Consider the following 72089-nt stretch of genomic DNA (forward strand, 5'->3'; position numbering starts at 1 on the left):
CATGAAGCTCATTTTCTAGCAATGGAGCAGCAGAGAGGTCCCAGCACAGGGTTTGGAAAGCAGTCCTTTTACAAACAATTGTTCAGTATTCCATCAATGTTGATATTCATTTCATGGTTGTATGGTACAACAGTCTAACCTTGCATTGCCACTTGTGGCTATACTGCTATGTGGTTAACCAGATACACTCCAGAGAACAAGCACAGGAGCCCACACCAACCCCTGGCATTAGGATCATATAGCATTAGACAGGGGAGACCTATCAGTCCCTCAAACATGCTTGACATGGGCAGCATCCATAACCCCCAGCCAACCCCAAACACCTCTGTTTGCCATAGGCCTCTAGACCAAGCGCCAACAGCTCTTAGATGTAGCCCAGGTACCCAGACAGACATCAACTCTGCTGGCATTTTTAGTGCAGTTTATAGCCTGGCTAACTGAGACATGAGACTTTTAAACAATTTGTTTTTTTTATTTACTTTTATGTACCATTTCTTTTAACTGGAGTACATGTCTAGATTTAAGCACACTTCCTGTCTCATTCACAATTTAGCATAAAGGCCTTTGGAATTAGTATCTGTCAAAAACAAAAGCTCAGATAGTTACTGTTCTCAGACAGCTCTGTTACTTGAACTAGAAATGTGACATTAATTGTTGTGAAAATTTTATTGAAACATAAACTGTCCACTTTTAGGCTCCAGTAGAGGAATTTCTGTCCAATTTGAACTGTCCATTTGTTGATCTGTATTATACCTTCATTGTGGCTTTGAAAGAATGTACCAATATCAAATTGTCTGATTTATCCGGTCCATATTCATCTAGTAGTTTAAAACAAAAATCTACCTTCAGTGTTAATATGAAGATAATTCTGTTAGTGAACTTATATACACACACACAGACATACTACATATGTATTTCAAAATTTTGATATTGGTCTACAAGTTAGTAAAGCAAGTAAATCCACTGATTTTCTTTTAAATTTGATATTCTAATTTGTTTTTGCCAACCCTACAAGCACTGCTTCCTTGTGTTATACAACACTGCTGCCAAACAGCTTCAGCATTTACAGATAACTACTGAAGTTAAGCTTTGCATGGGAAACAAAACCAAATATCTATTTTGCATTTCTTAACACATTTTACATTATCTGCTGACAGAATTTGGACACAGATGTTCTCTGACATCATGCATTTCTGGGAACTGAGTGGCATGTTGTCTGATCAAACCAAATACGTTTTCTATGAAGTGAAAAATATTTCGTGGGAGAATCTTGGTTTTGACAGACAGAATCGATCATGATTGAGCTGTTTGCCACAAATGTCACTCTGAATTTCAATGTATCTCAAATCTGTACTGCAAACTTGTTTTGGTACATATCATTTTCACTGAAATGTTGTATTGGCTATTATATTCTATTTCCTGCAACATGTTCTTAAAATAGTCAAACATGTATACTAAAAATACCTCTTAAACAACAATTGAATTTTACTATACAAACAAAATATAAAAATAATGCTATAACCTGATCTTGACCTAACCGAACATCTACAGGAGAAAATCTACAGGAGAAAAATCCTTTTTATTAAATTATTTTTTTTTTAAGAGCAAGCTGCATCAATTGTATACATCCCCTACTTAACATATCACCACAGTTATTGTATCCAAAGTTACCCCCTTTCAGAGAAATGGATGAAAAAGAGTGACTGAACAGGGGAGAATATATGGGAGAGAGAAACAAGGACCAGGCTAATCTGGAGCAGGTGTGAACAGAAGGGAGCTCGGGAAAAGGAGACTGACACAAGGGCAAACAAGAAATATCTAAGTACTGCATCTGGTAGGACACCCAGTGTCCAAGTCCATTCAAAATATGGGTGTCCAAATGGATATAAATATGTGAATCTGAATGGGCATACTTAGAGGGGAACACCGGATTTTTTTACATTGGGCCCTTGATTTTACGTTACTACATCATGTTCTACTCACCCACATGAGTTTTGTGTCATTTGGAGCTGTTCTGAAGATATTCGGTTAGGTTATATCCAAGTAATTTCTATGAGCAACGAGTTGAAGGCACAAACTAAACAGTTCATAGTTTATCATTTATGGTACGCCAGCATTCATAACATGTAGGAGAATCACTGTCACCCAGACATCCGCGGTTATATTTTTTATATTTATATTTTTTTTAAAACAAAGCATTCACCTGCATGTTTATTTTTATCTAAATATGTAATTTGGTAACAAGAGACTTTATTTTCATGACCAGAGTTTTACTATACTATACATTCTACTCTCATTTTTAGTTCCCCCTTTTAATCAGATTTTTTTTTTCATTATTAGACTTATTGCTGTTTCTTTTTAATTGTGTTGACATTTGCTTCAGTTGGCCTCTTTTTTCTTTTTTACCACTGATACCCCTCAATTTCCCCACTGTGAGAAAATAAAGGATATTTCTTTTTCTTCTATTCTTACTTGGGTACAACTTTTGTGTACTCTAACTACCTCTGCACAGCAGATAGTTTTATCTTTAGCCAGCTTACACAAAGTATTTGATAAAGGATGGTTCTCTTTTACACTGTGGCTTTTCAACACACCCTGTCTGTGAACAGAACCATTTTTCCCCCTTTGGCTTATACTTCGCAAGCAGAGTAAAGAATAGAGGAAGACAATAGACTGAAGGTCTCTTACCACAGTATCCTGAATAAGTCACTTCTTGGCCCTAGAACAGCAAAGCCACAGCAGTGGGAGCAGTTTCAGTTGCTGTGTGTGTGAGACTTAGAAAGACAAGGAGAAATTACTGTGAAAAAAATTTCAATGTGAAAAATGTGTACACCTTGTCTTTTTATTTTTATTGTCATTACACTGTCAAAGAGTAAAGAAATTAACTCTCTGCATTTAACCCATCCCCTTCTGGAACAGTGGGCTGTCATTGTGCAGAGACCACGGAGCAGTGTGGGATTAAGGGTCTTTGCTCAGGGACCCAGAGTGGTTGTCTCTGGGAGTGGGGATTGAACTAAAGACCTCTGGATTCCAAGCCCTTTCCTAATCTAACTATTAGGCCGCATCTCCCCTACTGCTGTGGCTTTTGTCTGTCCAAATACAATTACTGAGAGAAAATGGGGTATATACTAAATATTAATCAGATAATAAAATAACAACTTTTAAGGTAATTGTTCATAGATGCATCCTACTTGTTTTAAGAAGGACATATGATGAAAAAAAAATCAACATTTTAGATTTAAAATACATTTGTCTTGTACTTGTAGTCTTTCTAAGCCCAGAAAAGTTTAATCAAGTCTCTTTGTTTTGATATACAGATGATTTTAGGTGAGACTTTTCTGTCCATTCAGTTTATTTTTTCATTTTCTATTACAGTTTTGTTCTCTATTGGGTTACAGTATTTGGTGAGAAACTGCTAAACAACGTCATGGACTTCCCGCTTATAATCCAATTCAACAAATCTTTGCAGTATTTTTACAGTCCAAGTTGGAGGATGCAGACAAGTGGATGAATCTAAATGTTTGGTTGCTAGCAATATTAACGCACACCAGTCATTTCTAAGGAAGCATACATATGTTAGCAGGGGAAGGTCCTCTTTGTTTATGCAAAGCATTTTAGGGCCTAGAGCAGCAAAGTAGATGACTTTTTAGAAAAACAACCTATTTGTTTTTTTTATTATCTAGTATAGGAAATTAGTTGCCATCTTAAACAACCAACATTTATGTATTTTAAGCTTTTAAAATCAAATAAAAGCACATAAATATTAGGCTAATTAAAAAAAATAGCTTTAAAATAACAATTTCTTGTTCTTTTAATGTCCGTCTCATCCATCTTATAAAAACAACTAATGCTTTTTAAAACTGGTATTTATTTTATAGTACATTATTTAGCTCTTTGTATACATTTTAGCCACTGTTAAGATGTGGCTCTGGAGCTGCAGGTTCAGACCCCTGTTCTAAGGCATCAGTTCGTTCTGTCCACATAAATAATGGGCATCCCAAAGAGGTGTGCTGGAAATAACATTTAAATGACTACAGGCTTTATTATAGAATAATAGCAGAGCTTTTAGTCTGACAGTTTTGCCAGGACAAAAATGGCAAAATGTCTTTAAATTTAGCACTTTCTTCGCTTAATTTAGTGACTTCTCGAAACTCTATGGTGCCTTTATTTCAAAAAAAGCTTTTAGTACCAAATCTAGCAACTGATTCCTGTATGAATTCTACATTAATGGAGACTTTGGCCTAGTGGCCAGGTGGTTAGTGCACTTGTGCTCTGAGAAGGTTGCAAGTACCCAGTGGGATCACCACAGTCTCCACTCTGGGTTCTTGAGCAAAACCCTTAACCCCACACTGCTCCCCAGGCATCAAACAGTGGCAGTCCACTGCTCCCAAAGGGATGAGTTAAATATTTCCCCATTGTGGGAAAATAAAGGGATTTACAACACATAAAAGCACCAAACTCTGTCGAGCGAGTGGATCTGTATTCCCACCTCTTTTATTGTCTGCTGTTGTCATGCAGGTCAGGCTTCCTGCATCAAACCTCTCTACTTGGAATCCAGATTGCAAATAAAATCTGCATGTACAAAGCTGGTGCTAATCCCACTCTGGGTAAACATTCAGTGGTATACTGCCACTAACTATTATGGAGTGAAGGGCTAAATAGTGTGTACTGTCTTTACTTCTTTCTCTAAAATTATTACTTTTTAAATCCTTCCAAGTTTTCCCTTCCAGCCATCCCAATATCTCTGTATTAGCAAAAAAAAAAAAAAAAAAAAAAAGCTATATGAGGCAATCTCATAATGACATTTATACAAATTGGATGATGATGTTATCCAGCTACTTCTCTTGTAGGCCCACCAGTAGCGACTTTTCATGCTGATTGACAAACACATGATCCAAATACATTCTGTGTTCTTCCAACTGATATTAGTTAACGTGTGAACCATGTTTGGGTCATGTGTAAAAGGCCAGTTCAGGAATTATTGTCACTCATATGAGCATCAGCACCTCCAAATCGGAGGCCATGGTTCTCCACCTGAGAAAGGTGGACTCCCCTTTTTATGTCGGTGAAGAGTCCTTGTCTCAAGTGGAGGAATTCAAGTGTCTCGAAGTCTTGTTCACTATTGAGGGACAGATGGAGCATGAGATCGATAAATCAGATCATTGCAGCATCGGCAGTGATGTGGTCGCTGTATTGGACTGTGGTGGTGAAGAGTGAGCTGAGTCCCGACCGTCACCTCTGGTCATGAGATCTAGGTAATGACCGAAAGGACAAGATGGCTAATGAAAGCGGCCGAAATGAGTTTCCTTCGCAGGGTGGCTGTGCACACCCTTCAAGATTGGGAGAGGAGCTCAGTTACCCAGGAGGAGCTCAGAGTAGAGTCGTTGCTCCTCCACGTCGAAAGAAGCCAGCTAAGGTGGCTCGGGCATCTGTTCCGTATGCCTCCTGGTCACCTCTCCCGGGAGGTGTTCCAGGCATGTCCCATTTAGAGGAGGCCTCATGGAAGGCCCAAGAGATGCTGGAGGGACTATTTCTCTGAGCTGGCCTGGAGTCACCTTGGCGTCCCCCCAGAGCAGCTGGAGGAATTGTGTGTGGGTATGGGCATGTCTGCTTAGACTGCTGCCCCCGCAACCCAGCTCCGGATAAGCAGAAGCAAATGGATGGATGGATGGATGGATGGATGGATGGATGGATGGATGGATGGATGGATGGATGGATGGACCTATAATGGTAGAGTTATAATATGTAAAACAAAGACAAAATTAAAAACGCTTTGGAAATTAATGAGAATAAGGGCTATCAAGATTCTTAGAGTGGGCGACAGTGGCGTTGTATGCAAGAGTTTGGCCTGCAACCGGAGGGTTGTCTGTTCAAGCCCTGGCTCCGGCTTTCAGTGTCATTTTGTCCTTGGGAAAAACACTTCACCCGCGATACCTACTTATGGTGGTCAAAGGGCCTGTTGGCGCCAGTGTCAGTGAGCCCCAGGGCGGCTGTGGCTACAGTTTAGCTTGCCACACATCATTGTGTGAGTGTGTGCGTGAATGTTAGAGTTATTTGGTATCTCTCCCATGGAAATTCCATGTTATAACATTTGATACTACAAATACTCCGTCTACTTAAAAGAATAGCTCAAAACTTTTTTTTGATAAAGATTATATCTTTTAAGTGGCTTAGGATATCATGAGCTATCTATGTAGTTTTGCTGTCATTTGCTCAGGCTGCTGAAGAACATAATGTCTACTTCCTGCTTCCTTACTACATTCTCCTTCTACTCTCAAATCTTGCGTTATATGCTGTTATTTTTTAACTTAATGTTCTCCATTTTTTCTCTTTTTAGACACTACATTTGTCTTGGCATTCTGTTTAGCTGTGACACCCTCCTAAAAGGTAGAAACAGGTTGGATGCAACTGCCTGCATTTTTAACTTCAACTTCTACAGATGATACACCTGATCCAGTTTTTTTCCTAAAGGTAGTCATCAGCTGAGCTTTTATTGTAACTTTACATAATTTCTTCCATCGTATAGAGCAAAACTTCTCTACTGCGATTAACTTTTTCATTTTTTTTTTTTGATGTAGAAAGAACACCTGGATAAGTGCGTCTGTGGTTTTTGTGTGCATGCTCTGTCTTCAAAAACCCACAGTCGGTTGTGGCAGGTGGCAGTGCACACTGAGTCTGGTTCCGCTGGGGGGAAAGGAGAGTTCTTTTCACTGTTGCTACAGTACATGCTTAGTATAAAAAAAATACTGTAAAACTCTATTTTACAATGTGAAGGAATTGTTGTCAGTAAAGGTTTCCATACAATCTGGCTGGGTTTCCTTCGGTGCTTTAATTGGAAAAACATAATTGTCAGTATTCATCTAAATGCCATACAATTATGCCATAGAAACAGAAAAAACAACCATACTGCCAAAACAGTTTTTTAATTCTGAAAGCATCATTAATGTACATCTTTCTGTACATTTTGGGCCATGTCTGTACTGTAGTTGGAACATTAACTTAAAAGGTTGAGAGACAGCTCTGCTCTATCTCCCATCCTGTGCACCTATCCACAGGGTGCTAATAGAGAGTCTTTTGGTATTTCTAATTGTAGTAGATAAAAAAAGAAAAGACAACACATTCTATATTCTATATTTCTATAACATATTCTAGATTCTATATTTAGAAAGAAAAGGCTGAAGAGGACGAGGACCATCAGACAAAATCTCAAGCTTTGGTTATGTTGTATAAAAACACCACATAAAAACTTTTGTAAAGGGTGATTTTTTTGTTCGCATTGGTTCCACATATAATGTTTATCTCGTGTAATTCAGGCTTTATGATAACTATATATTTTAGCCATAGCTCTATCATACATTCTCCAAACTTGCACCTTATTTGTTTCTTCATTTTAATCCCTCTTAAATCGGTTGTCTTTGTTAATTTTTCTCATGATTGGTAAAAAAGCTGTTATGTTGAAAGAATTATATGCATCATCATTATTGTAAAATGACTTCCCCCCCCCAAGATTTTAGCTTTTATTATTTGTTGCAGCTGTTTCAGTCATTCATACTGAGAAGCTTCTCTAGAAAAAAAAAAAAAACCAAACTGCCAAATACTAGATAAAACAGCCCTCTGATCTTAATTTTATTTGCAAAACTGCTATGGTGTGTTTGCAGTCAGTTTTCCTTATTGGCTATGCTAATGTTCGCTTGCATCATGAGCACCATTTCCTTGTACTGTAGGTTTGTGCAGAGCTCTGTTGCTATCATTCAACACATCTCCTGTTTGTTTAAGTCCTTTTGGACTCTAACAAATATTTTTTTATGACATTTTTAGGTTTACAATTCAGCTACAAGTTGTAAACCGTGGAGCTACTGGGGAGTAGGGAGGAGGGGTTGTGGATAGACATCCCAATACTCACAGCAAGGTGGAAAAATGACCCTGAGGGGTCAAATTTAGAAATGATGATCATGAGTACTGTTACATACCATACCAGTGCTTTGCTTAGAAACTCTTTTGGCATATTGGAATAATAAACTGAACTTAGTGTGGTTTTTTTCCGATAACTAGTTTAAACATAGTAAATCTGTATGCATGACTAGATTGAATTTACTTTGTTTCTGTAAAAAAGGCATTGGGACAAAATGTGTGGTAAATTTTAATCGAAATCTAGATAAATAATTTTTTCTTAAAATAAGTGCATTTGTTCTTGAATTGAGGTCGTAAAAGAGACATTTTGCCAATGGAGCAAGACAATTTACACTTAAAATAAGAAAACACAATTGCATTGTCTTATTTCAAGTGCATATTCTCTAATTATCTTATTTTAAGAGTAAAAATACTCGTTCCATTGGCAAACTATCTTATTTACCTACTTAGAATAAGGATAAATACACTTAATTTAAGAAATGTTTACTTATTTCTAGATTGTTTTTGTAGTGTATAGAAATTGACAGAACCAAGTTGGTAGACTTCACTTTGATAAATATTGTGGTTCTTTAATATCACCCAATCCAATACCTATAATTTGTCTTCCAGGCCCTTTGAGTGGATTTATATATCTTATCACTATCAGCATTTGCCATAACAATGTAGTTTCAGTTTCAAGGGCAATTATAAAAAACGTATAACTTCTAAACAGGTATAGAAAGGTAATGACTGAAATTCTAAACATTTTGCTACTTGAGTTCTCTGGTTATTTTGGTTTCATCATGAAACCATAAAGGGTTAAACATCTCCACAGGTGGAGGAATCCATCCAGCTGATCTGCCATTGGTAAATTGTGCATGTGGTGGTGTACTGTGGTTGTGCAGGAACCACTTAAGCGCGTGTGTGCGAGTTACGTATGTGTATGATTTTATTTGTGTGGATGATATATAATTATCCAAGCATGTGTTTGTGCAAAGTTGTAAAAGGCACAGTACTTTCCACAGACACACACACACACTCATAGACAGATGCACACAGTTGCACAAATGAGGGGGGAAACCCTGCTAATTTCACCCAAATAAACTAAACTGAAAAATAAACTGGGAGGACAATATAAAGAGACCTATTTTATTGAAAGATCCTTCATTTTTTTAACATCAGTTTATAAAATCATTACTAAAAAGACTAATTAGAAGTAAGTTCAAATCTAAATTCCCTTTGGTATTAATAAAGTGTTTCTAAATGACATGGAATTGACCAGATAAGATTTTTTTCTAAAAATATAAACCCCTTCGGATTCCATAATTGAGGTTGATAACAAGTCACAGTCCAAAGGGGTAAAATTGCTTAAAAACTCACCTTCTTTTAAGTGCAATTAAGTTTTTCACTTAGTGTTATAAAACGAGTAAAAACGAATTTATTAAACAATATTCTATATACTCAGCAACAGATCAGGACATCTATGCGAGATGAAGCATTTTAAAGTATCTGCACCTCACAAAACTTTATTTTTCACTTTTTAATCAAGTTTTCTTACTTAAATTGGGTTAGGCCATAGAAAAATATCATCATTAAGGCTAAAACATATTTTTCACACTAAACCTTTCTATACATGACATCCAAGTGCTATATATTCTTCCTATGTGACTACAAGCTGTTGTGTAGGGCATTCATAAATGACCTTTATAGTCTTGAAGGTTGAAGATTTAAAAGGAGACATAATTTATTAAGACAGTGAAATTGGATAGTTTAAAAAACTTTTTATTAGTTTAAAAAAAGATCATATTAAACAACATGATTTATTCATTCTAATGTACAAAGTTGTAAAAGCATTATTTCCAGGAAAGAAATTTCAACATTTCAACTTTTATTTAAGTTTACAATATAAACAAGTACTGGTTGCTACAGTTGTACTGGGTCACCTGGAGTCCTATACATACTCCAATACATAAAAGGTTCAATAAAAGCATTTACAGCATTTTCAGCAAAAGCACAGCGCACTGCAGTGTCTCTGGGTCACACAAGTTTTCTGTATTTTGTCTGTTTAACTTTTCTAAAGAAATAACATGTTTTATTCTGTATGTCAACAAGTGATTATCTGCTAAAGGCTGTGGCTTTTAAATATCCTGAAGCCAAAATAAAGCAAAAATGGGCAACTAAATTTGACAGTCATTCCAGCAGTGCTTGATGCAAGTCAATAAAACCCTGAATGTCACACAAACACACACACGCACGCACACACAAGTGTTTCTGTGCTCAAACACCTTCAGAAGACATGCGAACAATATGCTCATTACAAGGTTTCCATATCAGTTTCAGAAGGCAGTAAATTGTCTTTCAGTTTCCTCTTTAAAATGGTCCCCTCTCACACGCCGGTCGTAACACAGTATTTCAAAATGAGGTTGTAGGTTTCACATGGCACAATATCAGAAATCAACTTGCAGTCACAGCGCTCTCAGTGTCACAGTGAAGGAGAAGCAAAGCAGCTAAACACTGGTAAAAAGGAAGGAAGACAGGCATTGTGCATTGCTAATCAGAATATATACATGGTAAGAAAAGAAGCTCTACTGTGAGATGATACAAAACAAAGAAATTAGTGTGATACACAAAGGTGAGGACAATATTTAGAATAAATCCGACAGGAGGTTCTTTTTCTAGTTAATGTCGAAACATGCTAACCGCTGTTCATATCAAATGGTATCTTGATTTTTGGAGTATGCATTTACAAGTCTATTAAAATGTGTCATAGTCAGGCTGTGGTGCTAGATGTATTAGGTTAACATACTGATGTTATTTTTCACCTGTAAGTTGGGATTACATTGTCATTTCAAATTTTGTCTGAGGAGATACTTAAGAATATTTTTAAAGAGATATATATATATATATATATATATATATATATATATATATATATATATATATATATATATATATATATATATATATATATATATATATATATATATATATTGTTTTTATTACCTACCCCTGTCAATTAAGATCTTTTAACTGAGAGACATCTAATTTTCTCTTTTTTTATAGCCAGACTATCTTCAGGTTATTTTCTGACAATCTGACAATTTTCCAAACTATCATTTTCAAATATTACACTGACCTAGAAAATATCAAACATTTTTCAATTTCATACTTTCCTAAATGTAAAAGGAACCCTTGAGGGAGTCTCTCTTTTTTTTTTAAACCACATGACATTACTCAGAAACAGGTGGGGAAGGGGTTACCATCCATTACTGTACCCTTAAAAAGGCTATTTGAAAAACTCCAGTCGGTTTCTATGGCATCTTATCTAAACAACCTAAAACCTAAACAAGTTTTATGATGGGAACTTTTTTAAACTGTTGTTACTGTGACCATTAAGTGGCCCAGGCACATTAACAATCAAGGGCAATAAAACTTAGCGGTTGGTAGTTTTTAATTCTGTTACCATGTTTAACTCAAAAATGACATTTTAGAAATAATAACGAAAAAAATACCATGAGTATATTTTAAAGAAGAATGATAAAAATGAAAATAACTAAAGACTAATCCACCACTTAAGGAAAATCTAACAGAAATACTAAAAATTCTTAACTAAAAGTCATTTTCTCATGACAGTCGACAAGTTCTAAGGTGCACAGCCCAAGAAATATGTTTTTTTTTTTTATCTTCACGACTGCGTTGACTTTGTTAGATTTGTAACTACGGTAATAAAAAGAAAACCCTTCCGGATTTTGCCATGGCTGGTTGCTATCCAAAAACCTCTTGGATTGTTTAATGAGCTGGCAAGAATGAGCAGACTTGGCCAAGTCTGAATCACAGTGCTAATAAACGGAAAATTGTCAACAAACCAAAAGTTGCTGGTGACTTTCACCCTGGTTGCTAATGTTGAAACCAGATGCTGGGAGACCATAACATTTGATCACTTAATCAAAAGCAATGGCAAGGTTTATAGATTAATAAACAACAAAGTACTAAATGACACTATTTACTTTTTTAATGACTGACTTAAATCAATTGTTACTATGCTCATTAACATTACTCTGCTTTTTGGGCAGTTTGGTAACAGGTATTGCATTGACCAGTGAATGACTAAGCAGTAGAATTTAGTAAAAAAGGTGCAAAATCTTTGTTTTAATGCTGAACAAAAATATATATTTTTGTTGCATTTTTTTTGCTTTAGGTAATGCATAGAATTGTGTTGCTAAAATCATGTCAAAACTGCTGTTAAGACCATTCTAATAGGAATACCATAAATAAGAGAAATTATTTGTAATGTTAAAACAATTGGAACACTACTAGAGAATTTCTTTTAAATACTCATGTACAAATTATTCAAATTATATCACTCCCATAGACCATCAAGCTCAACTAGCCAAACACATTTCATTATGTCTAAAGTAAAAGTTGACCGGGTTGTCACAATATAATTAATCTTTCTACCAAAAGATAAATGGTTGGCAAAGAATGACATATTTTGACAGGGTAAAATCTAAATTCAGTTTTGAAACAATGTGTTACATCATACTTTTGTAAAGTCCATTAATCTGCTGTATTTTTACATTATAACTGCAGCTCTATTTCAAATGGATCAAAGGTGAAAAGAAATAAATTCAGACCCATGTATTTTACAACCTGGGTAACAGTGTGTGTTGCCCAGAGTGTGATTGCCCAGAAAGCACATTTTCTCCATGAAATAATATACAACCCCCCACAAAACTTAACAAATCATATGAAATAAAGTAAACAACAAACTGTACAAGGCACGTCTGAATTTCCACAGGCATTATGTTCAGATGAAATGACCACCTTTGCTCAAAAAACGGAGTGCAAATCTAGACTCTTTGGTAGAATGATGGGAAGCTCTGTGGCCATATAGGAAAATCAAACATATGAACATTTTAGAGTTCCTTCCTGAAAGAAAAAAAAAGGTACAGAGGGAAGGAACAAGTAATTGACGTCCCAAATATATATATATAAAAAAAAAGAGTCAAAAATTGATATATGTTTATAACATAATCAAGGAAATGCTACGTCTGCTGGGTTTTCCCAAAGCTAAACCTGAGGGTGGTCATGGCTGCTTGTACTGCCTTGCAAGTACATTATTCGTCCAATCAAGAGAAGCAGGAGTCCGACACAGAGCATGGCAACTGGCTCTTGTTGGATGTGTGGCATCAGGTTTAGAGGGACAATATTCCGTCGGTGTCTTCCTGCCATTCTCTGCAAAAGAAAGGAAACAGAAATAACAGGTTATATTAGTGGGTTTAAGTAAAAGCATGATTTCCAGGACAGGTTTTAAGTATGGTTCCATCCAGTATTGTTTTTGACAGCCGTCTTAGATTTAATCTTAGTCCTCAGGACAAACACTATTGTTAGTCTTTGTCACAATTTAGTCATTACAATATGTCATAGTTTTAGTTGGTTTTAGTTGACTAAAACTTAAAAAGGTTTTAGCCTAGTTTTAGTCAGTTTCATGTTGCAAAAAAAGTTAACCTTTACAATTTCGAATAACAATCAGATTTTTTTTACCAGACTGACATCCCTTGCATAGATACTACAATAGCTGGGTATAAAATGCTGCCGTGCATTTCATCATTGATGTTGAGCAGAAAACTTTGATTTATAGAATTCAAATAAACAGTTTTATAAATTAATGCCCTACTTAATACAAAGTGTGTCAAAAAAGTTGTAAAAATAGCAGATCTAGTTCAACACATCATATTTGTCAATAAAGCAGACTGACAAGCTAACAAAAGGTACAATAAAGTAATGGTTTTAGACAAATAATGTTTCCATTCAAAAGCAAACACTTCCTGATGTGCTGTGAATTATGCATTACACTAAGACCAATAAAATCTTTATTGCTCCAAAAAAGTCAAGAACAAAAACATTCTTCTTTCTACTTCCAAACTCAAGCCTATAGACACCTACTGCTCTCAAGTGTATGTTGTAGATGGTAATCCCCCCATGACACTACTGTGAAGCATGACCCTCATTCCACATCATCACAATGGATTTAACACCATGACTAGACCCCTCTAAAAGAATTGTTTTATAGTCTGTTATCATGCACTTGCCCGGTGAGCTTTGGATCATTTGGCTATTCGAGCTATCCTTTATTTTATTATATGAAAAAGAACAGCATTCATGCTACCATCAGGTGCAATTTCATATCCTGAGACAGCAGACCAGCCCTGGGCCATTATCCTGTTTCAATGTAGATATAAATGCATTTTTATTTAAAGGTTTGGTTTGTGCCTTTAAAACATTTCCCTTTTCTGGCAGTCCCCCAGATATTCCCCCGAAGTCTTGGTGGAACCCTTTTATGGTTACCACTGCCTCAAATTTTAATTTTAATTTGTCTAGTCCCTTTCCTATATAGAACATTGAACAACTGCTTAAGATGTTGTTTTTTGTGAGCCTCTGGATCAGTAGATGATGTCCCCTTATGATAATTTTGGTAGGCTAGCCAGTCGAGGGTAAATTCACCATCTTTCCTTGTTTTCTTCCTTTGTAAATGTATTGCAATGGAGTCCTTAAGTCTTATAAATGGCTTCACTAAAGCTTTGATTCTGCTTTGTTTTTCCTTTATTTGTTTTTGAGACCTTATACAGAACACAAGCTGATTACTTGATTCTAGATTAAGTGTGACTAGAAAATCAAAACATGGAAAATGTCAGATTTCTCCGATGTACTATCAATCATAATAGATTGAAAATATTCTGGGATACAAAACTATGGGTATTTCTTTAGTGGATATGCAACATCACTGTCAAAATGAAAATGATAAAATGATAAAACCTTCTGCTCCACCCAGTTTTATGATATACCATCACCAAAGTAAAGTTAGATAATTTTTATCTTGGCATTATTTCTGTAAAGGTGGGTTTAAAATATACTTTATAAGTTAACTATGGTTTATACAATGAATAACAAGAAAAGAAACCAAAGTCTATGTTAAACACATTATTTGTACCACTTCCAAAGTATTAGGTCAGCTTACAGCTGTTTACCTGTTCAGATTTATTAGACACAGATGGCCGGTGAAGCCCAAAGCTCCAGAGGTCTTTTTATTGGATGTTTATTTGCCCTAATTCACACACAATCCGATTATAGCATTTTAAATGACACGCTGTTCTAGCTATAAAAAATGAATAAATAAAAAATTAATAAATAAAAGGCTTACACAATCACTCAGACAGCATTAGTCTAGTTCAAAGTGTGCAATTTGAAACATCAAATGTTAAAGAAAATCCTTAAGGTTCTGCTAATGCTTAAAAAACATCAAAGGGGATATATGCTGCATGTTTACATCCACAGGAAGCAGGTAAGTATAGATGTTAAACTTCCTCCCACAACTCTCTCTTTACCTTTTACTGTCACTGCCTCCAGGTACTAGCATGTGTATTTTAATACACATGTTTATGGATTTGTTTTCCTAGATTTTATTGGTTCAGGTTGGTATAAAGCCTTCTGATCCCTTTCACGCATCCTTGAAATACTGCATTCATAACAATGCTGCATTGTGCATAATATTTCTTACCAATAGCATTTCTTCATGGTTTCCCTTTGAGTTTTTTTCTTTATTGGTATGAAAACACTTTAAAGTTCAAATTTGATATGAAAATAATAAAAAAGCAAAAACTTCTGGCACTCTTCATCAACCATAACGTCTCACAATATAATGAGTGGACCCTCTAGAGTAATCCTTTAAAGAACAATAAGTTTTAAATCTTAAAAGTGGCATATTAATTCAAATTAAACCTGTGTCGATGAGAGTTAAGTGATTATGTATCAGAAGGGGTGGAAGGAAACCAGGCAAATCTACTTGCTGATTCTTTACTAGTTTGGATACAATGCAGTTACTTTTGCTTTCCATTTTCAACAGTTATGCTGCTATAGGCGTATACTACTTGAAGAACTAAGTACTTCAATTTTCCAATTCTGCAGTGGACCGCTAACTTTATTTTCTCTGCTTTTTCTTCTCATATGGGCTTCAACTGGCCTGGTACTGTTTGGCTGTATCACCTCCATAGAATGATACATAAGCTGGTCTCCAGCCATCAACAACTTCAATTACAGATGATATTGTTGGGCCTGGTTTTAATTGCTTACTCCTCGTTCTCTCCTAGATATAGCCATGGGCTTAGCTTTTACCATGTCTAACTGCAGGTGCCCCCTCTGACATAAAAACTGGCACATAGCTCATCTGCTTAACTGATTCCTTCCTAGACAGAGCCATCAATGGAGCTAGTTTTCCATTACCTTTTCTAATATAGAAAGTACTTATGGATCAATGCTTTGTGTTGTGTCTGCTTCTGTCTCATTAAACCCCCAGTCACCTTGGCAAAGGGCAACTTTGGGGTGAGGAACCTCTGCGGAGTCATCGACTCAAGAGTAAGAGAATACTGTCCCCACATGCTCTTTTAGGTGGAGGGAATCCTGCAAAGTCATTGACTAGATGCAATCAACTGGGCTCCCTTCGGTAGGCAACTTTTAACCAATCTGAATGTTCGATCTGATTGAATTGTCTCTTCAAATATCCTTGGGACGATGTGTTGTGAATTGGTGTGATATAAATAAACTGAATTGATTTCAAGCAGATTTCTCGCCATCACACAATAAGTGAAATGTTGGCTGGATTGAATATGTATTTAAAAATGTGACTTAAATATATTGCTCAGAGGCAATGTGTTTAAGTTGTTCAAACTTGTACACCACCTGGGTTGCTTCCAAAGGCTCGTAAAAACTATTGTAGTCTGCCTCTGTGCTTTAGTAAGTGAAAAGGAAAGGAAACTATACATTCAGGCTTTCTTCATAGATCAATAAAATATACAATAAAAAGGAAAGTTTGAACTGACTAAATCTAACATCAATAGGACTATGATTCTAAGATGTTTAAGGAATGTAACCTAGTGGGCACCCCGCATCATGAGCGACCAATGCTGATACTCATGTATTATATTCTATTATATTCTATAAGTAACCAATTAGCTGTTTTATGATAACAGTGCTATAAGGTCCAAGAGTCTTTGGCTGCAGAAACAGTTGAACTCTACTGGCAGGCTCTTATGTCGCTCATTAGTGAGATCCACCCTGTATGATAAGTTGCTACAACACGATTTGATGAGCAAAATGACAACTCTGGAGTTAAACAGTGATGCATCTACAGTATAGGCCAGCAGACTATTTCCTTGTCAGACGTTCCTGCTGTGTTTCTGTGGATGTGATGTCAAGCAGGTCTTTTTTAAATGGGTCCAATTTAGCAAACATTGAAAAGCTATATTCAAGATGGATTCTGTGGATAGTCATAAGCTACCGAAATCCAGCTCTACTCAGACACCAATGGCAACTCCATGGAAGATGTAAAAAGTAAAAAGAAAAACAACAACAAAAAAAACCTTGTCAAGTATGAGCCCACTCTACGAGAATGAGCAGACGGGTGCTGCAGTTCTGTGCTTTGGCCACAGGTGGCAGAATCATTACAAAACTCTGTTTTTAACAATTGATTTAAGTCATTTGTGGAGGCAGACATCTTTTCCTCTACGGCACCGCAGAGCTGTCAAAGTCACTGCAGTCTGACCATTAGATGTTGCTGAAAATTAGACATTGTAGATTTCAGAAACAGCCTCAGAAAATAAATCAACATCTCTATCAGCAGCTCAAAAAAAAAAAGAACCTTAATGTTGGAAACTGTAACTCATATACAGTCCTATGTTTGTATACACTATGTGTGTACGCAATAACAATAGAGTCTGTCTAAGTCTAATTAAAGGAGAGAAAAAAGAAAAAAAGTTTTACTGCATAGAACATTAGAAAGATGCAGCTATGAAAATAGAAATGCATTAAGCTTGAAGGAACATTTACACATCCAATAAGTATAAAGGTAGCAGCCTTCATTTTTAATGCATATTTAAAACATTTTATCAAGCAGTAAAGGAGAACTTCCTTTAAATCACCAGCTATTGTTATGCACTTTTAGTTAATATTCTACACACAAAGTGTTGCCTGACTATTCTTCTGCTCTACAAGCTCTTTATAATTATTAACAAAAACTTGGCTAGGGTTAGAGCTAGGCAGGTGTTTTCTGGATCTTTTTTTCTCTTCAGCTCTCAGTCCCTGCAGTTGACAGCTCTGTGCTTTGGCCTCAATCCACTGCTCAGCAGCATCGATTCTCCATAATAACAGATCTGCCTGAGTAATAAGATAATATATTGGGGTGATATACTGCAGGAAGACTGTTCACAAACACTTTTCAGAAATGGTGCTGTTTTTTTAAGCTGAAAAAGGGGGATATCCAAGTATCCGGTGACTTTAATTTAACCAAACAGCCATTTTCTGTTTTGATTTATTACCACATTTGTTGTTTAAGTTTAAACAAATGGCTTTTCTAATATTTTAATGTGCTTATTAAAGCAAAGTATTTAGTCCCTTTCAGAACTGCTTCATAGGGGTTAATATACTCTGCACCTCTAAGGTGACAAACTGATTCAAAATAACACTTTTTTTCTATCCCTACTGCAAGATTGAAAACCTTTAATGGGATTTAACCAATAAAAGGTAGCTTGGTCAAATGAAATGTACAATACTACCAGTCAATAATTGACAGACAATAAATCTCCCACTGTGGGGCAAGACCTCTCTATGAAAGAAAACAGGATCTTTTTGGATGAAAGTAAGAGAGACATATCAAAGCTGATGTGGTGAGCCAGAAACCACAGAAAAGTGTAATGCCAGCAGAGGAAACAGGTGAGGGGAAGACTGCCGGCTTCTAATTTTCACTTCTCACTTAGATCCAAGTCAAGTAGATTTCTCACATTTGAACAAGCAAACTAAATTAAAAGATATGAATCTCACCATTTTTCCAAGAACAAGTTTTTATCATAAGTTAGATGAGTGAAAAATCACAGGAGAAATCTATATCCTTGACCTCTACACGGAGGGAATCTTATGCCCTTTTATTTAGTTATATTAGCAATGATTTTGTTCTTACCATTAAAGCAACACTACTGTACATGACTTTTGTCCCAAATATTAGCTTATCTTAACCTAAAGGTATAGTGGAGGATTTTCACAATTTTTTGAAAAAACCCACCCTCTCCACTTTAAAAAATAAAATGCACATGCACAACCCTGTATCCGCTCTTCAGAGGGGACGTCTATTAAATGTGTCTGAGAAAACGCACAAGCCCAATTCTCCTCATGCTCGCTCTGTTTAATAGTTGCGTTTCCATCGCTCATACCAGCGTACTTTCCAAAAGCAGATTTGCTACTTTTCTATGTCAGACTCACCACCAGTAAGTGAACATATCACCAGAATGATAGACATTGAGGAGGACCACTTATACTAATGATCCACCTGGAAAAAGAACATACTTTTAAATAATTTTCTGGTCAATATACTTGACTTGGTGTATATTGATGCTCAGTGTAGGCTGCCGTTCACCATAACTCGCTTTTGTAACCTAAGGCGATCAGATATGTTGCTGAATGTGACCCAGGGCACCTCTTTACGGTAGTCTGAGCACTTCCTAAACACAAAAGTTAAATAAGCTAACAGCTTTAATCAGCCAACGAAACTGATCTTAAACGTACCTAGACTGTTACTAGGATAAGTCATTTTTGCTTCAGCAAAATAACCAATTTGGTTTTCCACAGTCTTTGGAGAGATATTGGAGCTACGTTATTCTGTAATTTAATTTATCTCTGTCTAAAAAATAATTGATTACCGTATGTACAGGTCTTAAAGGGAAAAGCCATTTTTTTTTACATTGGGCCCTTGATTTTACGTTATAACATCATGTTCTACTCACCCATATGAGTTTTGCGTCATTTGGAAGATATTCCGTTAGGTTATATCCAACTAACGTCTTCCAATGGGCAACGACTTGAAGGCCCAAACTAAACTGTTCATAATTTATTCTTTATGGTATGCCAGCATTCATAACATGTAGGCGAATCACTGTCCCCCAGACATCTGCGGTTGTATTTATATTTTTTTAAAACAAAGCAGAGTGTGTACAACGTCATCCGCGCGCCGGACTGGAGTTGTGACAGGCAGCCCGGGCCACAGGTGGCTACGCTCTACCCCTTCTTTACATTCGGCTAGCTAATCTGAATCGTTCAATTCCATTTTGAGAGCGAGGTCATCTGTGGTAGTAGCAGTAGACATCTTCCAGGCATGAGTGAAACTAGAAGCAGTTCAGCGGACTGAAAATAGGATTTAAAAACAGTGTTTGGAGTGTGGCTTAGCATTTTCATTGGGTTGCCTGTTTCCACAAACCTTCCTGACAATATGCTTCTTTTCACTGGACAATAACATTGTCTTCGTTGAGACAGAACCAGTTTATCAGTGCAACCTAAAGTACTGATAGTAAACAAGAAATAGCACCAGTTTATCTCTAGAAATAAACCTACTCAAACAGTTTTTCTTTTGTTAAGCCATATCTATCCCCTTAAACTGTGTTTATGAAATAAATCTAAGGCAGATCGGGAATAAAACCTACAAGCATTCAAAGTTATGTTGGTGTAATTCCAGAATAATGTTTCAAATAACATATTTGCCATTTCTAGCAGGCATATACGTATAACTGAACCATGGGAGCTGGGGAAGGTAATAAGATAAGACCTTATGCAAATGTTATGGGACAGGCACATAAAAGGTGGAAACAGTCTGTCACGATTGTTATCATTCAAAAAACTGAAGTACACTCTACCTCTGTACATATCATAACATAATGTACTTATGATGTAATAGCAATAAACAGATAAATTAAAAAACAACAAATGAAAGGAAAATATAGATTTAATTACAGCCATTGTCAATAAAGAGTACTTAACAAAAGAAACACAAATATAACGTGATAATTGGGATTGTAACAGTCCACAAGAATCATTCAGATTTATTAGTATTGCTCCATTTCACAACACATCAAGGCACCCTAACTAATAATTCAGATTTGGTAACTATCCTAATGTTTATAGAAAAGTTTGATATGCTCCCTACACCTCAACCAAAGTTAAATAATTAGAAATGTATGATTTTCTCTTCATTCTGTCAGAAAATATTCAAACGTTATGAGGAGGTTATGTTATTATGGTCAGGCAAGCACATTCCAAACCTTGTAACTGCTTAACTGTGCCATTATCTACATGCAGTTAGCCAGTCTACAGTTAGACAAGCAGTGAGCAGTCTGTAGATGCAACAACATGAGAAAGTATTTAGACTCACAGATGAACATTAAATGATCCCATTATCACCAGCTTTACTTAATCAATTTTATCCTCATGAATCATACAATGCTATAAAAGCGTCCCCTCTGGCAAAGGCTTTTTGGAGCCCATGTTCTCTTGCATTGGCTGCACATTGCCCTAATTTTTAACATTTCATGACAACAGTTATTTACACACACACATATATATATATATATGTATATATATATATATATAGCACTCGATGTAAACACAGTATAAACACTGAGGCAACCTACATGAGTCGACTTAAAAAAAGGGATAAAAGAAAAAGGAAAATTAGGATCCATATTGATATTAGATTCAAGAACGAAACCATTTGTTAAATAATTACTGACAAACACACATATATATATATATATATATATATATATATATATATAAATGTACTTGTCATTCCCTCGCTTCCCTAGTTTGTTCAGTGGCAATTAGTTATATATCATCTTTCTTGAAGCAAATGAGAAAAGTACAGAAATTATGGACATCATTCTGCAACTTTCATCTTCCTAAACAGAATTTTACTGAGTAGTGTTTCCTAGCATAGATGAAGAATGGAAGCACATCTGGAGAGTTACTTTATTACGACAGGACATGTGATACTCTTTCCTCCTTTGGGGTATATTTTCCTTCATATCATCACCTTAGGAACCTTCCAAACCTTCCAAGTCAACATTTGAATGCACACAATAAGAGAAAATATCTAACCGAGGAGAAAGACCCGGTAGTGGTAATACTTTTTCTCAACAACTGCAAATGGACCTGTTGTTTTTGGCAGGAAAAGAAAGATTCAACTTTCAACATGTTGATTTTTTGGCAGTTTGGTTTCGTCTCTGCAATCTTCATGTCTACCATCTTCATAAATCAGAATTTGACTCAGGGTAAAGTTCACCTGCATCAAGTAATCCTCTGCACAGTCACATTAGGTTTGGTCACAAGGAAATTCCTGTTTTACATTTGGTGATGAATAGAAACACAGGTTTATTATTAATGATTAAGCTTCAGTTTTACAGCATGGTGTAAATAATGCCTAATTTTGAGTTAATTTGCATGTAGCAGTGTTTAACTTTGCAAAAATCTGACTCATTTCTCTTAAAAGCAACACCATGGAAGACATAAACAAGACTTGCGGGTTTATTTTGGCAGAGTTTGGCACTCTTTCCTCACCCCCACTAACCACAGCATTGACACGACATTAAAGATGGCACGTATACTGAAAGCTTGTTTCACTACTACATGACTGGTTTGATTCTAAAATGACTAACACCAGATGATACTAAAGACTTGATGCAATCTGTTGGGTTTCCTTAGATAGGGAAAAATGAAACCAATCTGACTGACAATCTGACTTCTGAGTGAATTGACTCTGTAAAGTGTCTTGAAATTACATGTTGTGAACTATGAATTATACAAATTAAATTGCATTGAATTGTGTATATTTAGGTGATGTTTTTATAACAATATATCCTGAAAAAATATATTTTTAGCTTAAAAATTTAAATAAAACGTAAACCTATTTGAAGTCCGTCATTTTATTAGGCAATGTCCTGTAAAAAATGAGATTGAGAAAAGTTTTTTACTCAATTTTTTACTCAAGCTGCAACTAACCAGTTATATTCTTTATCTGTATGCCTCCTTTCTCATACCACCCAGGGCAATTGTCCTTCACCTTTTACTTTAAAGACAAACAGACAGTTTTACACTGAGAGGCAAAATTTTATCTGTTTTCCTCTAGCAATTTGATGAAAGGGATTAAACAATACAATTAAGATGCATAAAAACATACATGATTTAAAACAGATCCCAATGTATAGATAAAAGTGATGTAATTAACAGTAAACATTTAGTATAAAACTAAAAGTAAATACCCAGAGTTAATGAACAAGTCCCCATGTTCATATTCTGTTTTAATCAAAATACAAAGCGTGTTGTCTGGAGAGCTGGGAATACAAATCATAAAATACGGTTAACAATAGGGCTGAAAGTTGTCGTAATGAATAGTCATACATCACAGTCAGGATGAGAGGTTGGATTTTCACCACAACTAGAAACAGATGTGCTTCTCAGCTGACAAACTGCCAGCTGAGTGTGGGATTTCAAGCCAAAACCTGCAACAGAAACCGTTGGCTCTCCAAGCATATAACTCTGGAGACTGCAGAAAAGCAATAAAGACACTGGCACATAAAGACACCAACAGCTGATCATTTAATAGTTTCCTCTTTTCAAAAGGGGTTAGCTTACATTTTATTTAAATCCTTTTTATGACAATGCACAGCGATTAAAGCGTCTCATCCTACTTCACCTTCCTGTCACTTAGACCCTGTTGGAAATTATATCTTACAATCTGTATCCAAGATATTGAGTCTGTAGCATTCCTGACTTTTTATTTAATTGTGATAATTCTTTTAAGGTGTCAAGGCCAAAATAACCTTTGTCGCACTGCACTTCCAGTGGAGCACCCCTAGATTTTCGCTGCAGGGTCACTTTTTGCAGTATACCACTACTTTATTAGCAGCACTGTTTGCAAGGCTGCTTGAATTCCTCCTAACTCAAACTATCTGCTAGTTTTAAGATATGTAGCCTTTGACACCATTCTAATTATTGAATATTAATTCAATAATGTTTATCTCTATGGTGCCAGTTGATCTGATGCATATACAGAAATTTGAAGTAGTCTAAAGTTCTGTTCAACCACAGGATAATTTTAACAGCGAAAGTAAAGCACATTAACCGGAGGCATTTAATGATGTGAGGCAAAGACAACGGATGGTTTTTGATATTGCATTTCATTGTTCTGCTGAAAATTGTCAAAAATATAATTGTTCTGCTGAAAATTGTCAACAATACAAAGAGATTAGACTGATATGCTGAAGTTCAATGCACACAAGGGTCACAGCAATTGTGTTTTAACACATTTACCTCCTTATTTGCACATGTACGTGAGAAACTGTTAGATTACTTTGTGTCAGGGTGATGTAAACATAGAACACCCACCCTCCTCAATGACTCTATCATCAACACACACTGAATGCGAATGCGCTTGCAGGCAGGTGAATGCATGTGCTCTAGCCCGCTGGCAGACAGAGTGCAATCTTTGAATGCAAAGGTGGAGTGTCCAGATTCAGAAAGATAGTTTTCAACCAATAAAATGCAGTATCATTGATTAATAAAGCCATGCTAGCATTTTCTACGTTAAACATAAGCATTCAATGTAATTATGACAAAAACTGAAGAATTATTTGTTATCTTCATAAAGATAAACAACTGGTAGCTCCCGTTGTTTACTGTTGTGTATTCAGCGGCTCACACCAGACCTGTACATCTTTTGCATTTTTCAAGACTACTTTCCAGTTTCGAGAAAAGTTTCACCCTCTAAATACTTCAAGGTAAGCGTGTCCAAATTGCTTGTACCCACAGATGTCTTTTTTTGACAAAATTCTTATGAACATTTCTGGCAAAAATCCTGACAAACTTGTCAAAGTGCTCTTGTAGGGAAGGGCTGTTTCAATCGTCAATTGGTCAGATGCTGACCAGCCTACGGGATTGTTTGACAGATGACATCATATCAATTTACACTACATTATCTAAAGGCACTTAATTGTCAAATAAGTTAAATAATATAGACAGTGCTCAAACTTGCTCTTATTCCTCTTGACTGGGATAGGGTAGCAGAGGGAACAGTCTCAGCAGAAACTCCCAGACTTTCTTCTCCGTTAGCACCCTCCCTCCGTGGGGGAAGCCCTATGAGTTCCTAGCATAGCTGAGAGACATAATTCTTGCAGAATGTCCTGGCTGTCCCCTGAGACTTTTCCTGGGTATGGAACACCACCTTAGGGAGGCATCCATGGGGTATCTGAACAAAATGTTTGATTCACCTCAGTTGACTCCTCTCAGTGTGGAAGAGAAGCAGCTATAATCTACTAAATATCCGCTGTTCCCTAAACCAGGGCACCTCCAGCCCTTGAAATCCATAAATGTTACGAACAGAGCCATCCCTCTCGGAGTACAACATGGACTGAGAACAGATCCCATTAAATGCTGGCAATTCAGAACAATGTCCTGTTCGTACAGTGAGCGGATGGCCCCAAGTGAAGGGCCCCTTGACTTTTTGCTCCTGGAGTGCCCCCCACAGGGCACTGAGTGGGACACATTCGAATGTCTTTTCCAGGTCCAAAAAACACATGTGGACCAGTTGGGCAAATTTCCATGAACTCCCCAGCACCCTGTAGAGGGTGTCGAGTTTGTCAAGTGTTCCATGGCCAGGACGAAAACCAAACTGCCCTGAAGCCGATGTTCAACGAGTGGGGAGTGGCTGCCTAGTGGTTAGGGTATTGCGCTTGGAATCTAGGAGTTCTGAGTTCAAGTCATACTCCCACAGACTGCTACTCTGGGTCCCTTAGGAATGACCCATAACCCCACACTAGTCCCCGGGCACCACACAATGGCAGGCCACTACTCCCAAAGGGGATGGGTTAAATGCAGTTCATTTCATTGCTCTGTAATTGTGACAATGTAATGAGAATAAAATGCTGGAAAAAAACAAAATAAAACAATAAGCCGGACTCTCCTCTCCAGCACACTGGTATAGCCCTTCTGAGGGAGGCTGAGAAATGTGATCCCCCTATATTGGAACACGCTCTCTGGTCCCGCCTGCCAATCCTGGGGCATTGTCTCAGACTGTTACGCAATGTTGAAAAGGCGTGTCGGTTACAACAGTCCAACAAAGTGCATTTAAAGATGCGAGGGACTCAGGGCCGATCACATTCTCAGCCAAATTGACTTGCCAAGGTGGAGTTTCTCCAATAATATAATAATATGTTACACTGGACAATCACTTACACTTTGCTCCATCATAGCTATAGCAACATTAGAGATTACTCTCCTTTAACAGGTTGCAACCTCACGAAGAACCAGAACTAGCCTCAGTGATGAACAGTCAGATCCCTAGCAAAAACAAAATAACCAATTACCTTAAATATACAGATATTTAGCAATTAGAATTAATTTAACTTCTTAGAACCTCTCTCAAAAAGGAAATATAAATTTGGGGATATGCACAAATGCACAAACTAATCTCAATGTCTCAGATTTTGCTACATACACTACAAAAATATTCGACTTTTCTTTTTTCAAATTTTCATATAGTTTATTTATACTATATATAGTTTATAGTTGATAGATTTAAGAGCAAATTATAATGTCCCAGTATTTTCTAACTTGCAACTAGAATATACTAACCTCAATTGCGATGTAACACATTCCTATGTCAGAGCACTGACGAAATCTAATATTACCTAAACCTCATACCTCGCTTTTATATGAATTAAGTTATTCGTGATTTATGGTTTCTTGATTTACCTAAATTTAAGACCATTATTTTTTTGTATTTCACTAGAGAAAAACAAATCTCAACTGTAGTGAATTCTAAGTTTCACATCTTGGATTCTTGCTCTTCTTGTGCCGCTCTTTTCACAGTGGAAACATTGAGTCAGCCAAAAAGCTCATGTGATTTTATTTGGTTACCACAACTTACTATGCTGGCTCTTAAAAATAGCTCTCAAAACAAAGCTACACTTACAAGCACACATACAAACACACACACCACCACTTACAAGACTCTGGCTTTGTTATGTTTCTTCTCTGCCTTCCTTACTCTTAATTTCTTTTTATGCCACCATGTAAACCTACAAAATGTCCAGAGATTTTTAAATGATATATTTATCGCAGGACCTCCAAACAGTATTTAAGCACAAAACTTGCACTCTCATAGATTGGCTTTATATGTGCTCTTTGGCTTGTGGTTGCCAATTAGTTTTTTTTTTTTTTGCAAGCTTTCAAAACAAATGCACACGCACTTAAAGATGCACTGATTTAGAAATTGCATGCAAAGTTGGTGTGCCACAATTTGTCTTCTCTCTATTGTAGGACCCGATAAAGGCATATACCTTTAGCAAACATTCTTGGATGTTCCCCTAAGTGTAACTGAAACAATCAATATTAAATATCCCATAATTAAGTGAAACGATAATTGTATAATACAAAGAAGGATCATCTTGTCTGATTGGCATCACTGCCATGTGTTGCTGATGTTGTCCTCTTATAGATTTCATGTTTTACTGTCAAACAATCCTTATATATTCTGGGTGACTAAGACATTCTGACACACACTGGCATTGAAACAACTCCTCCAACTCTTCTACCTATTTCTTCAGGGCAGCTGTGTTACACATAAAAACTAAAGTTGTATTTTAACTACAGTTAAATTCCAGCTTTTTTTCCTGCAATATTTTTTTCTAAACTGGTTCTTTTCCAGAATCACTTAATTTCCTAAGGCTTATCTTGGAGTTGAAACTGTTAAAAAATGTCCGGTTCCATATAATTATTTTATATAACAACTTCCACTTGAGAAGTTAATAGTTTTTGTAGTAAAACTGTTTCCTTCATTTGAAATGATCCGGTAATCTTTATCCAAATAAAAGTCAAAATCATAAATAGCATTGGACTCTAGCTTTGAAACACAGTGTGATTACAGTTTATGAGTTCTATATAATTTAATGTTAAGATAGATTGGCTCGTAAAAGTATTTTTTTTATAACCAAAAAAGAAGATTCTTTAGTCTTATTTAAAGGCATTAAAGCTTCATAATAAGGTTTTAACGCCTCCTTTTCTGGCCCGATGTTTGGGGAAAGCTGAGAAATCATGAGAGAATAGTAATGTATGGCTTAACTGCAATGGTCCCTACAAACAAGTAAGAAATATCATAGCTGACTGTCTTTCTGTTTTAGCTGTTACTATCTTTCTCTCTACATTCTTCCAAACCTCAAAAATCTCTTGAACAATTATGCAGCTAATGGCTAATAATTGGACGTACACCAAACTGTTACATACTTTTTTCTTTCTGTTGCTTGCACTGGCTAAAGTCAGCATTGCTGTGGATATAGAGATCGTATGACGTTGTAATTTCCATATTATCATAAAAATATTTGATTAATAGAGAGATCCTAATACACACTTTTAATTTATGATATGTTACAGACATTACAGCTTTGAATATTAACCCATGCCAATGTTGACCCGATACCATATCAATGCAAATCATTCTTAGTTTTATCAGTCATTTTGTAGTGTAAAATATTAGATAAGGCTTGATCAGGTGGTATTACTCAGAGAATAATAGCCAACTAAAACAGGTATGAGAACAACGGGGACATTTATTATGAACTAATAGGTTACAAAAACTTTAAATAGAAGTGTAGTGATTCTATCAGCATGCTAATATTGGAGATTTTAGATGCAGACTGAGATATTCCAATGTTATTTTCTTGTCAATGTCGAAGTGATATCCAATATAAATATAGATCAGGACATCACTAGATTAGATTCGCCCACTATCTGGAAGAAAGAAGCTGTCAATGATCACAACTAGGGCATTGTGATGAATCATTGTGGCATTTAGTGAAATAACAATAAAAGTGACAATAAAAAGTCTCAATAAACCTTATTAAATAAAAAGTTAAAAGATAAAAAGTTACTTATTTTCATTTAATCAGTAATAACTGTGTTGACTTCATTCAACTTCTTTTTAAAATTCATTATCTTATTTATTACTAGACATTTGGTGTTATATCTGCAGCATCTTTAAAAAAAAAAACGATTTCATAAATGGGTAGAGAGCCAGAAACTGGATTTTTGTCCATATATAGAAGCTGTATCCTAAACTTGTATTATATTTAGTTGATCAAAAAGATTCATGACAAAACCAAAACCTTTCAATTCATTGAGAAAATCAGTTGATATACTCTGGAGTTAACAGATGTGCGACCTATGCTGAACACTGAAATTGCTGGAGCATTAACGAGATTTTCTTTGCAGAAAAGTTCTGCAACAGCCTTAACACTATTCTGAAAACCATCCTGTTCCACCACAGCCACAAATCGCTTTTTTGCTTTTTTCCATATTTTATGTTCAGCGTAAACCTTCCTTGCGCTACCTAAATAGTTTTATTCAAAACAAGGACTGAACTAAACAGTTTTTCGGTCCGGATGTTAAAGGAAATTTTAGACCTGGTATTGCTTAAAATGGGCACAACCCCTAGGGGAGGATGTAATCAGTCTACTTCTATCAGCATTTGTCTTGGATTTTATGACTACATTCATTCTGAACCTTGCCTGTGTGTCTCTAGGATGGAATCTGTCCAGTTTAACACTATTTACTGACTTTTTTTGTCTTTCGTCTTTGACGTTATACTGATCTCAAGTTACCCTTGGGATAAACATGTATACATTCATACATATAATACTTGCTTGTAGAGATGAGATCATGATAACATCTCAAACAATCAACAGTAACAATGATAACATAAAGCAAACAGAGCTCTGTTGTTGCAAAATTATGAGCTGGCAGGTGATAAAATGTGGATGAGTGCATCCCTAGATACAACACACAAAACCCAGAACCACAACTGCATAGGTTAATGGAGCAGGTAAAGGAAGGGTTAAGTACCCATTTTCCTGCTCTGTTTCTTTCAAGACACTCTTAAACACACAAAATGCATAAGCAGCCAAGAAATCACACCCTTCTGGTTTAGCATATTTCTGAGGGTTATTTCTGCCTTCAAGACAAAGGGTTTGAGCTCAAACTGGAGGATGACAGATCGAGTGTGCCTCTGAGCGTGTGTGTGTGAGTGTGTGTGTTTGGTCAGGATAATTAGACCTTGTGCTTTGCTCCCTGACAGTTCTTTAACCACAGGTTTGAGGCGTAATGAAACTACACAGTCACGGACACTAGACTGACACACCGCACACAAATGGGCACGTAGACCATACTGAGCACATTCACAGATGTCTCAAAACAAACACACACAAATGATCGTGCATGCCCTGTGTAAATGTTTAACCGACACACAGATATGGAGAGATTCTGAAAGAAGATAAGGACAAACTATTTTAAAAGCACAAAATGATGAAAAAACAGTCCCTGGATTAAATATTTCACTGTTCAAATCAAATAAATCACTAATATTGTACTTAGTTTACAGTTTAGTGTTCTACTTATTTCTCTGGGCTAAAGAAATATGTGAAGTAAAACTATGTTTATGAAATAATATATTCACAGATATCGTAAGTCTCAATCCTTCACAGCAATATGCAGCCTTTGACTTGCAGTCAATGTACCTGAACTGAGTTCCTCTGTGTTTACAAAGTAGAAGTAGAAGCATAGAGGCAGCGAACACTTTAAAGACCAAGTGAAACAAAAGCGAAAATAAACCTCAGTATTTTATGTGGTATTGATTTACCAATCCTCTCTTTTTTACCTTACTTGTTTTATTGTGAGAATTATTTGGTTTTCACTTGTTAAATACCAATTGTGATTATCTGTTCAAAACACTATAGTTTCTCAACTGTATTGCATTCCTTTAGACCTTATGTTCTATAACCAAAGAAACAAAGGTAGATGAAGTGCAGCCATCCATCCCTGGGTTAACTAAAAATTTCACTCAAAGAAATTTTCTAAAATCACATGAAACTAAACAAGACAAACTCATAAGTGGTTTACTTCTCTTAGAATCTAAAGCTAAATATCAACAAGAAAATTTCACCTCTAATTTGCTTAAATCCAATTCACAGTTAAGCTACACTCGGCTTTGGAGATCAAATATGTTTTAAGTAGGTTATGACAACCGGTCTGATTTTACACAGCCATGGAAAGGAAGTGTAAAACAACTACGGATGCACTCGGTACCATTATGTAATACACTTCCATTTTTTAGCCCATTTTGATTTTGTTACAAAAACTATAACATAAGAAAACTGCATTTTAAACATGTATGGATTTCACCTAATAATCTCTCCTTAGTGTCCCATTCTAACAATTAACAAGATTGGTATAACTTGTTTTCCATAGAATCTGAGTTTCACTTTTTTGTCACCAGAGGTTAAAAGCTGAAACAGACTGACTTTATACTATCAGTTTAGCCTTCCTGTTACTTGCTAAGGTCTCACTCTCTCTCACACTCACAGTCTTGATTTTTTTTAAAAAGAAAATACAAATTTCCATCAAACGACTGTGTCTGCATACTTTCTCACTTCACCATGAAAAAAGCAAAAGCTGTTCAACATTAACTTTTGGACCAACATTTTTTATGGAGCCTACTTCCTCCATACCAATGTGGCGAGCTTGCTTTATGATACTTTTGCTCATGGGATTGCTGACCAGTCATAATGGTTTTTTGACTTGGGACAGACTACCAAGAGTATGATCTTCTTTGTGACTGAGTTCAAACTGGAAATTGTGACACACCTTTGGTCAAGTGATACTTGAGAAATCTATAAAGATTTTACTGGGGTTAAGAGGACCATGATTTATGTTGTCATTGGTTAACAGCGTCAGCTGATTGTGCAATTAGGTAGTCTTTGTGGCATAGCTGTTTAGGAGGTCAGCATCTAGAGTTCATTTAATAAAGTTTGTGATTTTTCACTTGGGAAAATGTAGTTTGCAGTCATGAGCAGAGCTTACGTCACCTCCTTAGATCTGTTTATGCTTTTAAAGTGTACAATCTGATCAGAAAAATACCCTTTGGTTCCAAGAGTGGAGATTCTTTTTGTCAGGGAGGGGTATTTTATTTATTTTTTAAATTCAAACAAAATCCACTATGTAAATTAAACGTGACTTATCATGTCATACCCTAATAATAAGATTTAATCTTTTTTTTATCTAAAAAAAAAGCATTTTCTAGAATGTGATAAAATTTTATTAAGCTAAAACATGTTTTGAAGCGGATGTTCTCAAATGATGTGTAATGTTGCCTGCAAGAAAACAAGGAACAAATCTCCTTGTTCTGCTTTCTTATCTCTGCCTCCTCATTTTCAACAGCCAGAATGAGTACAAATGTGTGCACACACACTACAGCGACCATGTTCAAAATAGGTTTACCACACAGACGTACACACATGCACACCTCAGATCTTTTTCCATCTTGCTTAATATGCTTCTAGGCGCTGACTCACAGGTTTAACTCACATCTTTCTTACATTCATCCACCCTTTCCCCTGTGTCTTTTGAGCACTGGAATGGCAGCAGCGGGGTTAAACAGCAGCCTTGCCTTTTAATGACTCTTATCAAGCACTGAATACCAGCCCAGAGAATCCTTCACATATGGAGCACATTAAAACTCTTCCTGGTGTAGCGGCACTAAGTGGTTATGATATAAAATGCTGAGGTACAGACCTTTGTGTTTTAGGTTGTAAAATTTGGTCAAAGGCAAACATAAAAAATAGCTCTTATCTAGTAGAGTAAAATGTTGGTGTCTTCCACAGATTGGACTAATGGACAGATGGGAGTATAGCAAAACCACGTAATGCAATGTTTCCAATCCATTGTAAGGAGGCACATACAGTATCACACTCCTACACGTTAACTATAAAGACAAGAGATGTACCAGCAGAAAAAGAAAATTCAGTTTTATATATGTTGGACTATCAGAAAAAAATTGTACAACTTTCAACCTGAGAATTAAGCTTTTTTTTATTTTTTTTAATTAATAAAGCTACTGTATTTGACAGGTCTGATTATTGCAAATGCAGGTACCAGATACTGATTATTGTTATTGTTACCTTCTAAAATAAAGCCCATAGATACTAAAATTAAGGTATTGCTTTTTTTTTAAGGTTCATTTATTTTAAAATGCATTCAAGATTCTTGGTGGGCTTTGAAGCTCAAATCCAGCGGATCTCGGACCTAAATTAGCAACAAAAAAAAGGAACCCCTTGAGAGTTGGAAAGGAATCAACAAATATCATCAAATCTTTTTCATATATTTTTTCTACTGTGACACATTTCTTTTTTTCTTTGATGGCATTCCACAGGGGTAAATGAGACTAAGAAAATTATCCAAAAGATTGACTCCTCTTGCAGCTTATTGGCAAGTCATGCATTTAACAAAACGAATAAAAGTACATTTCAGATGAATCAGACTGCTGAGAAGCAAACTTTAAAACTGTCTAGCAGTTAAGCTTTTGACACTAGGGGAACTATTTAAGCTCTCTGCAGGGATATAAAACTCCTGTCATGCATTTTCTTGACTTTCATTTTCCAGCTCACTTCTCTGATGAGATTTAAGCAAATTTAAGACTCTTCTCTAACCCTTCATCTCTGGATTTTCCAGTTTGCCACAGTAGTCTGCCCTCTGGCAGTAACAAATCTGTGATGATGTAACATGCTGAAGTGTTGCCAAGGAATCAGAAGTCAAGAGGAAATTAGGTATTATTGCGTCTATTCAAATTTACTACAGGGTCTATTCAGTATTCATATACTCCCTGTGATAATCGTGTCTTCAGGGAAGTAATTTTCTTGTCAATGCTGAAATTTAATGTCACAATCAGAAACGGGTGCTATAAGACTCATCAATCTTTGGATTAACTAATCTAATTATAGGGGAAAATATGTAGTAGTGTGTACATTACTGACACAAGATGATAAGTAATGCAAGACAGCAGAGGTAAACTGGAACTAAACTCAAGTTGCTATGAAGATTAAGCTTTTAACAAACACTTCCCTTCATATGCATCCCTACAAGCCAAGAAGTAAGCAGCTTAAAAGGCTGAGTAAGTTATTTAGGATTTAAAAATGTGAAAAGCAAAATAATTTATAGCAGTTAGAGCTTAGATAGGCATATATGTTTCACTTTTTGTTTATTTCAAATTGCTGGAAACCAGAAAAAAACCTTAAGAGAAAACAAATCAATGCATCACTTTTACCTTTGTCTTACTTCTGAATATCATGTGCTTATGACCTCATGAGTACGATCAACTTGGCAGAGAATATTTCCATACCTTTAACTCCCCTTCATACTGTATTCTGAGCTCCACTCCTGTCTTATCCCTCTTTGCATCATTTTTATTTGCACTTTCTTACACTTTTTCTTGTTCTTTTTGCTCCTCTGCTCTAAATCATTCAGCTTTATAGTTTGACTTTGTTTACTTTTTCATCTGCTCCTTTTTAAGTTTTTTTATGGTGGTTGGCAACTAACAATTACAGCCACCTGCTCTCTCATTGTTTTCTCATTATGCAAACAACAATCCAACAGGGTGAAAAACATTTTCTGGAAAAACTTGGCATGCAACCAGAGTGAGCTACTGGAGTAAAGTCAGAGTACACATCATAGGACATGAGTAGGCTATCTAAATATCAAATACATAAGCCATATTCACATCAACTCAATTTATCAACTATAAGACCTCAAAACTCCCATAGTTTCTTTTTATAATTCAGGATGTTTGATTAAGATCACATACACTTATTGTTTTGTACATCTGCATTAATACTGTGCAAATCTTTATATTCACAACAAATGATATAAGATTCTTACCAGCAGGTGGTTGTTATATTCATCTCCGATGGTCCGGAGCTGACGACCAAAGGTTTCTGACTGCATATCCCGTGCTGCGATTCCCTCCCACTCGCTATAGGGTATGGCAGAATGTCCTAGAAAGGAAAACAAAAAACACATATTCAGAAAGGCGCAAAGCATGTTCAGGACTTGGTGAGTCAGAACAGTCAATGCAGTATTGTCTGCAGTGATTAGGTGTTAGATGAGAGTTCCCCTGTCAAATTTAAGATTTTTTTATTTATGATTCATTTAAGTAAAACATGAAAAAAAAAATTATCACACAGGATCTGTGGTTGGGGGTTTAGATTTGAAAACCCAGTCAACCTGAGCATTCGCATATTTTAAATATGACTCCTTACATTAAAGGAAACCACAAAGGAACTAAGCTCAGTGGATGTTTGTACAAAACGTTGTATGATGTTCAGGGATTTCTTCTTTTGACTTATGTCAGCTCTGAGCCACCTCTTGAAATAGGTATTCTTTAACCACAAAGTACCAAGACCCTCAAATTTATTTATCAATATAATGTTTGCATAAAATGGTTAGAGGGACACAAGGACATGTTCTTTCTTCCATTTTTTGTTGGGGTTTTTTCTCATGAGGTTGGGGGAGGCAAAAGATTTAGATGTCCAGAAAAAAAAAAAACTGACTGCAATGCATTACAACAAACATGAACTATTAAGAAAAATAAAGCAATAGAAAAAATGGGAAAACACATTTTTGTTAATATTTATAGTATGCTTTTAAATATATAATTTCTGTTTTGCTGTATTGCGACTATAAACTTGAATATACTAAATGTTTTGGGACACAATCTCTTTAATTATTTTGGAAATCAACAAGGACCATTGACCATTTTCCTTAAACTGATACATAATATTTTGTAATTGTCATCAAACAAAATGCACACCGCTGCACTGTAGTTTGCAGGAGATGGATAATTGTAGAGGATGACAATTATTTATTTACAATATAATAAACAGAACTTGTGTCTTACGGCCAGGATCATATAAAAACACCACAGCTGACCGACTGAGTGTATGTTTATGTCTCTGTGGGCGTCTGTGTGTGTGTTTGAGTGTGTTTTTGTGGTTTATCTGCTATATTTTCAGTCTGAACTACAGTATGACTATGAAAGACTCTGACCTCTTACCGATCTCCGCTTATGACTCATTCGCGCCGTTATGAAACCCAGACTTAATATTTCTAACATCCTTCGATATTGAAGTGACTGATTCAGCAATCAATCCATCAGGCTGCTGACTACGCCGTGCTCGGCTGAAATGATTTAACCTGGGAGATTTAGGGACTATTTGAGAAATTAGCCAGGACTGAAATTTTTCCACTCATCATTTAATAACAAAACAAAATATATGGTCAGAATGTATGAAACGAATGCAACTAAAATCAATATTTTTAAGCTTGATGAAATATATGAATAACAGAGAGCAAAACATTTTTATTTTTCAATGCAGCATTTATAGCGAGAGATTAATAGGAAATCAGAAACATATAAATCAAATGAAAAGAATAAATAATCTATATTACACACTGAACTACACAGAGTTTCTAGAAGTTTCAGATTCACAGGTATGTAGTCATACCTGTAATTATGTAGACATTTCTTTGCATAAGAAGATTGATCTTAACTCTGATTAAGCTGCATGGAAATTAATTTACAGCATTTGACAAAAACCCTTACAATATTTAGCACTTAGATTAGTCTGTCATTGTTAGGGTCAGTCATAGTCCTGACCAATCCTCCCTCTGTTTTTTCACATCTGGGCATACGCACAAGTCCCCTGAAGTTCACTGACAAACAATGTGAGCAACATCAGATTTGCACGCTGACCTCACACACCAATAATAAACCTGTTATAAACCTAGAATAAGAGATTACATCAGCAATTTTAATGAGTTTACTTTTAATATCAATGCCCACTTAAAATGACAAAAATAAAAATGAGATGATGTCATGAGATGCATAGTATGCTAAATGAGTCCTACTTTGACCAGGGTGAGAGTCCTGCTCTGGAAGAAATAAGACATTACACCATTGGGACATTTTGTTTACATCAAAACATTTTAATCTTCACAATGAAATCTTTCCTGAAGGCTGCGATACAGTATAAATTCCTGTGACTCTTAGTGATTTTCAATTACAATGTATTTTTTGCATTTCTACTAACATAAATTATATAATAACATAAGCATTTCATGATTAATATTCCTAAATAAGAAATATTAATAAATGTCACTAGAATACAAACAAATCTGACTTAAAAGTTTTATATTTTTCATGTTTGTCCTTTTTACATCACCAATGGTTGTCCAAATATGCCACTTCAAGACAAATTCTAGATGCTGTTTTGATTTATTAAGATCAGCAGTGGATCTTGGAAATGTAGCACAAAGATCCACAAGCTGTGAGATCTCCTTCAGCTCCTCACATCTAAGTGCTGCAGCGGCCATATCTGACAATGTGCCGATCGACCCTGTTGATGCTTTTGCTTCATCATGTACTTGAATTTGGCGATAGAAAAAGTCACACAACGCATTGCTATAAGATCCAAAATGAGAAAGCGAAAATAAATGTTCACCATTTGTCTATATTATGAAATGAAATTCACGGGGAAAAAAATATTGTTTCTCATATTTTAATTGTTGGTTTTTAAGTTGAAAAACAGATTCGAAATGATGCAGAATTTTATGTTATCTAATTGATTTACAGTTTATGTTGAATTTTATTTTATGCACTACATAGCAATGCATATTGCGCTAGCGCACAGCTTAGACTACGTTCAAATTGCAATCATTAAAGCTCAATCCTGTTTTAAAAACATACTGCAGGGCACATAGGAGGTTTTTATGGCACTAGTGACCTTTATTTGACAGTAGAAAGACAGGAAGGGGGGAGGGTGTTTGGAAGTTGAACCCAGGACAGCTGCATTAAAGTATGACTGCCTCTGTGCATGGTGCACATGTTTTGCACTGAGCCCTTTGGGACCATAGCTAAGAGACTATTTAACTACACAAAACATATCATCTATCCCTGTATCCTTGCAAACAGATTCTTTGTTTAATTTATTAAAGCTAGTTGAAACAACATCCGGTGTTTTTGAATGCCTTACGATTGCAACCAGCTGATCTCTGGTCAGTGGTAGCGAAACAGGAAATAAACAAAGCGTTTCCAGCAGGATGCATATAACTCTACCAGGCAATATTAAATGACCAGCAGTGCTAAGGAATTAAGCTGGAAATAGAACATAGAACACACTGATTAATTAAAATTGCAGGACAAATTACATTAGGATAAAATGCAAGCTTTTTGTTACGTGCTAATCTTAATTTTTATATTTCTTTTATTTCTACAGTTTTAAACATTGTGTTCATAATTTTGTTCATGGTTGATGAGATTGAAGCCCTGGGTATGGACTTGCTTGAGTGGATTTGGAATCAGTGGTTGTTTTTGCATGAATCCCACCATGAGAGAGCTGTGTCTTCTGCACCTGCCACGCCACCCACAAGTCGTAACCTTGATGCAAACCAATAATAAACCATCCCGACTCCCACTATAACCACACTCACGAAAAAAACAAACAAAGAAAACAAAAAAGAAAAAAATCTCAACAAATCTCTAAACTTTATCTACTGATCTATCCGTTTTCCATCACGCTTATCCCTGCTGGGGTTGTGAGGGGTGCTGGTACCTATCTCTGGCAGAGGAGATACGACGAGAAGCGGGGTACACCCTGGACTGGTCATCAGTCTATCGCAGGGCAACACAGGATATACAGCCATTCACGCACACACTCACACCTAAGTGTACATCAATTAGACAACTTGGTTATTATTTTAGGCCGATATATCAACTCAAAGCTAAATCTATCATTGTGCAATCTGGATTAGTATTCTTTTACTTTCATTATAAACATATTAATGTCAAGCAAGAATTGGACTTAAAAAACCTCTCCACATAGTTTCATGTTGAATATCCAGACAACTGATTACTGTTTCTTCGTCCAGTAGCACGAGAAATGACTAAGAGACTGAACGGCAACAACAAGAAGATAAGATGATCCTCCGTAGGGCGTCCAAAACATAAACAAGGAAACATTCATGATAACTGAGGCTTTTATTGCACTGATAACAATACATAAAACGTTGCACCACTGTCTGTATTTTTTCTACCATTTTAACATTGTCCTGGCCAAAGTCTCTGTCTGTGTCTCACAAAAGAGCTGCACCCCTATTTTGACTACTTAACATGTGCACTTAATGAGTGACCTGTACACACATGCAGTCTGGCTTCTTTTGATGGCTATCTGTGCTAGCTACAGTGGAAAAATAAAAGAAACACAATGCAATCTGTTAAGCTAATCACTTCTATTATATTCTCATCTTGAGAATCCAGCACATGAAGCTTCCTTTAGTTATGCTTGGGAAAATATTTTTTTGTTGTTTAAAAAACATAATCTTCACAATAAACAGAAGGAGATATGTTTACCCGCAGTACAATCTGTGCTTATCATTACTGTATTGGAATTGAAATGTACCCATCCATATGCCACATAGAGTAATATATCTCTGCAGCAAGTAGGAAATCTGAGATAATGTAGTGGATCTGAACATGAACATTTTCAAGGGTTTTACTTGATATTGTTTCTAATATCAGCTGATTTTGCCCATATTTTAGTCCTAAGGCGCAGTTGTGTTACCAAGTTACCCAGTCAACAAGACAGTAACTTTAGCCAACAGCACAGCAATTAAAAGGACTTCTTTTGCAGATGGTGCCGATATAAACAAGCCCACTGAAGCACTATTTTAAATCTTGCTGGAGGTGATAGCCTAGCGTGTTTCACTCTGCTTTTTGATCAAATAAACAGTGAAAACAGAAAACAGAGTCACAGCTAAGAGAACTGCTGAAACACCATGAAAATGCCATACTGGTTGTTCTGACATTCAAAATCTGCATTTGTAGATGGTTGAAAAGATCCATCCTTTTTTTTTTTACATCACATCCTTTCCGAGCAGAGACAATCAAAGCTTTTTTTTTTTTTTTTCTGGAAGACTTTGAGTCAGTCCAAAAATAGCCAGAAACTCCTTTCAGATCATACCTCCCTTCTTTGTGCAATATACACGTGCCTTTCACACTGTGTCTCAACACAAACTGTCTTGTTCAGCAGAATATCATGCAGATTATATGGCTGCAATATTTATTGCAAATTTATTGTTTTGCAATATCATGGTGCACAACATGCATATTGCACAGAACTGCTCGGACTGCAGTATGTGCTAGCTAATTATTCATGTACAATGTATTCAGGTTTTGTTTGACTAAAATGATTGTTTTTAAATGCAGCATAAAGGCAACGTGTTGGTCAGTTTATACAATAACCAAGGCAGACACATTTTACCCACTAAACAGCAAATGCAGGACAGAAGTGGCTTTCTTAATAAAGGCTTGTTGCTATGATGGAATGCATTTTTATTCCAAGGAGGTGGATACAATGCTTGTCATTAGCTATGAACCCGTAGCCAAAATATATTAGCACAGTTAAATTAGGTATAAATTAATTTATCAAGAGGCAGATGATTATTGCAAGATTAACCAACATCATCACACATTACATGCTTTTGTAATGTAGGCCAGACCTGACAGACAATGACGTGGATGACTGCAAAGATAACTTTTCTCATATTTAAAGCACTGAAAGGTCATTTAGGGTGAAGGATCAACATACCAAGCTCAGCTAAATTAGAACCACTATAAAAATGTCTTACAGTGTTTTGTTTGTTTTTCTTGACGTAATTCTAACACAGTGGTTCCAAACTTTTCTTGGTGGAACCCCCTGTGATTAAAGAGAAACTTTTCCTCCAACTAATATTTTTGGCAGTTGAACAAAGAGAAGTAAACTGCAGTAAACCATTATGCAAGAAGATACCCTCAAAATTACAAAACTACTTCTTTCTAAGTTTAAAAGTTTATTTTACTGTGTGAATTAAACACTGCCACCTATATAAGCCAAGCCCCTTTAGTTCTAACTTCACAACTGCACATATTTCCAGTAGTGTTGGACCGATACGGATACCAGTATTGGGCGGGGCCCCAATCCAACACTTAAATGGTGGTATCGGTATCGGCAAGTACTATATAGAGCACCGATACCATTTTGAGAGCCAAAAATTTATTCAACTATTGTCACCCATTCCAGGTAGGCAATACAAAGTTCTGATGGATTCATTTTGTATTAGTCTTTTTCCTGCTTCGCAAAGGTAGGCAGCAGCTTGACAAAGCCATGATGGCAATTATTTTACACCCAAGTATTATGCAGTTCTTCATATAAACACACATGCATCAATTTCAAACAGATGGTATCGGTATCGGCCAATACTGCACAGCCGGGTATCGGTATCAGGGCCAAAAAATGGCATCGGTGCAACAATACTTTCCAGTACAGCCTTGAGATCTTGACATTGACCTCTTCAGGGTGGTAGATATTTCGTATGTGTGATGACATATATGATCTTAAAAATGTAAAGGTAATGTTTAAAGTTTGTCTGCTTAAAGAGGCATTAAGGAGTTCTCTAATGACACTGCCACCTGTGGCCAAAACACAGAACTGCAGCATCTTCTGATCGTTCTCTTAGCTCTCGCTCATACTGAACAAGGTTTTTCAATTCTTGCTTTTTCACCTTACTTAGAGTTGCCATAGGGGTCTGAACTGAGATTGGATGCAGGTCGCCTCTAAGAGTCTGCAAAACCCATCTTGAATACAACACTTCAATTGTCTGCCAGTTCAGACCCATGTAACATGGACGTGTTTGATGTCACATCTGCTGTAGTAACATCAGTATTTCAGCCTGATATTGGCTTTTTTTTTATTGTATCAGCCTCAGCCGACACTTGCAGTAGTGCATTCAGCAACCATGTCTTCCATATGCTATCCATTGTGATTCTTTTTTTGTTGAAATTGAAACGTATGTATTGTAACATTTATTATTTAAAACTGGCAGCATATTTCTAGGATCGTTTAAACTGATGTTAAAAAGTGTGGCCTTACAAAACCGGCTTCAGTTTATCTCTACTCTGCAGCATCACATATCCTTTGTGTTTTGCATTAGTCTGTTTTTGTATCTATTACATAATAAAGCCTAAATTCCTGAGATATGTGCAAAATGTACTAAATAGCCGTGCAAATCCTAAGTGGTATTCTGTGTAAATCTATAGTACCATTTTGTTTGGTATACTTTGGGGCAGAAGACAAAACCATAGCTCTTATCACAGAGGGCAGATTGTCCCCTACGAGCTGACTGTGTGCAGTGATGATTATTTAGACAGAGAGTAGGAAGTGACATTTGACCACAAAACGGTGATACAATAACAGTTTTATCCTAAGAGATATACTGCCATTGATTCTTGCCAGATTATATTCAACAGGATGTCCTGTCTGGCTAATTAGCACATTAGTCTTCTTTGCTGGACTGAATGTTTGCTATACCAAACTAATGTATATTGTGGGGTCTCTAAGAAAAAAAAAATTAAAAGAAAGTGTTGAACTCCAGAGAACACTTTGGTACATTATCCATTATGCCACTTTTTTTATTGATTTTCAAAGGATTTATGTGAAAATGTTTAATCACATCTAACTCTTTCTTTTGTTGATGCAGCTGACAGTAAAACTGCTGAATCACCATTTGCACTGTTTAGACAAAAGGAGTCGATTTTTTTCTTCTTCTTGGAATACTGACTGATGAGTTACTTTAGGGAGGCCTGGATTACGCCACGCCAAATGAGCAGAGAGAGAAAAAAACACCCATTTCTTGAATGTCTGTATTAAAGTGACATGCTTTAATTCATGTTCACATTTTGCTTGTGACATTAGTGTTTCAGAAATATACAAACTGCATGTCTGGGAGATCCTTTAATGGGCTAAAAGGCTGAGATGAGGCATATATTAGTCATTGAAGTCAAATGTGTAAAAACATGAGTAACACTTTTTTGAAAGAGTAGTAAATGGTGAAAGATTTTAGTTATCCCTCAGGAGTAACATTCCAACTCACTTCCAAGAATAGTTCATCTGTTTACTATCATTATCAGCCCCACAAAATCTACAGTATAACTAGGAATCGGTGGAGGAGTGGATGCTGGGCTTCTGTCTGGTTTCATATTTTACGTGCACACCCACACAGAAACTGCAGCCAGTGAAAACATCTAAAGCATCATATTGCGGTCAGGTCTTTAACTTTTATGTGCAAAACAGTTTCTTCGTATTTTCATATCATCACTTATCTTTAGACCAAATAAACACAATTAAAGAGTTTACTAAATGAATGTTCTGAGAGTTTCCCTGGTTGATGCTGTATTTTAGGTGACCTATTTTAATTTAAAAACTCCAAAAAAAACAAGGATAGGATTAGGCAATATGATACACTTAAAAAAACATTACTTGGTTGCTATAATATAACATTAACGATTACTATCTTGAATGAATTCCTTCCTAAATATATTGAGATGAATTGAATAACAGATGTAGGTTTGGTCCAGCAGCGGTGTCCTGCAGAGAATTGGTAAGGCTAATTTCCATATGGGTTGTGTTGCTAATGAAAATTTGAATTCAGTGAAAGTCTAGAAGCATGAGGTTGGGAAATTTTTCTTGTAGAGAAATAAGTTAAGTTGCAATTTGCAGTTCTTAACCCTGAGTTGGTTGTTGCACTTGAATTTCACATTTTAGCTGTGAATGTCAGAGAGGAGTTGTGTATTACATGTTATAACTGATTAAAAACTCTATTACTATTTTATTTACATCTGTTTTCTTAATGTCAAAACAATTATTGTTTTGTTGTCGTTTTTTAACAGAGGAATGCAAACCAAGTGTAGTGTTCTGCGTGTTTTTCCTATATAATGGACTAAAATGATTCCCTATAATGGTTATTTTCAGGTCTAAAATTGAAGTATTTAGTAAATTTGTTTTTTACAGTGCATTTCTGTTTGCTCACCGTGCAGCCCGGTCGCTCCCTGTCCACCCTGCTCCACAGCCATTCGCTGCAGGGCGTGCTTCATCACCTGGCCCGTGGGACTGGCAGTCTGTGTGGCTTTGTCAGCCGTCACCGGGTGCGGGGTGAGCGGGGAGCTCGGAAGCGAGTCACAGTCAAAGGAGAAGTATCCGCTGGATGAGCGGCGAGTAGGGCGGAAAATCGACCTGCTTCGAAAGACGTCTAAACTGGCCGGGCTTACGGAACAGGGCGGCGAGTCCGAGTCCGGATCCCTTCCTCCTCCTGCGGTGCCAGCGGCGCCCGGCTGCTGCGCGCAGCTCCGCTCTCTGCGCTTCAACAGACGTGGTTTTCGCGCTGAGGCTGCTGGGTCTCCCTCGGTCCCCTCCTCTGAAGTTACTTCGGTCGAGCCATCGCGCAGGTTTGGCGGTCTGTTGGATGAACAGAGCGTCACCGTGAGCGTGGGCTTTCATCCCTTTGCACGGAGAAATCAGCCCCTGTGCTGCGTCTGGAGCTGCAGCTGAGCAGCGCAACTGCTGTGTCACGATTAGACTTTGTTCTGCAAATCTTTATTTTCAGAAAGGCTGAATTACAGCAATTTTATATTCATTTAACACATTACTGACCTTTCTAGCGTCTTGATAGGGGAAGTCAGGGTTCCACCTGTGAGTCTATCTGGCTTCTTTACTTTAGTCCCTGTCTACAGCACCTGATTCCCACACAATATTTTTCATCATATACGGTAAAACCAATTTTTTTTCTCAAAACTCAAGTTCAGAGAGTTTCTATTGTTTGTCAGAAAGTGCTGATCATGGCAAATGATTGTTAAACTTTGCTGTGGAGAAAAAAAAAAAAAAACAACAACAACAAATTTGACATGTAGGAAGCGGCTGGTGTGACATAAACTGCGTCACAGACATGACAGCCGGAGACAAACTTCCTCAAGGGAAATATCAGGAAGCTTTTTATGGGATCTCCAGAATGTGTTTAATTAATTGAAATTCTATAGCTGCAAGTCTAACACAAGGTTAGTTAAGATTAATCTTTAAGATCTGTATAGATTTGCATGTGCTGTTATGTTTATTTTAGAACTATCTCCGCATTTTACGCGCAATAATTTAATAACCATTGTCTTTTGCGCACGCAGAGACAGCTACTGCGCTTGGCCAGGACGCGACGCTTTTTGCTCTGGAAGACACATTCTCATAATTTCACCAATCTTATAATGATTTGTACGTCTGGACACGATAGGATCTAAGCACGACGAGGAGCTGGAAGGCTGCCTGTGGAGCAGCTGGCAACATAGAGAGAGAGAGATTGGGAGACAGAGGAACAGGACATGGTAAAAGGAAGGAAACACAGTGAGCGTCTGATGAAATGCTGACAGAAATCAGTCCGAAGTGCACTTTAACGCCATCACCGCATCCTCAAAGTAGAGTTTAATAATTATTATTTGTTGTTGTTGCTATTTAAGAAGGGGCAAGGAAGGCTCACGATTTAAGAAAAAAAAAAGATACAATGGCCGGTCGATCATGCGAAGTTGCAAACCTGGATTCTGCTTTAGTTTGTGTGCGCCTCCCACAGGACAGCGCACATACTGTATGGACTTGGTATTGTTAGGTAGGTGGAAATGCAATTGTGAACAATGTCCGCTATCACCAGACATAACACCAAAAAAAAAAAAAAAAACGTGGGCATGCTGTGTTGCCTGAACCTGATGACCCGGGGAATTAAACGTTGCAAACTGCAACACCAGCAGATGCTTCTTAACATCAGCGTGTCTATTTACTCCAGATGGGAAAATATAGAATCTTTGCGCAAAAATCTTCCATCACACGGCAGACTATTGGTTCAAAAATCTTCCATCACACGGCAGACTATTGGTTCTAAAAAGCAGAAAAACTGAAGCGCTGTTATGGTCCACCAAATAAAGCAACGTTTATTCTCAAGGTGGCAAAACATACTATCATTCAGAAACTTTTAGTCAAAATCCTTTACCCCTGGTGCAACCCGATCTGCGCCTGAAGGGTAGACAAATAATCGGAGCTGGAGCGCGTCGTTCCTACCCGGCAGAGGTGAGCTGAATAACGCGCTATTATTCATCCTTCTGACAGCTCAAACAAAGAATCCTTTCCTTCAACTAATAACCCACTAATATTAGTAACTAATGTGTAATACCACAAGGATTATAGATTCATTCAGTCATTTTATACAACTATTACAAAAAATGCAATGATAACCCATTTTACAGCCTATATTAAACTATTACTGCATGTATTCATAATTATTTTCTCTTTGGAATAAAGCGACTGTTGATGCGTAATTGCGCGAGATTGCAGCGCATTCACCATAAAGCCGGCATGAAGCGGCGGCTTATTATTGCAATTAAGCAGCAGCGTGACAAACAACCCACGCACTCACTTTACGCACGTTGTTCTAAACTTACCTTGAAGATTGCATGTCATTCATGAGACATCACCGTAATTTCCCAATTTATACGGTGGAAACTTGACTCTAACCCCCACAAAAAGAGAAAAGAAAAATAGGTTGTGTGACTTCCAATGTGGTCCTCAACTCCAAAATTGTCAACAATAAATTCCAAGGATGAAATACAAAAGAAGGGAAGCAGTGGAACAAAAGGAGTAAATTCCAGTGTCGGTTAAGGGAAAATGGCTCCAAAGTGGATGAATAGTCGGTGTGAAAAACTCTACCGGAGGAGGAGGTAAACAAACTACCTTCTTTTCCGCTCTCTCTCTCTAGATGTGAGAAAAAACAGAGAATCAGGCTTTTTAAAAGGAAGTATACCCCGCCTCTTTTTGCGTCAGGCTCTTAGGTAGCTCGCCGTCGCCCCCTGGTGATGAAACAAACAAGCTGTGAGTAGAAAAGGGAAAGAGAAATGTCACAGCAGTAGGTAGAACTCAATCTTCAGGTAGATATTAAGATTTGCCTCTTCAAACTGTCCAAGATTATGGACTGACTTATTATATATACACCTTTACCTATATACACCTTTATATATACACCTTTAACACCATGAACCAACATAACGTACTGCTTTCTCGAAAGGAAGGGTATGTATTACATATTTTTCAGTGATGTCAAGTAACGAAGTACAAATACTTCATTACTGTACTTAAGTACGCTTTTTAGGTATCTGTGCTTTACTCCATTACTTATTTTTCTTCCTACTTCTGACTTCTACTTATTAAATTTTCACACAGGTATCTATACTTGCTATTCCTTACATTTTCAAAACAAACGTTACTCGTTACTCTTGGCTTCAGTTTAATGTTTATAAATATTTATTTCACGTCATGTGCGCCATCCAATGCAGATCATTGGCTCCATCCACATCTAGTGAAAACTAGTGTAATTGGATGATTCATATAATGCAAACACTCATTGGTTAGCTAAAGGAAATTATCAGAAGCAAGCAGATGTTCTTCAAACTGCAAATGCGAATTGTCTATGCCATGCTACAATGTGGGATTCAGAAAAAGATGTCGAAGATGTCTGAAAGGTCGGACACAAGCGAGAGCGTATCGAGAGATGGAGACCAACAAGACCTCCCTCATCCTTGGCCCTATTTCACAGAATTTTTTGAAAAGGTAGCAAAAATGAGCTTTAAATTCATATAGATTTTGTTAATTCATCTGGCTGTTTTTTTAAGGTTACTTTATTCTTTTATACTTAAAGTAGTTCTTTTGACACCACTGATATTTTTTGGCAAATTAAAGAACAAAGAAGTGTAAATTGCATTTGCCTCTCTGTGCCAGCTCTCAGATCCCTTATTTTACCAAAAATAGATTTTTTTTTATTATATCTCTACTGCGTTCACCATCTAGAGACAATAAATGCTTTTGCATAATTCTAGGGCTGCAACAACGAATCGATAAAATCGATAAAAATCGACTTTTAAAAGCGTTGGCAACGAATTTCATCATCGATTAGTTGTGTCGCGCGATTATTGCGTCATCCGCCACGCCGTCATCACTGCCTCTTGACTGAAAGAGGAAGAAAAAAAAATACGGCAGAGCGAGTCAGCGCCTTAGGTGCAGTGTTGCCAACTCCGCGACTTTTCAGACCCCTCCAGCGACTATTTTTCAAAAAAGCGACTAGCGACAAATCTGGCGACTTTTTTCGGTGTCACTGGCGGCTTTTGGAGACTCTTACGTGAAAGCATGCATGTTCCTACTCTGCCGTGGGGCGCCTCCCCCACCCCAACCGCGTTTTCCCGCAGGAGTCCCTCTCAGTCAGAGCCTCAGCGTCCAGACTGCAAATGAAGCGCGCATGCACCGGGATTGACGGCGCAAATTGATCACAATAATTAAAATAGCCTGCGCTTTGTAAAGCGAAAAAAGTGATAACATGCAACTTTTTTCAAAAGAAATTAACATGGCACGGAACCACCATGTTTGTTTGGTTTTAAAGTGGGGAAACGTAACGTTAGTTTCTCAGGTAGCTCATCTGATGCTTTCCTTACCGTGTTAGTAGGTTACAGACAGTGATAAGGTTGGCTACTTATTTTACTTTTAATTTCATTTGAATTAGTTTAAGCAGCGTTTATATTTACTTTATAAATAAATTAACTTGCAAATTATGAGGGCAAGACTTTTAAAGTTTAAATCTTCTGGCAAAGATAAAGTAAAGATGATCCTGCAATTTATAGAAGTAAAGCAGAATAAAATCCAGCAATATCAGTAATATGTCAATTAATTATATGCCACATTCCCATGTAAATATCTGTCTTTGGAGGATGTGTTTTTTAGCACCCCTAGTTCTCTCATTTTTATTCCAAATACAATTTATAATTTGAATCACAGGGCTATTTTTATCTCTATGGTTCAGTATTTTCTCAAGTAGCAACTTTAACTGCTGTACTTTCCTGTCTTAAAAGGCAGAACTCTTCTAGTCTAAAAAAAACTCATTTGTTGAAATGGGGGGCCTATTGTTTGAACCCCTTAGAGGCTTTTAAAAACAAAAATGTCTTTTTTTGCACTTTATGAAACAAAGTACCCTATATTTTGTGGATGTACAGCTACATTTCTCATGTAAGTTTGCGTAGTTTTAACACAAACATTTATTTTTCATATTGCACCAGTACAGTTAATGAGCAACCTGTACTTGTGTGCTTGTTTGTTCTGTCTAAAATGTTTATTTTGGAATAAAGAGGTTAATATAAAAAATATTTTTTGTCCGATTCATCGATTAATCGAAAAAATAATCGTCCGATTCATCGATTTTTAAAATAATCGTTAGTTGCAGCCCTACATAATTCTTTTTGAAAATCTTAAAATCCAACAACTTTGTGGGAAGTGCACGGAGCTGTGGAAGCTGGTCAGTTATGGAAGGTCTGCAGTTGCCAGTGCTATCTGAGGCTTTCATGGGATTTTTTTTATTATCAAACCCAGCTTTTCCTCACAGTGTAAAGCTAATTTTGTTTGTTTTTAATTTATCTACAGTTCTGGAAGTCAATTTCAACCAACTTGAACAGTTTTGTTAAAAAAAAACCACATTTTTAATCTGCCTAAGTTCTCTGCTTTCTGCTAAATCTTACAGTGTTGGGCTTGATGATTTACCTCCAGCACTACACAGATAAGAAACAGGTATTTGCCAACATATATTGTTGAAAAACCTGCAACACTTTCAAACAAATAAATCACTTGGCCAATTTTAAAGATTTAGGCTAAAGTAAAACTATATTTACTTAACTGAACTAGCAGGAATATTCTATGCATAACATTTTTGACATTAGTGCCCTATGTTAAGAAAACATAGTTGATAAAAAGACATACTAATAGAATTTAACTAGTCAAATGGTTCATGCACACGTGTTGAGCAATTTTTACTGGTTAAATTAACCCTGATAACTTTTTCAACATTCTTAGTCAACTCAATTACTGATTGTTACTCCCTGGTTTATGATGATAATAATGATTTCGGATTAATTTATAAATGCTTCGAAGATTGTAATAAAGCTTTCATACATATTCTCCTAAGGGGAAATGTGAATTGTTGTTCAGTATCATCTTGGTCAGGGACTAGAGTTGGAACTATTATTTTCATCCTTAATTATTTTAATTAATCTGTATTAGATCATTTATGAATTTAGAAAATATTAAGTTGATTAAAGGATTTAAAAATAATTCATATCCACAATGACTGTAACAAACAAGATGCAGCCTGACAAAATGTGATTATTTATCATTGGTAGAGGTAGGTAAAAACCTGTTACATTTGAATAGGTGAAAAATAAGTGTGATTCCTAAGAAGTTTAAGATTAATGGTTTGTCCATTGTATTTTTCAGTTACAAGCTTAAGACACTTCTGAAATTCGTGCCGTAAAGTTTTCATTTTGCCAACTTTTGAAAAAGCCTGCATTGGTGGGATATGGCTATTTTTAAACCTGACTTTTGCCTTATAGTCTTACAGTCCATGTGTCTCTATCTCACTATTTTGTTAGTATTTTATTAGTAAAAATCCATAAACAATGTCGTCTTCAAAAATAAGTTTATAGATTTAGTTCAGTTGGGCATGTGTAAATTATTTCCAATCCTATGGCGCACTCTCTGTCTTAAAATAACACGATGAACATTAACAGCAACAATATTAGCTGCAAAATACTTTGTTAGCCAGATGAAATTTCAAAATCAAGTGTAATCTCTTTAAATCATACACTGCTGAAAATAGATCATTTAGCAAGACTGACAATTTAAAAGCAGCAGCAGCTTGATACATCTCATATTTTCACAGTTATGAATCATTTGAAGAGTGGTGATAAAACATTAACATAATGACAAAAGTCGTAGGCCTACTTATGGAAAATATGTAATTCAGAGACACTTTTTTGTGGTGATGTGTGTTTTTTTCTGGGGAGAACTTCTAGTGTGTAATCGTGCATTAGAGTTTCTGCATTCACTAATGTAGTAAATGGTGCTTCTAAGTCATACTGATCTGTGACTTGTTATGAATGGAGCTGGAGTTATGAATTACTCATTAGGTTTAAAGCTCTCCCTAATGCTATGACTCAAACCGCTGAATAACTCAACCTTGTCAGTTTCACACTCTGCAAATCTTCCCTTTTTTTTTGTAAGTTACTTTACAGTACAGTATTTTATTGTTTATCTTTTAACTCTTCACTAATATATTATTCTTATACATTTTTCTAAGGTCCACATTTGTGTGACAGTTTTTTCTATAATCTTTTTACTGCTGTAAACAACAGAATTTCCCCCATTGTGGGACAATAAAGGGATTTTCTATTCTATTCTATTCTATAACTTTTTTCTAAGTTACAAAGAGTAGGTTGGTTTTATTTTAGGGGAATTTTTTATTTATACTTATTTAAAAGTGAGATGATGTTATAAATTGGCGCTATATAAATAAACTGAATTGAATTGAAATTGTTTATATCTTTTTCACATTTTATATCCATAAGAAACAAATGTCTTTATTGTATAAAAATAGTTTTGAATATAAATCTGTTAGGCGTATGAATAAATGCCTTAAAAAAATAAGGTAGGTCATACTCCATGCATACTACGGTAATAACAAAAAAAAAACAACCAATGACATTATTTCAAATATATGAGGAATAATGACACATCAAACCAAACCAAAGCACCAGACCATGAAAGCGTATCAGTATATTTCATGGCCTGTATTAAAATATTTTCACTTGCAAAATCTACCAAATTCTTCTTTTGCTTTATTATTGTATTACAAAAACCATTTTTTAAATATTTTTTTCCGGGTGCACTGGTAAATATAGTAAAAAAGAATGAGATATAATGCTTTTGAATATAGACTATCAAAACCATTGATTGTCACAAGATCAAAATAGGAATTCTAGTTAAATATAAACTGAACTAAATGCAGTTTGAATCGATTTGACTTGCAATTACAAAAAGTAAAGGTGTGGGATGTTAGTTAAGTGAGCATTTCTTATGAGTCAGCAGTCACCAGGTACAATTAGTTGTAGGCAACGGATGCTAATTAATTGTAGCAATGAATAAAGGGCTGTAAATAAGTTGCTGTCCATATTAAAGTTAAAACAATGTTTTTTTGTTATTTTATTTCAGCAGCACACACTAATTCTTTTACTTTAATGTTGATGCACAGCTTCCTTTTAGCATCATCTCTCTGTAAGCAGCACAACCTATCAGCTGGATGGTTTAAGGACAAAGAGAGGAGGCACACAGAGGCTCGCCCAAATCAATACAGATGGATAAGAGTGAGGTGATCAATAACATTTACATGTGATCAATGCCAGTCAGTGTCTATGAGTGTGGGAAAATGTTTCAGATAATACCTGCTGCTTTCGTCTTAACTGTTTAAGTAATGTCAATTATTAGTCTAATGATACTGGAGGCTGTTTAGATCGCAAAGGTGTTTGATGCTAAGAGTGAAAGAAAAATATGTTTTAAATACTTCAAATAGTACAAATACTTCAAATTTAATTTCAATTCAGTTTATATTAAGGCTTGTACCTGGCAAAAGTCATATAATAAAGAAATATACATTAATTTGCAGGGCTAAACGTTTTGTGCTATTTTGTGTTGCTGCGAGAGGATTTTAGGAAGGAATACTGGGCTGGGGGGTTTATATATTGAGTTTTTATGTTATTCCATGTGGGTTCTCTCCGGGTATTCCAACACAGATCGTGCGGATGTAGAGTGAGGGATCTGTTTACCAAGACCTTAGTTCTTATGGTAACTGTCCCAGGCTTGAATCCTGTAACACCCACCTCTTTCTTAACCCCCCATCTGTGCAGTCGTGGTGACCAGTAGACGCTGTACTCCACCTCTCATCCAGTGATATCCACCTTACGATATAAACCGCAGTATTACTTACCAGGGCCCAATCCTGTACATCAATAATCCTGTCTGTCAGAATTAACTTCGTTCCACACGGATCACCTTGTGCTTCTGGAGTTTAAAGTTCCTCCAGCACGGCAGATTTAGTGCATCAAAATGTTAACCTTTACAATGTTTACATCTGCAGTGACCCAGTCTCCCTTCAGCATATTTACTTCAACAGCCAAACAACTACTGGAGCCCCTTAGAGATCGATAACATGCAGAGTTTTATGGCATCATTTAGCTGGCCCTGGGGGAATTTAAGGGTAATTACAGATTACACACTACTGTAGACACCATTATATACTGCAGCTAGAGAACACTAAATTGCACTGTCGTGCAAAGCTAAGGATTTCATGCTACTGAACAAACAAACTGATGGCCAAAGATCAGTTGTGTTTAAATAAATCAGACAAAAGGTTAAATATATATATATATATATATATATATATATATATATATATATATATATATATATATATATATATATATATATATATATATATATATATAAAACACTGTAATTTAATTATGTACATATGGAGGAAGCTCTTTCTAAGCTTTTGCAAGATGATGTAAAACAGGAATGAAAAATAATCAGGGAAATAAATGTGTAAAAAAAGTTTATTAAATTAGCATCAATTTGAAAAAAATGAAAATAAATAATAAAATCCAACAATATTAACAGCAACTAAACACCACACCTCTTTGGTTTGGTGATGGAAAGAGACGCACAGAAAACAAGTCATACATGAATCATACTTGCTCTCAGAATTTGAAAAGAAATAACTTTCTTTGGACATCATTTGCATTTAAAACTGAACTTATTCACCTGCCATCTTACCCATTACTATCTTATTGTCCAATAAATCAGTCCGATTTTAGACTGTATTTTAGTATATAAACTGGATCTGCTGAGGAGGGGTCTGAATTTGTATGACATTCATTGTAACGTGGATTTGTGACTTTGAGGTTTTACACTGTAACCCTTGGATACCAAGTGTGTCATATTTTATATACACATTTTTGAGACCTTTACATAATCAGAGGGATATTTTTGTTCTTAAAAAGCCAGACTTACGCAATCAGACACATGTAGTGAACATTAATTCAGATTCAAAGATTAAAAGGCACTGAAATGCCTAATGTATCGCAAAATATATAAATAACTTACCTAATTTAACTTAATGAAAATTGAGCTTTTTTTTGTTTTGTTTGTTTGCTTTTAAAAATGTTCAATGACACTCCAAAAGAATTCAACACTTATGACAATGATTTTATTGTTTAAACTTTACAGGGTTAACTTGATCCAAAACTTAAAAGACCCCCAGAACTTGTTATAAATGAGGAAACAGTTGTGATCTCCAACTTTCAGGGTGGTTTGTCAAAAATATTTATTTTAGGTATACAACCGGTTTGTGGTTCAGTTTCAGGTAAAAGCCTGGATTTAAGTGTTGATTCTCCAAAATTAGGGTAAAGTCTAAGGAATGCATGATGTTAAAAGAGAGTCCCCATGGGTAGACAGAGAAGTATGCGTTTTTGTGTGTATGTGTGTGTGTGTATATGTGTGTGCTCTTAACAGATATTGACTGCTGCCCATTGGTTACTAATGGAAAGCACCATGCAGTTCTTTAGCTCTGAAGCATGACACCCTCACCCCTAGTAAGACAATACTGACCACCTGGTCCACACCAAGACTGTGTGTATGTGTGCGTGTGTAAATGTGTCCACGGTGTAGACTGGCTGTAATGTGAGAGGTCAGGAAACAATAGCGCTGTGACTCTGAGGACGTAACACCAAGCTGAGAAAGGTCACAGCTAAGTGCCAAAAAGGCTCCACACCCACAGCAATGTTTGGCCAGTGTTTGCTACAAGTCTCACCCATCCCAGATTTAAATCAATTATCAGTTGCAATTGAAAATGTTATACAGCACACTCTTTTTTTGTTGTTGTTGTTTATATAAATTTTGTGTAAAATTTTAGGATAGTTGGTGGTTGCTTATAATTTGAATGCTAGTTCATCCATAAACAGAGCCTTTTACATGTTTTCAGAACCCTTGAACATTTGATCTTGTGAAATCCAAAAACATCAATGTTTTTTTTATTGGGATTATGTGATTAACTAATGCAAATGTATGTTAATCTTTAAAATTGAAGGCAAACCACTTATGTGAATCTATTAATAAATGTTAATGGCTGTTTCTATTTCTTTTAAATAACTCTTGGATGTTATTTATTCCAATATACAGTATCATCTGGTGGATGGTTAACATTTCTTCCCTTTTGTATCCTCTAATAAGGCTGTTAGCTCCATAAATCTTTCCATTACAAGATAATAAGAGTTTCCCAACAGCATGATCTGTCATCACTAAGTTTTGCCAAGTAAGGATAGTGTGTTCAAGGTGACTTACACTCTTTTACTACAAACAAAACCTCTTATAGTTCTCCTTTTTCTTGACTTACCAGACTAGTAAGTGTAATGATAACATACGCTGCAACCTGAGGTGATGAACTCTGGAGCTCCTTCAGAGTTACTACTATGTCTTATTTTCATCTTTAGTTAATATTCTCCTTAACAAGCCTGTCAGCATATTTTGCAGGACATGTCTCCATACGATTGTATTGTGCCTACTCTTTCAGTTTTCCAATTAGCGACTTTCTATTGCTCAGTGAGATGTTCAAAGGATGGGTTTCTGTTTTGTAACGCAATCCTCTTCAACTTCTCAAAAATGTCCTCTCTTACCTTCATGCTTCTTTCCCTAAGACACAATTATGCTGGTTTTGCAAACATCAGAGGCCTTCATCGAATGGATGTTTTAATAACAAGATAGAATAGATAGAAGAGAATTTTGTTTAGGAGTGTCAAAGTAAAGGAGGCTGAATATCATTGCAGGGTCACAAAACTGTTTATCATTTCCATCCACTTCAGAATTATTCACTTCTTTTATGTTGATTTATCACATTAAATCCTCAAAAAAATATATGCAATATTTGTCAGAGCTTGTCAAGGTAAATTAATCATGCTTAGAATTAATGTTAAGAGACAAAAACTGTTTTCGTAAAAAAGCACTTGTAGTGCTACTGCTTTGGAAACTTCCAGACCTATTGCTGTAGACTTAACCTCAATTAGAGTCAGACTATCCAGAAAAATAAAATGTCACACTACACTGCTATGCTTAGACATTCAAAAAGACACAGGCGTTTAGTTATGTTTAGATTGTTAGTTTACACTTCTTTTAATTCATTCTTAAATAAATAATTCCTTAATTTTCTTAGTTTTTCACTCCGTCTCATTTTAAATAAGCCTGGCAGGAACTCCCCTTCTCACCTCCATTTTGAACAACTTTGTCAAGTGAAATGGAAACAGCAATGCACTCTAGTGTTTGTGTCCTTTTCTTGTTGATTATCTACAGCAGTCTGGTACTACAGTTGTTCTCACTTTACTGTGATCAAACAACAGCGACAGGCACGAACCTGTGCACAGGCACAAACGCACACATGCTGCTTTGTGGCGACTGAAGGTTTTGTTGAAACACTCACATTGGGTTTGGATCCGTACAGCATATTGTTTATGCTTTACGTTCTTGCACACAAAACAAACCTCAAAGACTGACACAGACCACCAGAAGTGCTGCCTCATGTAATCTGGGCAAATGCTGAGCTGCATGTGTGTTTTAAGTCTGCAGAGGGATTAAAAACAACCTTTGCATGGATTAATAACGATCAACACCTATTATATATTTCAAATATTTTTGAACAGCTTTTATATTTATTAAACATGTATGCAAAATCACATTTAATCTTTTTTGTTTTTAGTTTCACTTCAAGACAAAATATGATGAAAGCGATCCTGCACAGGCTTCAGAATCATCCAAGACTACAAAATTCACTTTTTGCTTTATTACTTTATATGTTATAAGCCAAAACTATTTAAAAAGTGAAAACAGGTGTGGTTTCAGTCTTAACGTCTGACAGATAGATGAAAATGTGAAAGCTGATAGTTTCTCTTTTTCAGAATCTTTGGCCATAGAAAAAGTGCTTATGTAACTTGATAAGACGAGAGCAGGAATTGATTCAAAACATGAATTTTGGACCTATCATATCTTTACATCATGTTTAGGAGTGTGCCACTGGAGTAATTTGCTAATTTAAATACTAAGAGTTTATTAGAACATCTGATAACATTTCTGTCACATATAATAACCATCCAGCAAAATGACCAATAATCCTATTAACAATGGCTTGTTTTAATTATGTTGACTCCATTGTAATTGTTTTGTTTTCTTTGAAAGACAAACACTGTATTAAGTATAAAATAACAAATGGTTTTCAAAATGCTTGCAATGTTTTTTTGTGTTTGCCTCATTTAACTGGATTACCAATGCAAATGTTTTAGGGTATTTCTCTAATAGTTCTTTCACATCTAGTCATTTACTCTCACAAATTCCTTTTTTTCTCAACATCTCTAGCTAATTTAGACTGAGTGGAAAGCCTGTGCGATTATCGTCCCAGTTTCCTAACCATTCTCTAACAGAATAACTGAATTCCTCTCCACTGTTGTTTTGAGTAAAGCTGTCCGGGACGTTTGGTTTCACCTGCTGCTTTCTTCTAAACTTTAAAAGTCTTTTTCCAGGATTGCTGCATATTTGGCTCTTTTCTTCCCATCTGTTTGGATATTATCCATCAGCATTATTCTTCTTCCCAATGGTCACACACCTGGAAGAATGTGCAGCAATATTTTTATGCCACTCTTAGCATTATGGATCATCTGCGTATCTGTTATCTTCTTTTGTCTGACATTGGCTTGCCAAATAACTGATGCAATTTCTTTTTTTCCTTGTTTTTTATGTTAAAAATATACAAAAATATTCATAGTTTTTATCCTCAACATAGTAATGCATTAAATTCTGATGGTTTCTTGTACAAAATAAAAGGACAAAATGTATGTATTTAGGAGTCATTAACACCTCTGTTAGGTACTGTGAATGTATTTAATACATTTTATGATAATATCCAACTGAGGCTCCTTCTTGTGTAATTTCCCTGCACTGTTGACTGAATGTAGTTCACTTGCTATTCCTGCTAGTGTTGTGACTCTGATGCAGCAGTGTCTGGTAAAATAGAAGCCGGACATCTAAATATGTGCAATAAAGCATGTTTGAAATAATGAATATTCTTTTTGAGCCGAGAGGCTTGTCATATGTCAACATTTTTATCGCTGCTGTGTTGAATTTCAATCTACCAAAATACTGTAGCTATCAGAGTCTGATCAGTGGCTCTCAAGTGCAAACTTACCCTGTTTGAAATTCAGCTTATTGCAATGCAAAGGGACTTTATTAATTTTTTTTAAACTTTTTCCGCTGTGCTATGAGCTGTATCAAGTATAATCAGGAGCGGATCTATAGGGTTGGCCAGAGGGGCCATGGTCATCCCTAGGTAATTATTTTCCACTCCTACCAGGTGATTTGTTGCTCCGTCTGCGATTTAATTCAATGCCCCTGAAACAAGCAATTATCCTCTAAACCTGAAGGTGGCACATTTTAATGCTGGTATATTCACCAAAAACTAAATACAAAAATGCAACACAAAATCATTCATCACAATATACTACAAATAAAGAGGACTAATACTGAATGTTTGTTTTATTATGAATTTGTTTTTTAGGTTTTCTAGGTGAGAGTTGGTCTCTGCTGTCATCTAGGAATCTTCTCTAAAGATAAAGAACATGGCTCAACCCATTTAATGTAGATATTATGTAGAACCATGAATGAATTTACATGGCACTACTGTATAAATATTTACATAGGTTTTTCACCAAGGACCCTAAGAAAAATCAGCTTTGTCTTCAGTGATTTATTTGAAAACTATAAATGTGTACATTCATTTTCTAGTTGGTTTATTTTGATCTGCATATTTTGAAAATAAGATGTGCCTATCAGTTGTCAGCCACCCCTCAGTGCACATTGCCATCTGCCTGACCACCCCTATACATATTTTCTGGAACCACCACTGATCAGACACCATGCTCATGTGGCCACCCTTTTGCCAACACGAGAAACATTTCCTAGAACTGCTGTAGGCGCCATATGCCTATTTTATGATACAACCGCCACTGAGTAAAGAGAATACAATGAGGTAGGTGAATTCAAATAAATCAAAAAGAGCAGTGACATGGTTTTGAACACCCTTTGTTGTTGCATGTTTGCAAAAAGGACCCAAAAGCAGATGCAATCAGTGGAAGAGTGGTTGAAACAGTTTGATAAAAATGAAAAGCAAAACGTAGGCAACAACAGGTATGATAAAATAAAAAAAACTTTAGCACAAGCCAATGAAAGTAGAAATTTTATGGAAAAAAAAGATAAACTGGTAGACAATGCACAATATAAATGAAGCTATGTGGCAACATTTAATAATAAAGAACCTAGAAAAACAACAATGGCAGAGATATGTATAACTACACGAAAATAAAAATAAAAATCTAAACACAAAACCCCAGCCAATAGGATATAATTGGATCTGACAGCTGATAATGCAGAAACCAGGGTAAGCAGTGGCAGCAGAAATTAAACATGGTAGGCTGACCATGGAAGTGGGCGAAAACACAGGGAACATTTTTAAATGGTCAACCAGAAGAGGAGGACTAACTGGGCATAAACCAGATTGATTGATATAGTTCAAACTGAACTGAACTGATATAGTTCTACACGGTATCAAGCCTCATGTAGAAAGTGTTGTGATGGGAGGGTTATTCAGAACAATTCTTCCAAATGATTTGGTCCCTGTCTCCTATGTCTAGGTTTTGGCCAATCACAGCAGCAGTAGCAGCTGTTACTTTTCACATTCTTGATTTTTTTCACAGCTAGCAGAGATAAATGATAAATCAAACTCTTTCTAAATCTGGAGGAACGTGCAAACATCTGGCCATCCAAGAAGGCACAAATCTGGTCCTTTTGCTCTTTTCTTCAAAAAGACATGGTGAGGTCATATACGTCCAAAAGGTCCAAAAAATTTCTGTATTGAGGTCAATGCATCTGTTGGCTTTGGCAAGGTTACCTTCGTGAGTTTGTGAATTCAAAAATTTCAAACCTTAAGACAGGGAAGACATGGAGAACGTTTTATTTCTTTTTTTTTTATCTAGTTGACTAATCAGGAGGCTGACCTGCAGGACCCTTGAAGAATTTTGCTAGGAGGCCAGCAAAGTAATGTGAATGCCAAACCAAAGCTGGTCAAAGTAAAAAAAAAAAACAAACGTGACTTTAGGAGACTTATTCATAGAGTGCAGGCTTTAAAGGGAGCTCTGTGGGCAAGCTCTCTAAATGCAGAAATCATGCTAGAGCTGAGTGCTCAGGAGACTGGAAACCAGGGTGGAACTTGGGGCACTAACCACAGGACACCAAAACTCCAAGAGAACTCTGGAGACTGGAACGTGGTCGCTGACAAAAGAAAACGGAATTATGAAATTAAATCAAAAGGTTTTTAACAACACTCAGCTGCTCAATAACACTACAGTGTTACTACAGTAACACTGCTGCCTTGCAATTCCTTTCTGCATGGAGTTTGCATGTTCTTCCTGAGCATTTGTGGGTTCTCGGTAGGTACACCAGCTTCATCCAAGAACATGACTGTTAATTTAATTGGCTTCTCTAAATTCTCTTAAGTGTGTGTGAATGGTTGTTTTTCCTGTTTGTCTCTGTGTTGCCCTGGGATGGACTGGCGAACTGTCCAGGGTGTACCCCACCTCTCGCCCGTAGACAGCTGGAGAGTGGAACCAGCACCCCTTGCCGCCCCCAACTGGGATTAAGTGTGACAGAAAAAGGATGGATGGTTTTTGACCACCTATGAACAATTTGCACATCTAAGCAGTCAATGTATTGCATTTTTGCTTTTGAAAGAGTTGCTTCTTATGCATTCTAATGTTTTGGACACAAATTATATTTTATGCAGAGATAATTTGGTCTCATCTTTTACATTAGCAGAATCCGCTATTTCAAATGGAGTCAGTAGATTTAAAAGAGCCACTGCTTAAAGCAAACTTTGTTTCTCTGAATGAACTCTGAGAGCTTAATCATTATGATTATCAGACTATGGTTAAATTAATGCATTTATGTATTGCTTTATTAACACAAAAAAAAAGAAAAAAAAAAGTCTGGACATGTTGGCGACATTAAAAAGCACAGTTATTGAAATGTTCCAATAGTTAACAGGTCACATGCAAATGTTCAAACTGACTGTGGTGAGAGAAAGACACATACTGAGGTGTGTTTTGTGAGCAGAAAGGTGATTTGTTTATTGGAAAAGAAGAGCTCGTGGTTAGTGAGTTACCTCAACTGCTCAGTGTGAACAGAGGAAATGGAAATATAGACCTAGGTGCTTTAATAGATGGTCTCTACTGTTTTTTTGTGTTGGTCTAAACTGCCAGCTGAGGTCAAATCAAAGAGTGGAAAAACAGTATCTTGCACACATAGACTTTTGTATTGTTATCCTGTTTGACCCAATTACTTACGATAAAGATCTAGAGCCGTTGTAGCTCTCACTTATTTTTTTTTTCCAGGTTGTTTCCCAGAATGATTTTATCAATATTCCAGAGTTTTTAAACAGCAAGATAAAAATGACAGTGTTCTACACTTCGAAAGAGTTTAGATCATCTAGCATTACATCAGCATAACACAAAGGTGTTGCATTCATCTGAGACGGAGAGGAGAGCTTTGTTTAAATATATTTCTGTGGACAGCTACATTTGAATAAGTAGATCTGTGCACATGTTGCAAGTGAATGTGTAAAAAAAGTTAATTGGAGAGCTGTCTTGGTACGTTTTCACACATCTCAAGTAGAAGTTGCAAAGTTCAGCATCAGTGGGTGCTTGCTAACCAAGCTGAGCCTACAGTTAGTGATCCCTGTTTCTACACCTTGCTTCAGATACATACAGCTATGCCTTCGCATTATCACAGCTTTTTGCTTCATCCCCCATAAGGATTTAAGTTTCCTAAGGATCTGGAGCTGCTTTCAACGTGTGTAAAGCAGGTTAGATGAGATCAGGAAAAGTTGAAGCAGTCTCTTTTGTCTTTTCTGTACTTGGAACATTTTAAGAAGGATTTTTATTTTGTTCCCTCAGTGAGTCAATTGGTTTTTCAGTGAAAAACAGAGGTACCTACGGTATTCCCCCACAGACGTGGATGTATTATTGTTAAGAACCTGCTAATGTTCTCTAGGCACTTCCACCTCAGAGCTCCACATCTGAGCCAAGATGTTGTTGAGATAAAAGATGGTTTAAGAATCAGAAAAGAATCTAAGTTTGGTGTGAAGCTTAAATTATAGATTGCTGCTCTTCCAGAGGATAACCAAAACTAATAGTTATTAGCTCCTTTAGTACCACAGTCAGAGGCTATAATTTTACATACGTGCCTCAGAGTTCTGTGTTAGGCGTTTTAAAGGTTTGTGGTTTAAACAAGAGGTTCAAAGGAATGAATACTATGTATTTTTGTGTGTGTTTTTTGAGGTGGTGGGGTTTCACATTGTTTTTGGGCTGAACAAGCAGACCTGACAACCCTGGCATTGAATGACAGGTGGAGTTGCTAGCTATACCTTTAAGAAATAAAGCAGAAAAATCCCTTAAAGCATTATATACTAATTTGTGTTTTCTACTGGGCTTCTGCATATTAGCTGTCACCCTCAGAGTCTGACTTTGTAGACCTGAGCTCTGCTCTGGGTGGTTCTGACCTCGAAGGTGTGATGCCTTCTTGTTCCTCAGCACTACTACCTGAGCTTAAACTGGCTGATGGTTTACCCACAAAAAAAAAATAAAATAATCCATTCTAGATTTTCTGCAACAATCAATTTTCATCCATCTCCATTATAGAATGTAGAGTTAGCACCAAAAGGCTTCTCCCTCTGATGGCAGCACATGGAGATGGGTTTTTTACTACTGTAGCTATTAATCAAAGTGCTGCTGTAGGATATTTGTGTTAAACATAAGCCTGTTTGATTCATAACTCAGAGCCACCTGGTATGTCCTGCCTTATGATTTTAATGCAGCAACACTTTAAACTGTTAATATAGTTTAGCCAGTTATATGGGACAACCCTAACCAATTTGTACCAAATTTGATGACCTGATTGGAATATTGCAACTTTGGAATTTAATCAATAAAATAAAACAGTTCAGGCGAAAATTTCATCTGTGCGTTTCAGACATGAGACTTTGCTTCTGATCTCACATTAAAGGTATTGTGGAGGATTTTCGCCATTTTTTTAAAAGTCCCGCCCTCTCTACTTAAAAAAAAAATGCACATGCACATCCCTGTACCCGCTCCCGAGAGGGAACGCCTATAAAACACATGCAAGAGCCCACATTTAATAGAAGCCCATTTCTCCTTGTGCACACTGTCTTTATAAGTTGCTGTTCTCATAGCTCATACGTGCTTATTGTGCCCGAACATCCACCCTAACGCCTAAATCCCTCATTCACTATATAGAGTGGGGACAATATAGTGGGCTTTATAACAAACTCAGTTAACTTACTGTTTGGATAAATGATCAATGCTTTTTTCTTCTCATACACTTCGTAGACACTTTTTCTTTTGCCAACCTCGACCATTTTCAAAGAATCGCGGTGAAAAAGGTGAGCTTCAACTACTGTCTAAAACCTTAGCTCACCACAGATTTATTTAGATGATCCACCTGGAAATAAAAGATGTCCTCTATACCTTTAAAGTCATATGACCCCTTTTAAACACTGCAACTTAAGTTATCTTATAAGGTATACTATAGGACGTTGATCTAATGCACTCTGATATGAGGTAGGGAATATTATGTTCACATGGTTTGTTTACCATTTACTTCTTAATTGCTAAAAAATGTACAGCAATAATATATATGTTTTCTAATTCAATAATACGGGAAATTTACGAGGGACTGCGTTAAAGATGGGTAAAATACTGTACTTGAACTGTTCTTGTAGAGGCTGAATATTCATTATTCTAACTACTAATAATAACTATAACATATTCTTAATTTCAGTGCTTGTGTCATTGCACACAAAATTGTTCAACAAGTCAAACATTTCCTACCCATTTAAAAAATATTTTTGTTGCACTTCCATGATAATTCCCATAAATAACTTTTTTCAGTTGAACATTATTACACTGATGAAAAGTTCACATGACACATGATCTGAAAAATGCTTTATATAAGAGAATCTAAAGCAGCATACAGGATCGGCATGTGGTGCATTCTGTATCTACCAAGCTGAAATACATGGAAGAGGGTTGAGAATGCATAGAGGTTGGGGACAAAACCAGGGTAGAAAAGAAGAAGCCAACCACAAACACAGATTCACAATTAAATCAGGGCAACACTTGTGGATCATGTGGTAAATCAAGGCTTCACATTGCCTGAGGCTGGTCCAAAGGTGCAGCCAAATATTTTTAGAGCCACTGTCAGTTGGTGACCAGGGTTATTCAGCACAAACTAATTTGCTCTGCACTCTCATAGCTTGTGATTGGACATAACCTTGTATTATTTTACCTGTAGACTTACATTTCCCTATAACTATTGCTTAGATTTTCTACGACATAGTGTGATGTTACAATAGTGTTTTTTACATCGTTTCTACAAACAATTGTACAATGTACCATTTTAACGGACCAGTGACAGAGTAGCTTAATTCGTACCACTCACAACGTTCGTTTGAACCTTTTCGGCAATTTTTGGGACATAATCCCTGAAAATGAAAGGGATGAGCCTGGTGACACTCTGACAAAGTGCAGTAGTTTAGGATAATATAAGCTTCCACCACTATGCTGTGGTCAGGCAGTAGTTTACAGCACATGACAGAATAATTGCAGAGTATCTCCCTCCCTACTCTCCATTCCTAAATCCAATCGAGGAGTTTTTCCCTTCCTGGGGGTGGAAGATATATATATATATATATATATATATGACTGGTGTCCATATACTGAAATGAGCCTGTTTACAGACATGGATGGAGCTTGGCTTGATATCACTATAGAGTCCTGCAGGATGGATTTAGCACACAAGAAGGTACTTTCCTTAATGCATTGACAGAACTGATATTCCTGTGATCTAGATAAAAATATGTGGCCTTGGTTGATTTGCAGCACTGTTTGATTTACAGTATTTTCAGTTTCGGAACTTCTGCTTACTGAGCCAAGGGGAGTTTATATTTGTTGTAAATGTTAGTTTTTCCAGTTGTACAACGTTGTGAGCAGTTGAAAATATACATTATAAAGTCAAGTACATATTCAGTGGCCTTGAAAACACCATGCATGGTATATAATGCTGTCTTGACTTAACATGACATCATGAAGCACTTCTATAATAATCTGTCACACCGAAAACATGTTTAAACCTTTTGACTTGGTTGTTCAAAGATGCTGGTGCAATAATTTGTATTTCAATGACAATGATGTTTTCAATGACCTAAAGGCTTTATTTTAATCAAAAAATTATTCATTGTCAATAAGAGACTTGCTTTATAGGCATTAACTACACATTTTGAGCTATTAACTTTCCTTTGTTCTATTGACTTTCCATTTTTAGAAAGTTACTTTCTTTTGCAGGTTATCGACCATGTTTTAGAGTTTGTACTAATTGTTTTGAGAATTACCTTAGCAGTGGTGTAAACTTAGTAATGTGGTGTAAACTTAGTAATGTAACCTTAGTAGCGACCAAGAAAACTAAAGGTGGATAAAGGCAATTCAGTAATGCAGCAAATAGATAAAGTCATTGAGTGGGACAGCAAGCCAGACTGCTATTGTGGACATACACTATATTGCCAAAAGTATTTGCTCACCTGCCTTGACTCACATATGAGCTTAAGTGACATCCCGTTCCTAATCCATAGGGTTCAATATGACGTCGGTCCACCCTTTGCAGCTAGAACAGCTTCAACTCTTCTGGGAAGGCTGTCCACAAGGTTTAGGAGTGTGTTTATGGGAATTTTTGACCATTCTTCCAGAAGCGCATTTGTGAGGTCGCACACTGATGTTGGACGAGAAGGCCTGGCTCTCAGTCTCCGCTCTAATTCATCCCAAAGGTGTTCTATCGGGTTGAGGTCAGGACTCTGTGCAGGCCAGTCAAGTTCATCCACACCAGACTCTGTCATCCATGTCTTTATGGACCTTGCTTTGTGCACTGGTGCACAGTCATGTTGGAAGAGGAAGGGGCCAGCTCCAAACTGTTCCCACAAAGTTGGGAGCATGGAATTGTCCAAAATGTCTTGGTATGCTGAAGCATTCAGAGTTCCTTTCACTGGAACTAAGGGGCCAAGCCCAGCTCCTGAAAAACAACCTCACACCATAATCCCCCCTCCACCAAACTTTACACTTGGCACAATGCAGTCAGACAAGTACCGTTCTCCTGGCAACCGCCAAACCCAGACCCGTCCATCAGATTGCCAGATGGAGAAGCGCGATTCGTCACTCCAGAGAACGCGTCTCCACTGCTCTAGAGTCCAGTGGCGGCGTGCTTTACACCACCGCATCCGACGCTTTGCATTGCACTTGGTGATGTATGGCTTGGATGCAGCTGCTCGACCATGGAAACCCATTCCATGAAGCTCTCTGCGCACTGTTCTTGAGCTAATCTGAAGGCCACATGAAGTTTGGAGGTCTGTAGTGATTGACTCTGCAGAAAGTTGGCGACCTCTTCGCACTATGCGCGTCAGCATCCGCTGACCCCGCTCCGTCAGTTTACGTGGCCTACCACTTCGTGGCTGAGTTGCTGTCGTTCCCAAACACTTCCATTTTCTTATAATACAGCTGACAGTTGACTGTGGAATATTTAGGAGCGAGGAAATTTCACGACTGGATTTGTTGCACAGGTGGCATCCTATCACAGTTCCACGCTGGAATTCACTGAGCTCCTGAGAGCGACCCATTCTTTCACAAATGTTTGTAAAAACAGTCTGCATGCCTAGGTGCTTGAATTTATACACCTGTGGCCATGGAAGTGATTGGAACACCTGATTCCAATAATTTGGATGGGTGAGCAAATACTTTTGGCAATATAGTGTATCAAGAACTGATTGCCCTACATAGCATGACACTTACAAAGCCAGCAAAGATTTGAAACACCTACAGTAACATGGGTCTTGAACCCATGACCCTTGTCATGATTTTTCTAAAGCTCGGACCCACATGCAGTGAAGCCAAACAGAGAGACACAGAGTAAAAGTTTGAACAGGTTTTATTGAAAGGTATTTAGAGTTCAGTGCAGAGTTCCTCCGAACACTGCTCTGCCGGAAAACTGAAAGGTAAGGGGAAGACAGACTGTTAGGTACAGGCTCCGTGGGAAATTGGAGCTGTTTATCTTGAAGGAGAGGATTAGTTGCAACTCACGTTTCCTGAGAGGAGGAGACACGTAGACACCAGTCTGTGTGTAGGTCTTCCAGGGTTTGTTTGATTCTGTGGAGGGCGGAACAGGGTTTACCCAGAACTCGGACGGAGTAGAATGATGCAGCCGCTGGTTGCAACTCAGTTTTCCTGTGGTACTTGAACAGGTCGTGGAGAAGATGATTTTCTTACTCAGAGAGTGATCTCAGCGTGCTCAAAGGTGGCTGGATCCAAACCTCCTGTTTGGAATCTGTCGCTCAGTTGTAAGGCTCAGTTGATCCCACTTGGGAGAAGGCAGTCCGAAAAGGTCCCGTTTGCAGGAAGGGCTTCCTGCAGAAAGGCAAAGAACAAACAGAGTTGAGACTCAGGGAGAAACAAACGCTCAGTTAAACTCAATGTGATCTCAGCTTGGCTAGAGAACAAAAACTAAAAATGCAAAACTCAGATTAGACTCAGCATTAACAAGGCTTGGCTAGAGTACCCCCAAACAGGCAAACACTCTGACGTCGAAGTAGTGGCAACCAGCAGCTTAAGAGTAGTCCGGTGATGAGGCAACAGCTTGCAGGTGTGTGAGGAGGCGAACCGGAGCCAGGCGCCTCCTGGTGGTGGAAGGGAGAAACACAATAGACAAAACAAACAGACAAACACACAAACTGGGATCCTGACAACCCTGAGATTAAGAGTCTCATGTTCTGCCAGCTGAGCTAGCCAGGCTCGATTTCGTGTTTTCAAGGGTACATTCAGATAACCGGGAATGGTAATAGGGTTTGTAACGTAACACAAAGCAAAAATGTGATTAACTAGATGATGATGATGAATATAGATAGATAGATAGATAGATAGATAGATAGATAGATAGATAGATAGATAGATAGATAGATAGATAGATAGATAGATAGATAGATAGATAGATAGATAGATAGATAGATAGATAGATAGATAGATAGATAGATAGATAGATAGATAGATAGATAGATAGATAGATTGATGGATAGATTTTCCCAGTATGCACATTGGTAGCAAGAAACTAAATTTCTCTCTTTTTGCAGTCAACTGCAGCACACTCCTCTTGCTCATGTCAAATCTGAAACCCACCACATACTCCCATCAAAAACCCAAAATGTGATATTTCACAGACAGGATGCAGATATTTAGATGAAAGGAGCAGAAAAGGCAGAGCATGTGCTCGGTGTTTCCCCTACGTAAGGTATGGTGACATTTTAATGTGAAAGATATTCAGATGAAATATGACAGCTTTGCTTTAATTTGTACCTACATTATATTTTGAAATGCTAAATGGCAGGACTATTTATACTTCTCAGAGAAGATGAAGTCATTAGCTTTAGACATTTTGCTTATTATATTCCCCTTTATTTAATCAGGTAAATCCTCAGGGAAATTAAGAATCTTTATATAAAGAGGGGCCTAGAAAGGTGGCATAAGAGCAGTGATAAAATAATAATACAAAATACATTCATACATGACATGAAACATCTGAAAAACGCTGCTTTAATTACTTTTTTGGATTAAGTTTTAAGTTTTAAATTAAGTTTTTAAGAGAACACTATCTCCTGTATATTTATTTGACTGCACCCAAATTCATCTGGAAGGGACATGTTAGGATTATTGTTATTATTCAAGTATGTGCTTATTAATCCCTAAGGTTACCTACCTATTATGTGCCAATACTATTGTTTTCCCAAGCTGTTTATCTAATTAGGACAGCTCTCCTGTCAGGATAAAATATTATTGTCTTCATTAACTACATAAAGATTCGGGAATGAAATTGGAGCATACAGACAGAGTGGATTATTCTAAACAGAGAGCTCTGTCACTGTGCAGTTGGATGTCCTTGATCAATGTTTCTCCTTGGTTCTACCTTTCCTATATCTCATCCAAAATGTTTAGGTTATCCTGAGCTATTTTTTTTTGTTGCATTTCTTCTGCTATAGGCTTAGACTGCTGGAAGACATAGGGACCCCTTTTCATTATGCTTCACTCTATCTCTATTCTGCAATTCTGTAGTATTTCTTAGATCAATCTCTCAATCTTTAAACTATCTAAAAACATTTCATATTCTTAATCTAGGAGAACTATCCTAAACCTTAGTAGGCACAGTACCCCCGTTCTCTAAAAATAAATTGAATCTTCTACAATACCTAAAAGGTGCTAAGACACAGCTACTTTTAACCACACTTTGCCACACTTTTAGGTTAAAAGTGTGGCAAAGGAAGATATCTCAGCTTGATAACAATGACCAAAATACACTTTAAAACACCAATTTACTACTTTTTTACAAAGATTAGTTAAGGAATTGGTTATTGTTATCAGTTATATTGACCCTATCACTTAACAAACTTTCATCGATGCCAGCTGAGAAGAAACTTTTAAAGCACAACCACAATAAGCTACAATAAAATACTGTTTCTCATTTTTTGTTATTTTTTCAGATGATATATTTTTTGGGAGCTGGAGAAATTCCACCTTTCTCCAGCAGAGTCCGCCGTGGATCCTCTGAGGGAGCCTCCTGCACAGCTGCAGCTCATCAAGATCATCAGAGGATCCACTACTTAAGCTGTCTTCAGACCTTGCCTCAACGCTGCAGTGTTGTTCCAGTTGGTCAGCGCTTAAGCCTAGATCCTCAGTGTTACTCTATGACTTTTGAGTCCAGCTTGGATTCTAACCCTTGTCTCTGTCTTCCAGGAAACCTGTGCCTCCTCTGTGAAAGCTCAAGAAGAGCTAACCTGCCGAGCCGACCCTCAGAGCCAAACCTGAAGAATCACAGAGAACTTCCAAGCAGCTCTGGACTAGAGCTGGGAAACCCTAAACCAGTGGTTCTCAAACTTTTTCTGTCATTCCCCACTTTGGACAAGGGGGAATTTTCAAGCCCCACCTGTCCCCATCGCCCCAACACAACGGTAATGAAATATGCAACAATCTTAAAATGTTCCAATTTTATTGAACAAGTAGTATCTAAATACAAACTATCTACATCAAAAGCCAGCAAGCTCAAAAATAAAGAAAATAAAAATGCAGCTGTGTCAAAATTTGTATCAAGCTCAAAGATAGAAAAAATTAAAGTTCCACTCTGCAATCTGTTAATAAAAGAAAAGAAGTGAAATCCATCTGGCAAGACAGGTCTATTTATCCCTGCATTAGTGGCTGCGATGAGCCTGTTTTGCATTGCACAGTTTCTCAAAACGGGGTTGCAGGCTTGATACTGCCACTCTCAAGTCATGCTCAATGTTCAGCTGAGATCTGTATTTTGTTTTCAGTGAAGCAACAGTTGAAAAGCCCATCTCACAGAGATATGATGTGGCAAAGGGAAGAAGAATGCACACAGCTCTCTGCCCGATGAGTGGAAACTCCCTCTCCACTCCAAACCAGAATTCACTATTAGTCTGAGCATTAAACCTGAGCCTCAGGGTGGAGTCAGACGTCATTTCAATAAACTGGTCCTATTTATTTAAGATAAAATATTTCAAATTCAGTTAATTATGATCAACCTGCGCCGTCAATCCCGGCGCACGTGCGCTTTATTTGCAGTCTGGACGCTGAGGGTAAACATGCTGTGTCTCTGCAGCGCTGAGAGGGACTCCTGTGATAGCGGGGGAGAATGGGGTGGGGAGGGAGGAGGCGCCCCACGGCAGCACCTGCCGCTGGAGGACAAGAAAAGGAACGATACGTGCTTTCACGTAAGAGTCTCCAAAAGTCCCTCGATTTGTCGCTAGTCGCTTTTTTGAAAAAGAGTCGCTGGAGGGGTCTGAAATATAGCGACAAAGTTGGCAACACTGGGGCGCGAAAGTTTATTCCGTTACAAATAATATGCCGACGTCACGTCAATCATTATTTGGGCACTTCAGTTCCAGGTGAAATTTTTCTCATATCTAATGTTCTTTTAATTAGACTGCATGTAGGCTAGTAAGGATTACTTTGTGGGTTTGATTGGTCTAAAAAGCGGCAACATACAGCTATAAGGACAGTTTGCTCTCACACATTCTACATACACATTCTACATTTATAGTCACACACACACACCGGAACTTGGCGCGCCCCACCTGTCACGTCTCAATTCCCCACCAGTGGGTCGCGCCACACACTTTGAGAACCGCGGCCCTAAACCAAGGTCTGTTTATATTAGACGTGAGACGCTGAAGCAGCAAACGGACTCTGCTGATGAACTCTTCTCCAGATCCAACAGAGACCCTCCCAAAGCTAACCTCAAGAACCCTCAAGGTACAATCAGTAAACTTCAGGAAATCAAACCTCTGTTGGCAACGCTAACTGAACTGTCTCTCACGCAGACTCCGGTGAACCAGTATCCAGGCCCCGAACCTGAACCAGTATATTCTGTGTGCTTATGCATCAATAAACTTGTAAACTTTCATCCCTGTGTCCGTCAGTGGTGTTCTGCATTCTTGGGTCGCTTTTAGTGAACCCATCATGACAGAACACTGCGGCCAAACTCAAGACCCAGCAGATCACTACATCCGTCGACTAGAGGAACAGGCTGCCCAGATCCATGGACACGGCCTGGCTCTACGTGAGTTAAACACCCACATAGAAAGACAAAATCAAGCTATTCAAAGCTATGCTAACTACGTGAACAGCGCTAATGCTGCATCGGTACAACAACCATTTCCGGGTCCAGTCCCTCCTCCTAGGTCACCAGCAGTGACGTCATCTGAGTTCCGTCCTAGTCTCCCAGAAAGATTTTCTGGCAGTGTTGGGCAAGCTACTTGTCCAGTGTAGTGAGCTAAGCTATCAGCTACTCAACAATAAATTAAGCTTCACTACACAACAGCTACCACCTAAAGAATTATAGCAAGCTAAGTTACACTAATGTGTTCAAAGTAGCTTAACTACATCAGAAGCTACTTAACGTTGCACCAACCTAATGTCAATTCAAAATGAGTCTGACACACTAGTTAAAATATTTATTAAAGATCAGCCAATGACATATCACAGTGTAAACATTGCTTTATGATCAGCATATTAAAATAAAAACTAAAGTAATTACTAGTAGACAAACTAGTAAACAATCTGCTGTTATTAGAACCAAATTAAAGGTACTGTGTAGTGTTCTACACACCGAGACATGGCTATGAGTTTGCATTCAATGGACATCTCTAGGGAAAACAAAACCCTACAAAAGACCTCAATTAAACAGTTGATTCAAGTAACAAACAAAACTGTTTACAAAAGAAGGTGAAAAAATAAAGAAGCTAATTAAGAGATACATATATATATGTCTCACCATTTAATTTAATTTCTACCTACATATTTATTCATTGTATTTTTGGAGGCAATTAATTGAATGCTTATTTATTTATTTATTGAGCATTTATTT

General features: G+C 36.8%; 1 protein-coding gene across 1 annotated transcript; it reads right to left on the bottom strand.

Annotated features, from left to right (window-relative positions):
* Positions 1 to 12568: 12568 nt before the first annotated feature.
* On the bottom strand, positions 12569 to 46282 carry LOC119790224 (bcl-2-like protein 11). Its single transcript, XM_038295673.1, has 4 exons — positions 45980 to 46282; positions 43540 to 43964; positions 34519 to 34634; positions 12569 to 13125 (listed from the first exon to the last, which is right to left on the bottom strand). The coding sequence occupies exons 1-4, from the start codon at positions 46000 to 46002 to the stop codon at positions 12961 to 12963; spliced, it is 729 nt and encodes a 242-aa protein (XP_038151601.1). The 5' UTR covers positions 46003 to 46282; the 3' UTR covers positions 12569 to 12960.
* Positions 46283 to 72089: the final 25807 nt, after the last annotated feature.

This window comes from Cyprinodon tularosa, unplaced genomic scaffold (genome assembly GCF_016077235.1).
Source record: "Cyprinodon tularosa strain WSP-4 unplaced genomic scaffold, ASM1607723v1 ctg359, whole genome shotgun sequence".
NCBI lineage: Eukaryota > Metazoa > Chordata > Actinopteri > Cyprinodontiformes > Cyprinodontidae > Cyprinodon > Cyprinodon tularosa.

What these genes read in the sequence shown, in the direction of transcription:
- LOC119790224 (XM_038295673.1), bottom strand. Translation starts at nt 46,002, where the DNA reads ATGAATGACATGCAATCTTCAAG. An exon ending in GGGAGCGACCGGGCTGCACG is followed by an intron (nt 34,635 to 43,539) that starts GTGAGCAAACAG and finishes TTTCCTTTCTAG; the next exon opens with GACATTCTGCCATACCCTAT. An exon ending in AATATAACAACCACCTGCTG is followed by an intron (nt 13,126 to 34,518) that starts GTAAGAATCTTA and finishes TTTCTTTTGCAG; the next exon opens with AGAATGGCAGGAAGACACCG.